Source organism: Hydra vulgaris, chromosome 15, assembly GCF_038396675.1.
Source record: "Hydra vulgaris chromosome 15, alternate assembly HydraT2T_AEP".
NCBI classification, from domain to species: Eukaryota; Metazoa; Cnidaria; class Hydrozoa; order Anthoathecata; family Hydridae; genus Hydra; species Hydra vulgaris.
Window position 1 is genome coordinate 8,365,716 of NC_088934.1, and position 71,919 is coordinate 8,437,634.

The following is a 71,919-nucleotide window of genomic DNA, read 5'->3' on the forward strand; positions in this document are numbered from 1 at the left end:
CTCCGCGCAACGTGTTGAAATGAAGTTGTAATGAAAGTAGATAGAGCGGGGCTAGTTGAGTATAGGGGCAAGTTGGGCAATTAACATATCTTAAAAATTACGCATCACATGACAAAACACCTAGTAATTGAAAGTTCGGGAATTAGAATGTTAACACAATGCACAACAAAATATTGTTGGAAAGCAGTTGAGTAAGATACACAGGCATTTTTTCTATCTTTGACCAAAAAAGATAATCTAATAGGGGTAAGTTGAACAGATTGGAAAAAAAAAAAAATAAAACTGAACTTTCGAACACAAAGAAACAACTTTGACAAAAAAATAATTTAAGATAATTTATATATATTATTTAAAATTAGTAATTTTTATAAAATTACAAATTTTATATTTAATTATATATAAATATTACATTATTTTATAAGTAGTGTAATATTTATATATATAAAAAAATATATATATATATTACATTATTTATATATATTTTTAAAATTAGTAATTTTTAAATTGGGCTTCAAAGTTCAAGATTATTGTATAAAATAATACTTTTATATTTTATGACGCTTTCTTACTATTTAATTTTTTCTCTTATCACATTTACGTCATTGAAGTGTATAAAATAAAAAGTTTATAAATTAAACACACGCTAACATTAGTGAAAGTTTTATTGAAGATTCACCCAGTTTTTTTACTATGCATATTGAAAGATGGCAGCTAAATTTACGGAGGATCTATTATTACAAGAAAGTAAAACTAAGAACAACAATAATGCAAATCAAACAGAGACTATTAGTTACCTAAATGATTTTGAAAGCTTTTTACTAGATTTCGCCGAACCACAAGTAAACTTGAGAATGGAACACTCAAAAATCTTTATGAATGCCATAAACAACATCCATAAAAGAAAAAAAAGAGCAGATACGGAAAGTATTTACGAAGAAGTATTGAAACATTTTGAAAATCGGCTTGAAAAATTACATGTAAGTGAGTTTCTTAATTTACTTGTATCAAAAAATCTTTTAAGTTGCTCAATAAAAAATGGTAAGGAGTCGTATAAACTACTTATAGTTCCTGAAACAAAATTAGAACCTGATCTTTGTATAATTAATCACAAAAAAGTTAAAACCTTAGAATCTGAAATTAAAATTTTGAATTACGAATTAAAAAACTTAAAAAGCAGTGAAATTAGTCTTTCAATTTTAAAAGATGAAACTTTATTTCTAAAAGAGGAGTTATCGGAGTTCAGGAAAATTATTGCCGTTTTAATCGATAAGCTAGAAGTCAAATCAACCGTGACTGATTTAAAATTAAATCAAAACTTAATCTTTTTAAACGATTTTGATTTTAATAGCCCATTAAACCAAAACTCAATTAATTCACCAAAAGCTGAAACCATTAATGCCTTCCGGCAACAAGAATATAGTATTAAAATTATTGATAGTAAAAGTAAAGAGATTAAAGACCGTTTAAATAATGACTTAGCAGATGTTCGCCGTCAATTAAACATTAAATATTTAAATTTTAAAAAATATAATATTCCTGAATTAGCTGTATCCTCAAACTCAAACAATAATAAAACAATGCGTAATTCAATAAATAATTTTGAAAATGTAACAAATCAACTCGTCTCAGTCAGAAAAAATTATCAGTCAGACTTTTTAAAGTATAAAAATCTTTCATCAAATGGTGTTGTTTCGACTTCAAGTTCTCTTACTACAAAAGCGGTTGGAAATGTAAAAAATACAAAAAATCAAATAAAAAAAGCAAACAATGTCACTAAAATAATCAATCCTCGTAATTACCGGCTGTCATAAATATTGCCTGGCACTTTATCTCATCAGCATTAACTATTATTATTATTAAACTTTGCAGGTTATTTTTGGAAAAAAAGATTATTAGATAAGTGATGATGAGGCAAAGACAGTTTTTCGTTCCAATGAGTTTTTTTTTGTTTTTTTTTCTTTTTAAACATCTTCGCTTCCAACAAGGCTGCAAGCAGCCACTAATTAAAGTTAGAAGTTACTGAAAGAGAAAAGATGAAGATTGTAGAGCAAGATAACGATTGACGGACAACTTAAAGGATTGCAAATTATACGAATCAGGAAAACAAGATGAAGGAAGCGAATTCCAAAGAGCCGATGTTCGAGGAAAAACACTAGACAAATAAGCGTTTTTGGAGCACTTAGGAACAGTCACAAATAAAGGATGAGACTTAATTGAATAACGAGTAACACGAGAATGAATTTTAGTAGATGGGACAAGAGACGCTAGCTCTTTAGAGCAGTGGTCATTATAGTATTTGTAGAAAAGAGAAAGAGAAGCAACATTACGACGATGTGATAATGGTTGGAGGTTGGTTGCAAGAGCAGGTCCAACTATGTTTACAATGCGCTTTTTCACCTTGTCTAAAAGTTATACTGTTACCATATCTGGGGCGGATCATTAGAAGATCCGCCCCAGATATGGCAACAGTATTCCATACGAGGCCGGATTTGAGATTTATAGAGATAGAGAATAGAATCCGAAGTAAGAAAGTGACGAGCTCGATAAAGAGATGCAACCTTAGCACATGCTAATTTTGCAACTGATTTGATATATGGTTTCCAAGAAAGATTGGAAGTAAGAGTTAATCCAAGAAGATAAAGAGTAGGTGACTCATCGAAAACATCACCATTCATAAATATAGGAAGATCTAAATTATTGCGATAACGATTGGCTGAAAAAAATTGAGTTTTATCTGAATTGAAGTTCACCAGCCATTGTGAGCCTCATGCTGTAGCAGAAGTGAGATCCTTTTCAAGCTCAAATACTCCCTCCAAGCAATCAGAGAGTGTTGGTTTCTTATCACGACAAGAATAAATGGTGGTATCATCAGCAAACAATGCCACCTTAGATGTGAGAATATCTGGAAGATCGTTGATGCAAATTAAAAAGAGTATAGGGCCAAGGATAGAACCTTGAGGAACCCCTGAAGTTACAGAATAAGAAGAAGAGTGTTGTCCATCGAGGGCAACTTTTATGCTACGATTGGAGAGGAAAGATTCAATAATCTTAAAGATGTTGCCAGATACACATAAAGAAGAAAGCTTATGGAGAAGATCAGCATGCCAAACTTTATCAAAAGGTTTTGAAATGTCAAGAGCAATGGCCTTAACCTCTCCACCTTTATCTAATGCACGATAAAACTTATCAGTTATTACTGTTAGCAAATCAGCTGTAGAACGAGAAGATCGAAATCCATATTGATGGTCAGAAAGTAAGTTATTAGATTCAAGATGAGAAATTAAGTGTTTGTTAATTAAAGATTCAAAAACCTTGCTTATGATAGGAAGAAGACTAATGGGTCGGCAGTTAGACGAATCAGATCGCTCTCCAGAATTTTTGAAGATAGGGATAACGGATGCCGCTTTCCAGCAGGCTGGAAAATAAGCACTTGTTAAATAGTTTTGAGAGTATAGACGACAGCTCCGGAGAACACTTCTGGAAGATAATAACAGGTATTTTGTCCGGGCCACACGCTGAAAAAGAGTCTAGGCAAAAAATCACTTTAGATACAGAAGCTGGAGTGATACGAATGTCAAGCAATGGATCAACCTGTTTGTTGGCAATATCAGGTAGAACGCAACTAGTGGAATCAAGAGATGATATTTATGAAAAGTTTTTAGCAAACAATTCAGCTTTGTCTTTAGGTGAGGTGACAAAGTCTGAACCATACAAGAGAGGTGGAATTAAAGATTTGCCCTTATTATTGATACTATTAAAGATTCTCCAGAAGTCACGAGAGCCTAACTTTTGAGATGAGATACAAGATTTTATGACCTGAGAATAGCGGGCTTTGGCGTTAGACAAAACCTTTTTACAATGGTTTCTAGCAGTAATAAACAGACGTCTGTTTTCCGGAGAATTGTTTTGCTGATAAATATGGAAGCAACGGTTTCGATTGGCAATCGCAGCAGCACAGTGTGAGGAAAACCATGGAGAAGAGTGAGGCTTGACTTGGAATCGTCGAGAGGGAACAAAAAATTCTATGCCAGCCTGAATCCACAAAGTTATGTAAGATGCGCACTTGTCGACATGAAGACAAAAGATTTCTACCCAAGGGCCATCATGAAAAAAATCACGGAAAGAATCCCAGTCAGCTTTACTGTTGTTGTAAGAGGTAAAATAATAGGGAGATTTAGGTGATGAAGAAGAATGAGATATTAGTTTTAGAGAGATAAAACTGTGATCAGAAGCACCTAAGAGTGAATGTGGAGAAACTGAGCACCGACTAGGATTAGAAACAAGACATAAGTCGAGTAGAGAAGGTAAATGATTCGGGTTGTCATGAAAGCGATTTGGAAAGTTGAGAGGGCTTGGTCAATATAATCAGAAATAACATCAAAAAGAGTGCAATCTTGAGATGAAGGAGAGCGATATAGAACAAATAAAAAGGCAATAGAGTGAAGTGGTGCTAAACGAAAGCACATGAAAGAATAGTCTGTGGATTCAAATCTAGTTTCACGAAAAATGGGTGAATTCTTACGAATGTAAATGCCCAGGCCAAGCATGTGACTATTGGAGTTACGAATTAAAGGAAGATAACCATCAACACTAAGATCGCAAGACGAGACAGCTGAACTCAAATTAGTCTCGCAAAGAGCGAGTAGGTCTGGTGAACTTTGCAAGAGATAAGACTCAACAGAAGAAAAGTTACTTCGAAGACCACGAATATTAGTGAATGATAGGTTTAGAGAACTTGGTGATGATGATGGTTTATTGTGTTTTATAGTTTTTGGTACTTTATTCATTTTAAAATTAGATAGAAGAACTTGACTCAAAGCATAGATAGTACTCAGAACACTGTTTAATAGCCCAAGCAATTGCCTCATTACTACTACTAATAAACCCTAAGCCGTAACAAAGGGCTCCAAATGTGGCCTCCGTAATTCACACCGAAAGTACAAACAGGGACACCATCCATGCGTAACATGCACTGTTAATACTTTGATATTTTTCAGCTGTTGATGGAATCAGCCTCTTTGAGAGCTACCACAGAGTTCGGGAAACCTAACTACCAGCCGGCCTCAAAACCATAAAACTGAGTTTTAGAGCTGTACCCTCATTAGGAGATAAAAGAATGATTGTTTAGTCATGAAAACAGAGACACAAGCAAAACCCATGCATTGAATCAAGAAGATCCAGCATTCAACATCCTAAACTGGAAACAATGTATTAAAAATACATCTGCGCCAGCCTAATAGATGAAGAAGGGGTGCGAAGCTGGTCAACAGATAGCGTCTGTTTACCCCTTAAGTCTTTGCCTAGGAGGCCTTGTACAAGACAGTAGCCGGATGCGTTTAACATCTGCCCAAGATGAGCATTTTTATCGAGACACCATCTCTAGCCTTTACTCAACCAAGAGCCCCAAGACAGGGGATGTTTTAAGTCGGAGTTGGCATCTCCTAGCCTTTGCCTAAAAAGGCGTATCTTAAAAGGCAGCAAGGTATGAAGCAGATTGTACTGGGTTACATGTTATCAGTAGCAGGATAACCTGACCTGACAAAGTTTTCGTCCTCTTATAAAAGCGCGCGATTTTACTTGTCTTATTAAATGGAAACAATAAACGGTTACAACAATTTGAATCAACATAAAGTGTGGCAGTGGTAAAACTTAGGTAATACTTTGGTCTTGTTTCCCAAACATTATTCATTTTCAAGAATCTCGGTAAACATTTTCTATAAATCTAGGTAAACTTTTTATTAATTTTTTATTAAAAAAGATTTTTTTTTTTTTTAGATTATTAAAAATTATTATTAGATTATTTTTTTTTTTTTAAGATTATTAAAAGATTATTTTTAGATTATCTTGCTTATGTCCAAATGTATTTTCGTTAACTTGTGAAGTATTGACATTTTTAACAGAAGAAGCAATGAAAAAGAAAACTAGTCTTAAAGAGTAAATTGACATGTATCATCATTTTACGACATTTCGTAAATTATTTAAAGAATTCACATCTTTTGATCAAATAAAAAAAGAAAATATGGATTATACCAACTATGTTAATACTTGAAATGATAAAAAGAATATACAAACTTTGTTAAAAAACACTTGACATTATTTTTTTATTTGTAATTTTTTTTTTTTTAAATCGCGCGCTTTTTTTATAATTGGATCAAAACTCATTGGAACGAAAAACTGCCTTTGCCTCTATCAATAGATAAGATCATGAAATACTGTATACAATCTAATTTCAAAGTCTCAACAAACCTGATTGAACCTCGTCACAATCTAATGGGGTCAGTTTATTTTTGATACCTGGTTGACAAAAAATTTACCAACTTTGCTAACGCATTTAACATAGTTTCACACAAGGCTTCTTCATAAGAATCATGTCTATGACACTTGAGGCTAACTGAATTACTGGTTGGTTAGCTGATAGAGATCAATAAGTAGTAATTGGAGAATAAACGTCCGATCGGAAAAAAAGAGTAGTGACGTTCTTTCAAAGATCACTTCTTGAATTACTACTATTTTGTTCATTGTCAATAACTTACCAGACTGCATTTATAACCAAACCAAGTAATACGCCAATGATTGCAAGGTAATAAGAGTTATTAATGTTAATCAGTTTTCTTCGTATTATAAAAAACTACAAGCGGATACCGACAGCGCTCTATATTTGTCCTACAACTGAATCGTAAATTTAACGTGGAGAAGTGCAAAGTAATGCAAGTTGGTTGTCGAAAAAACTAACTAACAATATCAACACTATGGCTAATATTTTTGGTAAATGACGCAACCTAGTTTTAACTTCCTGTCCATTAAACTCCATCCAGAGTTTTGAGTACAAGCCTGGCATCCCATTTCGAACTACCAAACAAAGTTGCTCATCATTTATAATAGATTAATTTTTATATTCTACAACTACAGTCTTTCTCATCAAACTCAGCATAGATTTTAAGAAAAATATTTGAAACTCTAACGAATCAAAGGTTATCAAGAACGTCAGCACGTTGTTCCTAACCGTGTTGCAAACCGTTGGAATAAATTAGCGCAGGATGTAGTTGATGCAGTTTCGCTGGATGGAAGGTTTATAACTTTTCGGAAACCAGACGTTCAGCTCGGGTTCCAACTAAACAAATTGCAAAAAGATCACGATATATCACGGTTTACAACTTATTTTCCAATCTATATGCAAAGTAAATCTATATGCATACTAATTTTTAACACAATGCCAGTATCTGTCACTGAAGGTGAACAACTTTTAAGTAAACTAAAATTGATTAAATAAAAGATTACAAAGCCACTATAGAACAAGAGCGTTTATCGGACACTCAAGTTGAAAATAAATTGGATACATTTCTATCCTAAGTTGACAAATAATAATAATTTTTGCTTGTAAAAAAGCAAGGAAAAAGTGTTTTCTTTTTTATAAGCAAAAATTATTATTATTATTCAATGATTAGGTTTAATAGACAGGTTCTTTAAAATTAATTTTAATTAAATTTAATTAAACGTGTGCATAAGTGTTATTTAATCCTGAATTGATTCCTAAAAATATAGATAAATAGTTGGAAATAAAAACACGATCATTAATTTGTATAACTGTACATGTTTTTAATTTCAATGGAAATATGCAAACTTATAAGGGCGCCTAATTGCTGCTATGCCTCGGGCGTCATAAAAGCTCTTGGCGCCCTTAGTTTAAAGACTGTACATTAGAGTGTTTCATATTTTATCAATTTTTGAAATTAAACTCGCGAATCGATTTATAAATTGACCATTCATATGAAAATAAGTTTGAGCAATATATATATATATATATATATATATATATATATATATATATATATATATATATATATATATATATATATATATATATATATATATATATATATATATATATATATATGTATATAACTTTTAGGGTCCCCACCGGTTCAATTTTGGGTAAAAATGTTGGGTGTTTTAAACGCCTGGTGGGGACCTTAAAATATATCCTATTAAGTTTTTTATTCTTTTAAATAATGTATGTTGAATTGAATATTAATTACATAAAAGGAGCATGTTGAAAAAATTAAGATACGCCTCCGAGTTATAAAATACGCCACCGAGTTATAAAATAGTTTTTTGTGAAGAAAAATGTTTTTTTAACCAATTTTAGAAGATTCTGTAAAATAATTTCTTAATTTTTTCAACATGCTTCTTTTATGTAATTAATATTCAATCCATCATATATTATTTAAAAGAATAAAAAATTTTATAGGATAAATCTTAAGCCCCCCAGGCGTTTAAAACATCCAACATTTTTGCCCGAAATCGAACTGGCGGAGACCCTAAAAATTATATATATAAATTTTTGCTCAAACTTATTTTCATATAAATGGTCAATTTATAAATCAATTCGCGAGTTCAATTTCAAAATTTGATAAAATATGAAATACCCTACTGTTCATAGAAAGCAACTTATATGCTACGATTCAAAAGAAACATTTAAACACTCGACTTACTCGGTGCTCTATTTTAGGGTACATAATTGACTATATATATTATTAGGTTTTATATTTATTTTTATTTACAAATCCTAACTTAATACACAAAGTTCTCAGAGAACAATTTTGTTGTTCTAAAATATAACTTTAAACTGTCAATTAAGCATTGTGAGTCATACTTACCGAACGTATTTTTAGATATTGAAAATAAAAAAATTTCTCTAAATCTATTTAAAAAACAAATCTAAATGGTTCGTCTAACTCATGGATTATACTAAGCTCTATTTTAAGTGCTTTTTTCAAATAAAGTTTATCTCAAATAAAGAATTAATCAACGAAATAAAAAAATATGTGTTATAATCGCATTAAATATAAAGAAAGGTTAGGAATTATATCACCTCTAAGAGTTTTTATTCATTCATCACTAATAATTATTCATTCATTACTGATACTTACAGTTGACTCTCCATTTCTCGAACTTTCAGAGGAAAAAAATTTCATTTCGGGAGAAAAGTTCGAGGTACCAAGAGTTCGAGATAACGAGAGGATTTTGGCTCAAACGAGTGCGCAAGGGGCCGGAAATAAAGCTCGAGATGCACAAAAGTTTGAGATTATGAGTATTCAAGATATCGAGAGTCAACTGTAATTGTTTTTTGTTATTGCAGTTGACGTTATTTTTCGCAACTGAAAATTTTACTGTTATTCTGTATACCAACATTATCTGTATACCAACTTTTATCTAAAGCAATGTTACATATTAATTTATATATTTACGTCAATATAATACAATATTTATAAATCACGGCTTTATAAAAAAAGAACTCGGTGATAAGTCCAAATTATTTCTTCCTCCAGCCACTATAGAGCCTCTATACAATGTATTAAACTATATTTATTTAGTTTGATACATCTATTGAAAACTTTTATAAATTTTCTTTAATACAAAAAACATTTATTGTATGCTATTATAATGATTTACAAACTTTAATAATGAATGGTAAGTTCGACATCATATTGATAAGACCGACACGTCTTTTCGATAAGTTCGACACATCATTTGTAATCTGAATAAATATTGATGTACAAAATTACTGCATGTATGAAATGTTTTAATGTATTTAAAAACAGTTTACACTTCACTGATCGAATGTATCTTATTTGGTTAGTGAATTTAGTTTTATATTTTTAGTCTATACTACTTTGTAAGTCATGATAAACAACAGCAATAACCGCTAGTTGGATGGCTTATTGAAGGAAGCGTTTTGCGTAGCATTGTGGGCTAACAAAAGACAAGATGTATTAAATTTTTTAATGTATTTTAAAATAGTTTTCAAATCATTGTGGGCTAACGAAAATACTGTATGTATGAAATGCTTTAATGTATTTAAAAATAGTTTGCAATTCACTGACCGAATATATCTTATTTGGTCAGTGAATTTAAATTCATATTTTTAGCCTACACCACTTTATAAGTCACGATAAACAACATCGATAACTGCTAGTTGGGTGGCATATTGAAAGAAACGTTGTGCGTTGCATTGTGGGCTAACAAAAGATAGTAAAGCATTTTTAAGTTTATTGCCATATTTAATAAAATGATGATTGTGAGGGTGTGTGTTTGTAACTAATCTATAAACACATTTAAAAGTCATAGTAAACAGTTATGTACAAAAGAAAGTTATTTTTAGAGGTTGCTCTCGACGTTTTAACATTTAAAGGGCCCTTAATCAAAAGAAATTTTTTTTTTTTACATTAAGATTTTCAATTATAAATAGAGGGCCGTCAACCTATTTAAAAGTAACGTGTTTAAACTAATTTTAGAATTTCAGAGTAATTTTATTACATAGAACACATTTAGGGGTTGGAAAACATTAATTAAAAAAAATGTTAATTAAAAACCATTTTAATGTATAATATAATAAAAATATTATTCTTTATTTATTAATTTAAACAATTCATCTTTAGATAAATTAATTCATTGCACATTGACGTCACGTTTGAGGTTGGTGAATATGGTTTCTTTGAATAATTAACAAAATTTTATGTAGGTAAGTGGGTTGAACTAGATTTGACGTAATTTAATTATATTAGAATGTAACGGGTGATGCGGAAGTTATCGGACAAATCCTAATTTCATTATTTGAGCATAATAATTAGTTTTTGTGGTTTTATGTGTAGGCATAAACGTTCTATAAAATATAAACTTTATTATTTGAAACACAATTATTTAAAATGAGGTTAAATGCAGCTGAACGAGAATCTTTTCGAAAGCGACTAAAAATGTTTTTTGTAAATAAACCTAATATAAAAAAAAAAAAATCGTAAATCATTTTGAAAAGGAAGGATTTGCTCGAAGCACAATATATGATAACCTAAAAAGACTTGAAACTGTTAAATCGTTTTCTGATAGAAAGCACCCTGGTCGTCCGACATCCTGGACTAGAGAAAAGAAGGCCGAATTAACGAGACTTGTCAACAATCGAAAAGGGGTCAGTCAGAGTAAAATAGGTATTAAATTCGGTGTAAATCAATCGACAGTTGGTCGTCAGTTAAAAAAAATGAATATTAAATATAAAAACGTGAAAAGACTCCAAAATACACTATAGAACAACAAATAAAGGCAAAGAAAAGAGGCAGGAAACTAGTTAACCAACTCTATAACACAAAATCGCTTCTAGTCATCGATGACGAAAAATACTTTTGTTTTGCAGGGGACAACATGCCTGGAAATTCTGGATACTACACAAACAACAAAAAGACATGCCCAGAAAGTGTTCGTTTTATAGGAAAAGAGAAATTTCCAAAAAAATTTTTAATGTGGATAGCCATATCTGACCGTGGTATGTCCGAGCCATTGTTTCGCACTTCCAAGGCTGTAGCTATCAATTCATCAATCTATATTAATGAATGTTTAGAAAAACGACTTCTTCCATTTATTCACAAGTATCATGGAGACTTTAACTATTTATTTTGGCCAGATTTTGCAAGTTCTCATTATTCTAAAGATTCTCTAAATTGGATGGACCAATATGTCTATTACGTTGATAAAGAATCCAATCCCCCAAATGTACCTCAAGCACGACCAATTGAAAATATTTGGGGACATTTGGCACAAAAGGTTTACGAGGGAGATTGGGAAGCTTAAACAGATCAAGTTTTGATTGATCGCATTAAACTAAAACTACCAGAAATTGATTTAAACTTTTTAAAGTCGCATATGAAAGGCGTCAGAGCAAAATTGAGATCAATTGCAGATGGTGGTGTTTTTTTTCATATAAAAAACAATATATTTTTATTAAAAGATAAATGCTTTATTTAAAAAAAATATAATAGTAGTTTGTTTTTTTATTTATAAATAAGTTATTGACGTTTTTTTTTTGTCCGATAACTTCCGCATCACCCGTTATACCAACTAAATAAATTTACTAATTTTGTGTATATTCAAAAAATAGATTATTATAAGAGAGCTTTAATTTTTGTAATTTCCTTAACAAAATTGTTTTACAAAACTTCTTGTTTTTAATTTTGCTTACTGATTGAGAACATTTTTATAAACTTGAATTTAAACGTTCAAAAGTATAAGAAAACTAATAATATGCAAGATCTGTAATATCTAGCAAATGCATGTGCCATCACACATTCTATATAACTAACATCAGCTTCCATGAAATGAATTATAACAATTCTCTTGTTAATCGAAACATTTTAAGTAATAACAGTCCGATGGAATTCTAGACTAAAAATCCTAATATTCAAAAGTTTCATTAGAAAGCTATTAATACTTTTTAAATGTGATTTTGATTTGTACTTAGTGGTCATTAATATAAGAAGGCGTAGATAAGGGAGTACGGAGAGCACCTTTTCACCTAGCACCTTTTTACTGGACATCTAAAAATTTCACTGTCTAAAAAGATAATTTAACCTGCTAAAAAATGTTTTTTTTTGAGAAAAAAAATCTTTTTAATATTTGTTTCAAAAAGTATTCCCTAAAGTTTAAGTCGACAAGCTGTGTAGGCCAAGTTGTGTGAGACAAGCAGTTCGGCGCGAGTCGAGCAATAAACAATCAAATGATATGCATAATGTGGAATATGGATAAATCTCCAACAATGGCATCGTTAACACCGAACCTGTCTGTAAAATTTTTTAATGACGCAAGTAAGGTATAAAGTTATTTAAAAAGGAAGAAAAAATGTTAAATATTTAAATAACATGATTATTGGATCTTCAAATTTTTGTTTAATTGTTTATACTACCAAGAAGTGTTATACAGCACAGTTTTTTGTGTTTTTGTTTTCCAAATTGCTTAACTTACAAAAAAAAAGTGACACATAATGCTTAACTTACCCCAACTATCAAAGTGACACATAAGTTAAGTTATAAATAGAACGGTAATATTAATTCGCCATCTTGCCCAGTAATATCCCCTATATACTTTTTTGATCAAAAGTTTAAAAAGTGCCAGTGAATCTCACTTTTTCTAGTGCATTTTTATACAGCCATTTGTTGTGCATTGTGTTACCATTTTATTCCCCTACCTTTCGACCATTAGATGTGTTGTTGTTTTTGTGCGACAAGTAGTTTTCGAGATTTACTTGCACAAGATGACCCTTATGCCCTATAATCCATACCTCTTTCCCACTCTATACCTTATTTAAAATTTATTATCTTTATTATTTATTTAAAATTTATTATCTTTATTATTTATATAAAATTTATTTAAAACTTTTACTATTTTTATATTAAGTTGTAATTGTACGTAAAAGAAAAAACTTTTATAATTTTGTCATATTTTTGTTATTTATATATTTTAATAAACCAATGCAGGAGCAGATCCAGCATTTTTTGGTCTTCGAGATATCTAACTTCCAAACATGGAGCTAACTCCTAACTTTTATATGTTTATACTTATGTCAAATAAAGATGTTTTGCCAAAAATTGCGATTATCGGATTCTGGGAACAAAAAAAACTCCAAATTTTTTCCCCCCAGCCCCAAACATGAGAGCATCAATTTGATAAAACATTTTTTGTACTATTTTTAAATAGACTTATTTTCATCAAGAAATTTTAAGTTTCATAGAATAATTTCTCAGCGTTCAACAATCATAACCATATAAAATTGCAACTCCTCAAATTGAGGGAAGTTTAAACTTTACATGGTCATAATTTTTGAACACTAAAACATTTTACTATGATATTTAAAATTTATCGATGAATATAAGTCTAGTTAAAAATAGTACAAAAAATATTTTATCAACTTGTTGCTCTCACGTTTGGGGCAGGGGGAAAAATTTTTGGGGCTTTTTTGTTCCCAAGCTCCAATCATCGCAATTTTTTGCAAAGCATCCTTATTTGTCATAAGTATAAACATATAAATGTGTTTGGAGTTTGCTCCACCTCAAGAAGTTAGTTATCTCAAATTCCAAAAAGTACTAGATCCGTACCTGCAATGTAAGAATAAAACTTATATAAATACAACCTCTATAAACTATAAACATTTAAAACAATAAAATGATTCTTAATGGGTTGAAAAAAATCAGTTAATAGTGCTAAAAAAAATTTGTTAGTTACTTGTTAATTTTTAATTTAAATATAAATCAAGATATGCATAATTTAGATAACTTGAAAAAAAACATGTTTCTAGAGATAGTAAAAATACATTAAGTTTTTGTTTTTAATAGCTCGATCAATTTTGTCAGTTTTTTAATCAGCGGTTTGTAGTGTTGATACGACTATTAAATAATTCAACTGTCGGCTAAATCGACTAATATATTTTCTAAATACTATTAAATCTACTAATACATTTTTGAAATTAACTAAAAGTTGAATTAGTCGAATAATGGGAATAAATTTTATTTTCAAAACAAATCTTAATAAAAATAATAAAGTAATTTATATTCGTTTTTTATTTTTCAAGATAACATCATTTAAAAATTATGAAGAAAAAAAAAATGAGCGCAGGGGTTCTCTGGCTAAATATTAAAAAGTTTATCCAATCATATTTACTATGTTATTGTATAGATAACATCTTGATTTTGGAGCTTTGCAATTTAATTTTGACCCAGGGTACCGAGCCAGTTTGGAACGACCCCGTATGTATATATGAAAATCGCAAGCATAGCTTAAACATAAAAAAAATTAATGAAATACGTAACCGAATGTTTAATTAGGTTGTTATTGGTAACATGCTTTGTATTTTTTTTGACTTTCGACTAGTTGACTTTTTGTCAATTTAGTCGACGTCAAAAACAACACTAGTGGTTTGTTTATAGGTGGAAGGTTTTCTTTATAACTGCCGACACTGATCCAAGTATAAAAGCAAAATATTGAGAAAAATATATAATTTAATTATATTTTAAAATTTTTATGCAATTTTTTATTCATTTAATGTAACTTTTTTAAAATTTTGTAAAATGTAAATTATATATATATTAGGTTTATTTATGTATAATTATAGAAGTTTAAATTAAGATTTAAAATTTAGCTTTAATTTACAATATTCTGCAGAAAAACCCGGGACGTTAAGGATCGTCCATGAAGTACGTTTGCGCGGATGGGGTAGAGGGGTCTGCAAAAAGCGTATATGAGATGGAGGTCAGGGGTCAATTAAAAAAATACGGAGACACTAATGTGAAAAAAATATCATAAAGTGTTGGCTAAGGATTAAAAACGTAGCTACTTTTAGGGCGGTGAAGGGTACTCAAAAAAGCGTAGAGTAAAATAAATGGTGGGGAAGGAGAGGGAAGGGTCGAAATTCAGACGTACGTATTTTATGGACGACCCTTTACGAAAAATTGATTTCAAAAAAAATGATACGGTAGAAGTGATTTAAACAATGCATGATTTAGGACATTTCGAGTTATAATTTTCTAATTTAGAGTAACTATCACCAATATATTTATCAAAATTATTTTTCCTTTAAACACGGAAAAGATACAGTCTAAAAACCAAGTTATATTTTCATATATAGAATGGTAAACAACTCTTCATAAAAAAATTTTCGCCTTAAACGGAAAAATTACTTGTTGTGTAACTGGGGAACGAAAAATGTTTTGTACTTTTTTCGTTCCCCAGTTCTTAGAAAAACTTGTATTAAAATATTTCAAGCTTTTATAAATATATTGTTTTATAATAAAATAATAGTTATAGCTTTTTTTTAACGATTTTTTTACAAAGGCGGCAAATAATGATTATTTTACAAGATAAATATGTACGTCATAAGTCTTTTTTATCTTCAACACATTCCCACGTTTTGCTGTTCAAATCTTTGCTTTTTCATATTAATTACTTCTTTTATCTTTATTTTTCTCTTTTCTTTTATCATTTTTATATTACAATTGTTATTACTTACTTGGATTGACGTTATTTACAGCATATCAAGGATTATTACTTACTTGGTTTGATATTATTTACAACATATCAAGTACTATTAGTATTTGATATCAAGTACGATTAGTTATATTAGGTTTATAAATGTTTAACTATAAAAAATAATTTAAATTTTGCTTCAGAATATTTATTTACTATATTCTGCAATAAAACCCGGGACGTTGCGTGATGCATAGAAGAGGTGAGGTAACCCCGGGAAGGTAGAAGTGATTTAGGCAGTGAATGATCTAATTATCATTCCAATACTACTATTATTATCAAATTTATACATACATGCATGTATATATCAGTGGCCATTGGTCAATTTATGGTACGTGCAATTATATGAAAAATTATATTATTTTGCAGGAGAAGAGTTTGAAAATTTGATTTGTTGCCATAAATCGGGTAATAATAAAAAATAAATTATTTTTCATAAAAAAAATTTTTTTTTTAAACTACAGCAATCATAGTTAAAATATTACAAAACTGCATACTTATCTCAAAATGACTAATTTAACACTTGTCATAAATTGACCAATGACCATATATATATATATATATATATATATATATATATATATATATATATATATATATATATATATATATATATATATATATATATATATATATATATATATATATATATAGAGAGAGAGAAAGAGTGAGAGAGAGACCAAGATATAGAGAGAGAGAGAAAGAGAGAGAGAGAGAGATACTAATATATTAATCTACCAAAATCCCAAAAAAGATTTATATTGGTAGGAGGAGTATAAGAAGGAAACATTCAGTTATAAATAGTTTGTGCGTAGCAGTTCCAGCAACTTTGTGGGTTTAGACTTTGTCTGCCTTGCATAGAAAGTAAAAATTTACCACCAAATCATTAATGCATTGAAGTTTATTGTTTACTAGTAATACCCCTATTACAATTATTTAAGAACTTCCTTAGATATTGTTAATAACTAAAGATATTTAGTATATTTTAATCAGCATTATCAAATATTGCTGATATTAGTTCCTTGAATCAAAAAGCATTTGGTAATATTTTGCAGAACTTTAAAAAACACTTGAAGTTGAAAAGCATAGGTTTTCTAATATAGTTTTTTTTAAAGAAAGCAAAGTGGTTAAAAAACCAATCTTTTTTTCAACAATTTTGAAAAAATAGTTGAGCAAAGATTGGTAGCTTGGCGATACGGGGGCCGAGTTTTCAGCACTGGGCGCAAACGAATAAAGAGGCGCAAAAAAAAAAAAAAAAAAAAAATAGCAAAAAAAAAAAGCTCGTCTATTTATTTAAAAAAAAAAAAAACATTTTACTTTAAAAGAAACCTTTTTTTCTATTTTGACCCCAGGAGTTAATGGCCCTTACTACGCCACTGGGTAAAACTATTCCCTGCAACCCCATAATAATTACTCTTAAATTTAAACAACACATCAGCAATAAAAGTTTTAGTAATTTCAGCTTTAAGGCAAAAACTGCTGTTTAGTTTTATAAAAAAAGTTTTAGACTAAAATCAGTTTCAAACTAATTTTGTTAAATGTTCCACAATAAAGACCCGCGGTGACCGCGTCTCTCCATGTTGAATCGTAATAATTTTTTACAAAAATGACCCACTGTGTTGATTTGAGTAAAAGATTAAACTAAGACTGCATTTTTAAACAACATAGTTTAATTAATGTTTGCGCGTTTTAAATAAAAAAATTTTTGGTTTAAAATAAAAAATGCATAACTAAATAGTTGTAAAAAATTGTTTTATATTGAAATTTTTTATAAGAAGGTAAAATGATTTATATATATATATATATATATATATATATACGTTTGTAAAAAAATTTTAAAAAAGATTTTGAATGTAAATTTCATGTTATTTGAATCTTTCAGTTGAACAATTAAACTTTGCTCATTGAGCAAAGTTTAAAAGTTTAATTTCAATTTTGCCTTTATGTTCGATTTTTTGTTCGATTATTTAATACTAACAATAATCCTAATGTATCATGTAAAATAACTGTAGGGCATGTTTATATATATATATATATATATATATATATATATATATATATATATATATATATATATATATATATATATATTTATATATATATATATATACATATTATATATTTAATACTAACAATAATCCTAATGTATCATGTAAAATAACTGTAGGGCATGTTTATATATATATATATATATATATATATATATATATATATATATATATATATATATATATATATATATATATATATATATATTTATATATATATATATATACATATTATATATTTAATACTAACAATAATCCTAATGTATCATGTAAAATAACTGTAGGGCATGTTTATATATATATATATATATATATATATATATATATATATATATATATATATATATATATATATATATATATATATATATATATATATTTATTATATATATATATATATATACATATATGTATACATTCATACATACTTATATACATACATACAATACATACGTACATACATACATACATACATACATACATACATACATACATACATACATACATACATACATACATACATACATACATACATACATACATACATACATACATACATACATACATACATACATACATACATACATACATAAATACATACATACATACATACATACATACATACATACATACATACATACATACATACATACATACATACATACATACATACATACATACATACATACATACATACATACATACATAAATGAATGTAAATCTATCATTTTATGTTTTTCAAATGCGAATGTAACTTTTTTTAAATTACAAATTACATTTGCATTTTTCCTGTCAAAACTTTCAAAATTGCGAAAAAATATCAAAGTTACATTAAAGTCAAAAATATGTTTAACACTTTTCTCATTATTATTTGAAACAAGAAAGCTTAAAAGAGAGAATCTGCGTTACAGATTTGCAGAATAAATAGTTTAGAAGCTATATTTAAATATTTCCGGAATACGGAAATTAAAAGTTCTTTTTTTTGCAGTTATTATTAATATATAAAAAATAAAAATAAAATGAAAAAACGACAGTTGGGTTGTGCCTTACGATGACATAAAAGAAAAAGTTCTTATTCAAAAATTGATTAATTACAATGTAAAAAAAGAAAAAAACACGATGACATGAAAGAAAACGAAGTCAAAGATTAGTAAACTACAATCCAAACAAAAGTATTAAAAATAGTAAGATATTCAAAATAATACTTTTAATGAATACTAAAATCTTAAAAGTGGTTTTTAGAACTTTTTATTTCCAGTTCTATTATCTTATATATAATTTATGTTAACAAAACTATTAGATTTATTTAATAAATAAATACTTTTCTCATTCTGCTTTTACTTGTATCACCTAACCCCCCCCCCCTCCTTTCTCCCCACCATCTCTCTACCTCCCTTTTCTCTTCTCTATCTCTCTTTTCTCTCCACACACAGAAACATACTTTAATTTTTTGATAGCAGCTTTTATTTGCCGATTGAAAGTATAATCTTAAAAATTTTGTTAAGCACAATTCCAAAAAATGTTCTTTAAATTTCAAGACTTCCGAAATTTTATTTTTCTGCGTAGTTTAGTAAGTGAATGGTTGAAATCTTTTTGTCGAATATGATAATTAATGATGCTATTTTCGGCGTTTTTTTAAAACTTCGTTCGGTAAACTATAAAAAGCTGCAAAAGAAAGTTAATTTTGTTCCTTATGGTAAAAAAAATAACCATTGTAACTGTTTGTAAGCGGTAAGACGGTTTATAAAGCAAGTTCAATGTTTTTTGAATTTATTTTAAAGTTCAGGATTAGCTTCGCCTCAATTGAATAGCCCTTTTTTAACGATAATTGCAAATCCTAACATCAAGTTTTTGTTAAATTTCAATTATTTATACTTTCATTTAAACATGTGGAAAAGTTTTCATTTTATCTTAATTTTTGTTTTATTAACGTATTCTCCTATATAACTAAATGGAAATTGATTGATTTGCAATCAGAAGGCTTACAAGATAATAAATATTTGACGTTTAAGACCACATTATTATAAAATTTTTTAAAATACTGTAAGTATAATCTTAAAATGTTTTTGTTTTTCATACCAGACATTTAAACAACCCCAATTGCATGTTTGCATATTCAAAGTATGGCGTTCATAAAATGTTTGTTTGTTTGTTTTTTTATATAAAAGCGACACCATCGTCGCAACGGGAAGATTACTTTGATCAGGTTTTTTTGAAATACATCTAATGAATAAATGAGAAATATATTTATGGATTAAAGATACATTCAATATGCATTCAATGTACTTTCAAGGTTAGGATTTAAACCTGAAATACAAATTGAAACTCTATTAAGGTTTATAACTTCCATTATCCAAAAGAAAACTTGAAATAAATCTATTTTAGTTATTCATAATGTTACAAACATATATAAGTATAACTTTATTCTATCTTTACTTTAAAATTGCATACTTTTCAAAGTTTCGTGAGCACATTTCACCATAATAGTAACTGTTTACATTGAATTTTCAATAGTGATCAAACCTTTTTTGGTTTGTTGTATTCTATAGAAATTTTTCAACACCCGCATAAATAATGACTGTCGCAGTTGACACGCAATTATAAAAATGGATGTTGTATAAGTACACGTGCTAACCACTCCTCTACGTTAAAATTTTATGTTTTGAAAGTTCAACGACAGCAAAGTTTAATTTATATTTTTAAATACAAAAATCTCTCTTGTTAAAATAGATTTTATGAAATAGGTCTCCTTAAGTGAAATTTTAAAGGCTGCAAAAGATTTTTAATCTATTGCTAATCAAAAAACGAGTGTTTATAAATTTTTATCTATTATGTTGAAGCATAAAGAAATAGTTATATTCTATATACTCGTAACAATTTTGTACTTGATAGAGAACGACGCAATATTTGTGGCGCCATTTTATTTTATCAAAACGTAATGGGAAGGATTATATTTAAAAAGGTCTTTACTCTACAGTATTAAAATTTATAAACCCAAAAAGCGCGGTTTTTAATAAAAAATTTTAAATGGTTCTTCAGTTTAAAAAATAAAATTTTAGTGAGAATTAATAAATATCAACTAAGATGAAGATTATCAATTATAGAGTTTTTAAACGTCGTTGTAAACATTGATTTTTACTAATGCTAAAAAGTTTATAATTAAGTGTTATTTTCCATTAATTTATTTTTATATCATATTTTATTGATATCTAATTGAAAGCAAAACATAATTTAAAAAATTTTAAAACAAAGTTGTGTTTAGTTAAATAAGAAAATGAGACCGTTACTGTTTGTTGTAGTTATGACGTTAAGTATTTTATCGGTTAAAGGTTTGTCTCCAAGCACGACAAACAATACAAATTCATGTACAAAAAATCCTTCAACAAGAAATTTTTTGCTTGCAATCTTTAGTACTTTAGTTGCTATTGTTGGTATACTTGGAAATACTATTTGCATAACAGTCATACTTTTTACAAGAGATCTGAGAACTAAATGTGCTTATTACTTCATAGTTTCCCTAGCTTCAGCGGATATTGGAGTTTCCATATTTGTTACATCATTAAAAGTAGACATGTTCAGGCACGATGAAAATTTTTGTTTAGGAATTGAAATGTGTTATCTTTCTGTACTAACAGATTTTTTGTTTCCCATAGCATCAATAACGCACCTTCTTGTAATTGCTATTGATAGATGCGTTGCTATAACGTGGCCATACTTCTATTCTCTTTATTTTACGGGAAAAAAAGGAACAATTATATGCATTATTTGGTTATGGTGCATATTGTGGGCGTGTTTAGGGGTTTTGTCTTGGGAAACGCCATCAAAAACATCTATAACAATTATTGAAGAAAATGGACGATTTTGTTACAATCCAAATAAATACTACATAACGGTAATGCTCTCAGTAATAATACTAATACCAACGTTAATTGCCTTTTTTTTATATATGATTATTTTGCGAATTGCAATTAAACAAGAAAAATCTATTGCTAAAATGTTGCTGCAAACTTTCAAAAAAGGATATACCGAAATGAAGGCAACTAAGGTCGTGACTCTTGTATTTGTAATATTTGTTATTTGCTGGGTACCTCATTTTGTTATAATTTTAATGCAGTATTGGAGCATTGATGTACTCTATAGGTTCAGTGTAATTCATCCAACATTATACAATGTCATTACATCTTTATTTAACTACGTGTTACCAACTGTTAGCAGCTGTGCAAATCCTTTCTTATACTTTTTAGCTGGTTCACATTTCCAAAATGCGCTTCGAGATTTGATTCGTAAATTAAGAAAAAAGCCGAGATCAAATGAAGACATTATGGTTCTGTTTCCGTTATTGCCAAAGTTGAGCACGACAATTGAAGAAATAATGAAAAATTAACTCAATTGTTTTAATTATTGAGAAACACTACTGTTCATAAAATCATAAATTTATAACACAAATTGAGTAGTTTAAAAAAATTACTTTTAAAGTTATTATATATTTTAAATGTTTTTAAATTAAATGTTTATTTAACTATAATAGTTTTAAAATAATATTCTTTAGTAAAAGGTAATTTTAAAATATATATTTTCTTTTACTAATATAATATTAATTATTATTTTAATATTCTATTATTATTTGTACTTTATCTACGAGAAATTTTTGACCTGTTTCTAATATAATGGTTTTGTGGTTTAACGTTTTTAAGATTTTTTGAGATTTTAACGTTTCAACATTTTTGGCTGCGAAATAGTTTTTATTATATTTATTGTACTCGAGCTTCGATAAAATGGATTTGAAAATATTTTATATAACGAACATTCAATAAAACAAAATTTGCATGAATTTTTATTATAAATAGCCTCATTAAAAAAATTAAAGAAGAAATCTTTTAAACAAATTGATTTTACTATTACCCAATGGGCATTCGTCGTCCGGGGAATATCCGCCGAATGTCTTACGTCTGGACGTCCGTGAGACGTTTAACGGACGTCCTCCAGACGACGCGTACCCACTGGGTAAAGACTTTATTCGTTGGTATGGGCTGATTTACTTGAATTATATAATAACCATTTTATAATTGGAGATTTGATATGTAGTTATAATCCTAGTGGGCATTGAACGTTAGTTGGACGCATGTGTTAGATGTCTGGCACAGACATCTAACACAGGCGTCCAACTAACGTCCAACTAACTGGGTGAACTTTTTGCTATAATTTTTCCGTTCTAACTTTTTTATTTTTTATTTATTATGTATTGATTAGAAATTACTGAAAAGTCAACTGTTTAATATATTTTAAATCTATTTTACATTCAGAAAAGATTTTTTTTTAACTTAACTTGATTTGATGCTTTAATAGAAAAACGTTTTAACTAGTATCAAGGGTTAAGTTTTATTTCATATTATGTTATGTTACAGAAAAGTTGTGGTTGCAGAAACTTGCAACGTTTTTATTATCACAATATGGACATAACCAAAGTTTCATTTATGATTGATGTCATACAATTTTTTAATTCTATAACATATCAAATACATTCAAGTATAAAAATGAAGTTCATGAATGCAAGACGTTATTTATCAAAGTTAAACTTAAATGTTTTAATTTTCGATATTCAGATATAAGGCTTGCAGAGAATTTGCAGAGAGTAAGGCTGTTATGGTCTTTGAAAAAGGTATTAGCAAAGTCAAGATATAGAATGTCAAGCGGTATTTGATTTGCTAAGCATTTTATGGCGAAGTCAAGATTTTTCAATACTCTACCTTATCTTCTTTCCCTAATTAAAAATGTTAGAAACATTAAAATGTTAGTAACATAGAAATTGCAGCGGTATGATGTATGCAATTAGCATTACTGAATTTTTTAAACATTGCATCTGCTGTTTTAAAAACAGCAACTTTATAAAGTGTAAATATAAAGTGGGTTTTTAGGTAAACTCACTGGTCCCAACAGACTTCATTTAAAATTGTGTTAAAATATACCTTTATACTCAATTAAATGTTATTTTTCTTTTTTTGTTCATATTTTTTAAAAAACATTGAATTATAAAAAAACTTAACAAATTAAAAGTATTTGTAAATTTATTTAAATTTATTCAGACTAAGAAAAAGATTAGCATGTACTTCCCTCGTAACTGTAGAACAGCATGTGCTTCCCTCATAACTGAAATTACTTTAGACATCTTAACACTACCAAGTAATTCTTACAATATTTGTCAATAATCAAACTTTTTAAATGAATCTTTTCAGCCATAAGACCAATACTTCAATATTGCAAGTTAGTTTTGAATGATAGAACTTGAATTGCTATAAATGTCAAACTTAGAACTATAATTAGTTAAAAGATGATCAAACTGGTTTATTTGTTCCAGATTTATAAGTTCTATAACTATGTATTATAAATTCTATAACTATGTATTATAAATTCTATAGCTATGTATTATAAATTCTATAACTATGTATTATAAATTCTGTAACTATGTATTATAAATTCTGTAACTATGTATTATAAATTCTAATAGTTAAATTTTATATGATATTGTTATACAATTAAAAAAATTATTCAAAGTTTATAAATTAAAAAATATCAAAAAATTTTAATTTCTCAAAAAATTTCAATAAAAATAATTAGCATTAAATGTTATTATTATATTATTAAACTTACAACCCCCCCCCCCCACCCTACAAAGAGATTTGTTAACTTTGCGTTATATAACTTAAGTATAAATTTTGAGTGCCAACATTTTTTTGATGAATGTTTAACTTGAATTTGAGTTTTTAATATTTTATAATTACAAAATTAATCTCTAAATCTATTCCTAAAAAGAAACTAAAAAATAAATAAATTTATTATATATGTAAGTTTTTATTTTAAGTTTATAATTTGTTAAATATATTGAAAAAAATTGAAACATTTCTTTACTATTTTGCTATTACAAGTCAAGTTGTTCATGAACGTACTTTTTACCATTTTAAAAATCAACACCTGAATGCGTTACAGATGTTGGGTTTTTATTTATTTTTCTTCATATGTTTTGTTTAAATTTGTAATTTGTAAATAATATAAATTCGTTTCCATTACGTAATAAAATAATTCGTAGTTGTATTAATAAAAAGTTGTATAGTTATAATCATAATAACGCTGGAAACCTTGAGATCTTATCAACAAAATATTTATACAACATATAAAATTTTATACATCCAGGGCCATTCAAAAGAGATCTTAAAGATTTGAAGGGAAGGGAAGTGATGTATTTGCTGACTTTGGCTTAAAAAAAACTTTGCCGACTAAGGCTTACAAAAATGTCGGTTGACATTTTGCAAGGTTAGAATTATCTTGTTCCATCTCCACTTTTTGAAAAACCAGAGTTATTGATTGTGTTATGTACCTTAAAGTAATGTTTTTCTACTGTATTGAAAGTTATTATAAAAAAAAAGTTGCGAAGAAAAAATAATGAAAATCTTTTTATATGTCGTCTTTAAAAAGTTTTTGTTTTATAAAAAGTTGTTTAAAAAGATCTCAAATCTTAAAAATGTGGAGATAGAACGAGATAATTCTAAACTCGCGATTTGCCGACAACCTGAATTTGCCTAGTAATTATTAGATAAAATATTTTTAGGTGGTTATACATCCCCTTCACCCCCTTTCTCTAGAGACGGCCCCGTATGCAAATAATATTTAAATTTTATGTTGAATAATGTATATATCGAAATAAGAAATTACAAGAGAGTGCGAGCACATATATCTAAGCATGCCTCGCTTCATCGGTAAGAAAGGAGACGTAAACTTCTTAGTTAAATATTTTTCTGCGGTACTCTGTAACAAGATGAGTATTATATTTATAATAAGTTTTGATTTTTTATTAATCTTCAAATGGTACACCATCTCCACCAACAACATCAAATTTTATTTATGAACCGTGGATGCACTATATATAAATAATCTTTTGTCAAAAATATGAACTAAAGCTCAAAGTCTTTTCTATAGTATTTCTGAATTGTGGCTGAAAAAGAATTTATGTTTATAAAATTATAAAAACTGGGTATAAATTCATATCCAGCGTGCCGATTAATAATAATACTTAGGATGTACACATTTTAGATTTAGATTTATAATTTAGATTTATTCCTAGACTCCATTGACCGCAATTACTCGTAAAAAGTTTTTATTGCAAACTTTCTTTGCAATATTGCGCAAATATTTAAGATTATTTTTGAATTATGCTTGCAATATATTTTCTTTCAAATTATAGGCATCGATGGGAATAGAGATGAACTGATTTTGACTACTTTTGATTTAAATACTCAAAATTTGTAAGCAAGGGTACATAAAAGTTTTTAAAATAAAACATTTTTATGCAACAGTAAATGTTATATACGCTAATATTATTGAGTATGAAGGAAATATAGTTTTGAAAAAAAATATATAACTTTACAAATAACATTTTTTTTCTGAACTGCAGAAATGGGTTAATAGAATTTAAACACACTGACAGACATTCTTTAATGAGTTGATCTCTAAAAAAAAATTTTTTTTATAGAACAATCTGATTTGTTTATTTTTGATTTGAAGTCAAATATCTGATAACAAGTTGAAAATATTAATAAAACATAAGTAAGAAAAATAGTTTGTTTTTTTTTGAGTTAAACTTGACAAAAAAATTGTCACACGGTCAAAGAAAAAATTAAAAGTCGATAAAGTGCGTATTTTAAAACAAAAATTTGAACTTTTGGGAAATGGTAATTAATTTAACTTTTTACTTCAAAACAGGCGTACAAAAGCTTAAAACATATTTAAAGGATAAGATAGTCATTTGGGTACATATTGTTTGTAGTATTAATTACTTTAAAAAAAATTTTTAAGTAAATTTTATTCTTTAGCTAAATTTATATGAAACTTTAAAACGTTCAAAAACTCGTTAAAAATCACCATTCTGTCATTATTAATAAAAGTATTTTTAAGTTTAGTGGACTTGTTTACTAAAAAAAACATCAAGAAAATAGACACGGATGCAAATACAAAGCTTTCAGCCTAGAACAGTGTCTTTTTTTAACATAAAAAGATCTGCAGTAAAACCAGTCGCAATCTGATCGGCAGTTGCTACACAAAATATTTAAGATTTATTTATTTTGAATATTATTATGTAAAATTTATTTTCTAACTTCATTTGCATCTCAAAGATTTTCATCTTTCAAGTATTTTCTGACTTCATTTTTATCTTAAATATTTTCTGGCTTCTTTTGTATCTCAAATAATTTCTGACTTAATTTACCTCTCAATATTTTCTGGCTTCATTTTTATTATAAAAACCACAAATTTTTTATGAAATTTTATAAAAGTTTTGGTTAAACTTAATAAATAACTTTTTGGTTTATAAAGTTGTAAATTAAATTTTAGTTAATAAACTTTATTTAACAAAAATAGGTTAATTAAATTAAAATAGGTAAGCAAACTTATTTTTACTTAATTTTAGCTATAGTTTAAATATAATTTTTGCACAATTTTAATTTTAAAATGACAAATAAATATATATTTTTATTAAAAACATCATCTTGTTGAGGGTACTTTTGCTATTAGAGTGCACCTGTAATAGAAAAAAAAATTATAAGAATTAAATATTTTTTTCCAAAATATTTAATTTTCAACGATAAAAAAATTACGGTTGTTGGAGCTAATTAGATTCCAAACCTAATTCTCTATGGCATTTCTTTTTGAATATTGATTTAAAGTAGTTTTTTTTTAATATTGATTTAATCAAAATTTATTAAATTATATTAAAAAATATCTCGTTGTTAAAAACGTAATGGCTAAACGTTGTTAAAACGTTGTCATTTTTTTAATGTAGTTTCAAGTTATGGCCAGATAAGGCTATACAATATTTTCTTGATTTGCCTTTTTAATATTATTAAAAACATTTTCATTTTTTATTTCTTGATTTATTCGTTTTACTTGTAATTTTTTTTTTTTTCAGATTCAATAAAAAAATGAGAGTGATTCTAATCCTAACAATTCACTTATTGGTTGCTGTAGCGTTAGAAGACCATGAATCGACAGAAAGAACAACAATAAACATAACCGATGATCAAACAAATTTTTCTCTTTTAAATAATAGTTTTCCATGCAATAAACATCCTTCTCCTAGAAATATTCTGCTTGCAACGTTATGCACTTTTGTTTGTATATTTGGCATCTTTGGAAATGCCCTTAGTATTGGCGTCATACTTTTGACAAGAGATTTAAGAAATAAATGTGCTTATTACTTCATAGTTTCACTTGCGTCCGCTGACATTGGAGTTTCAATTTTTGTCACATCTTTAAAGATAGACATGTACAGACATAATCAAAACTTTTGTTTAGGAATTGAAATGTGTTACCTTTTTGTGCTAACAGATTTTTTGTTTCCCATAGCGTCAATCACGCACCTTCTTGTAATTGCTATTGATAGATGCGTTGCTATAACACGCCCTTACTTTTATTCTCTTTATTTTACGGAAAGAAAAGGAAAGTTAATTATATGCATTATTTGGTTATGGTGCATATTGTGGGCGTGTTTAGGTGTGTTATCTTGGGAAGCACCATCAAAACAATATATCAAAATTGTTGAGAGAAATGGACGGTTTTGTTACAACCCAAATAAATACTACATAACGGTGATGCTCTCGGTGATAATTATAATACCAACACTAATGGCTTTTTTTCTATATATGATTATTTTGCGAATTGCAATAAAACAAGAAAAATTTATTGCTAAAATGAGTGCAAGTTCGCTTAAAAAACGACACATTGAGATGAAAGCAACTAAAATGGTTGCACTCGTATTTGCATTTTTTGTTATTTGCTGGGTGCCTCATTTTGTTATCATCTTATTGCAATATTGGAAGCTTGATTTACTTCAACAATTTGATTCTAACCACCCCGCACTATATAATGTAGTAACATCTATATTTAACTATGTTTTGCCTACTATAAACAGCTGTGCAAACCCTTTTTTATATTTTTTGGCAGGTTCTCATTTTCGAAACGCGCTTCAAGACATAATACGCAAAGTCGGAAAAAAATCTCGTTGTAAATATGATACGTATGGGGATGTCTCAAAATTTACTTCAATATATGGAGTTCGCTCAACGCAAAAACTTTATCGTCCAGCTTACACTAGCAATTTACAGCACGAAAATGGGATCTGCAACTCTAATGATTTATTGAGTATTTAGATAAGTGTAATATTGTTGATTTGAACTTTAAAGTGGCATGAATTATTTTGTTATAAATGGCACAAAAAAGATATTTTAGATTATAAAAAATTAATACTTTTAAAAATCTATAAAAGCACTCCAGATCTTTAAAATTTTACATAATGTAATGACGAAGTTATAAAATTTGACGTATTTGAAAAGTAATTATTTTTTATTTTTTGAGTGGCGCAAAACTTAAATAGACTATATTAAAAAGTAATCATAAATTTATATATTTTTCATATGTTTAAGCTGGTTTTTGTTTGGTTTTGCTTGAGTAAAAACCCAATTCAACTTGACTTAAGTTCAGTCTTTTGAAATAAATCAGTGGCCGTGCAGTGGCATGAAACAATAGAGCTCCAAATGCTCTAAAATTTCACAATTTTTTATTTCCTGCTACATTTTTGTACTTTTATAAATATAAGAAAATAATAAGATATATGGGATATGAATATTCCACTTTTATGTAAATTTGTTAATTATTGGTATCGTGGTTTATCCTCCTCCAGCTAATTGCCATATAGAGGCCACGTACCAAGGTCTGCGAAAACAAGTTCAGCTCACTAAAGAGCATCATAACCCGCTTCGGCGGACCAAGAGTAAGTGAGTTTAATAAGAACGAAGTATATTAGAGTGAAAATCAGAAAAAGTCGAGTTAGAAGGATAGCATAAAGAAAGAAGATAGATATGCACTGGATGTTAGAATGTTAGATATAACTGTTGCACTGGATGTTGGAATGTGCAACCATTGATTGGTTATAGTTAGTTAAGGTAGATCAGTTTAGTATACTATTATTTAGTTATTACTAATATAAGTATTCGATCAATATAATTCGTTAATTATTAATTGATCAATTAAAGTTGCGCTGTTCCTTGTAGTTCGAGTTTATCTATTTTTGAAATAAATCTATTTTTGTATACGATGTTTAGAAAGTTTTTAACAATTTTATTTGCATCATAATAAAGCACATTGCAATTAAGATACCCCACAAAAAAACACGTTTACCACAGAAAGCTTGATAAAAAATTAATTTTTTAATGTGTTTTTCAAAACATTTGAAAAAGCCATACGGTGGTTTGTACAAAACATGCACAATGATGTTTTTTATGTTTTATTTATAACTTCAATAGTTAGTTATTTCCAATCCTTACTCATTATACTAAATTCTGTTTGCGTTTAAAAGGATAGAGAGTTATGGGTAAAAATTCCATTTATTATTTCAGAGTTTCTAAATTGATGAATAACTTTAAAGTTTATTAGTTCAAAATTTGAATTGCTTTTAGCTTGTTTGTCTCGACACAAGGTTTCTGTGAGACAAACTATTTTGAAAGTTATTATGGTGCTATGCTACAAATCTTTCAGTTTTTCGAAATTTTTTCAAATGTTCCTAATAGGGACTGCATTAGTATCTATATCAGCAGCGAGATTTGAAATAGCAGAATTATAATAAGAAGGGCTTATGTTTTTCATCATTTCCTCATTTTTAATAAAATTAACACTTGAATCTAGATGATGCTCGTTTAAGCGTTTGTCGGGAATTTCCAAAATTCTTTAACTATAAATTTTTCGTAAATTACTACGAAAACATTTTTCCGATATATCTTCATTAACTCGAATAGTTTTTTTCTGATAAGCGTAGTTTCCAACGAGTAATCCTTGTTGATTTATATTCCCAAACTATTTAGTTAACACATTTAGGTTACAACTTTTTAAAACTTTTACTTTATTTTTGTTGTCTATTGTTTTTGGTTGACCTGCTTCAACACTTTTTGACCTGTGTGCCCGTTTAGTTACAATTCCTTTTAAATGAAGCTTCCCAGTAAACATTCGGTCTAAAAAAGACGTCTTTTAAGCGTATGAAAAACGTCTAGTACGTTTAAAAGACGTATTTAAAACTTTATTAGACCAAATATTTGCTGGGTTATTTTCAAAAACTATTTGACATCTCTTGTTTGGTTTCATTTTAATTTTCAATTTAGTTTTTTAGCAACTCCTCTAATCGAAGATTATTCGTTCTTTGTATATTTTTGATTTCTATCTTCGCTTGATCATGTTCATTGTCAATTTCTAGAAAGTAATTGAAAAACTGATCTAACTTGGGCAGGTTCATCACCTGATGTTTTCCCTTTCTAATTAATTATTGATTCAATTTTACAAAGTACTACCTGCAAAACATATAAAACTGGTATTAAACGGTAAATGTAACCCTCCACCATGTAAATTTTAAAGGCATTCCAATGGTGAAAAAGGATAATCATGTTCACAAAATGTCAACATGATGGAAAACAATTGCCTATATACTTTAGGTATCAGAGTTGCAATAGTGGCAAAAAGAAATAAAATAAAATAAAAGTCTCTTCATTCAATGTCATTTTACGGTAAATCTTGTTGAGAGCATGCATCTAAACGTATTAGAAACAGCATCATCAACAGTTTCATCAACATCAATCATCCGCGGTGCTCTGGGATAAGACTGTAAGGACTTCTTGGGGCACCTAAAAAAAAAAACAACAATTAAAAAATAAAACATTTTCAAATGATTGGTAAATTACCAGGCTTTTGTTATTTGTTTTCAATTGATTGGTGGATTACCAGACTTTTACTATTTGCTTTTAATTGATTGATGGATTACCAGGCTTTCGCATGCAAAAGTAGTAATCTGAGAAAAAATATTTTGCAAGTTAGATTGGTTTTATACATCAATCATCTTAGTGTCTGCTTCTTTGTTTTAATTTGCATTTGTTATTTTTAGCATTAAAAACAAAGTGAAATAGAATGGCAATGTACTATATTATTTTCATCATTTAGTTTATACCAAGCAGACGAGTATCATGCTGTGAAACACAGTCTGTAGATGTATTTTCTTCTCCTTCATAAAAATATATTCTCTGGTTCTAAAAAGCGTTGCTTTAAAAGCGGATAGCACGTGAAATACCACATATCAATATCACTTATTGAATACTCAGAGCTCTTGGCGCTGAAACAAAGCAACAATTTAAATACGTGTTGATTTTTTGTAACCATCAGCACAATCATGTTCCTCATAAACATATTTATATAAGTACTTAACTGTATTAATAGACATGCAAGCTACAAAATCTATGTGCGCTTGGTTTGTTTTCACAACCAGGGATTACTGGAAACAGTCTATTAATTATCAACTTGGTTATCTTTTACAATGACTACTCTACTGTTATACAAATGCCTGTAGAGCGGAAAGCCATTAAAAGCTACAACAGTTTGAAGATTAAAGGCAGTTCCTTGATGCACATATTTGAGAAATTTGTTATCAAAAAGATGAAATCTTTGGTGCTATACTTTTTAAATTTGAGAAAAAGTAATTACCATCATAGTAATTAAATATTTATTGTTTATTACAACAATTTAAATGTAAAACTTGTATAAATTACGACGACAATTTATTAAATAAAAGATTAACTTATTTTGTACAACTTAAATTTATTTTATACATCTTACACTCTGTAAGCTTAGGTTACTGGACCAAATAAGCTCTTGAATTCATTCATCAGAATTTCAATTAGTTTTTGCGAATGAGAAAAAATTGGAGTACACAACATGAACTATATTGAAGCTCTAAAAAACGCAGTTGTCGCTTATAACAACAAACACTTTTAGAATAATATTCTATTTGCAAGTAGGTAGTAAAAAGTACAATATTAAACTCCCTAGAAACAAACGTTTAATATAATTTTTAAATGCAAAATATCAACTCAATGTTACAATTTTTTTAGAAAATATAGTACTTTAGCTGTATAAAACTCTAACCTGGTTTCAATCGATCATACATACATTGTAATCAGCTTTGAGTTTTGTGCTAGTTAGCATCTGTTTTGTGTTAGTTAACATCTGTATAAATTGTCATATAAGCATATCAATAAATATTAAATTTCATCTAAAAAAATTTGTAAACAAAAACATTGCTAACAATAACGTTAACAATGCAACGACTTGATAAACCCGTAAGGGATGCGACCAAGTCGTTTTTTAATGTCCTTATGTATTCTAAAAACAATATAATTTCTCTATTTAAAAAGAGATTTCGTTTAGTAAACAACAACAAAAAAAATCTATTTATCCGTCTTTTAAATTATAAAGTACCCTTTAAAATCACAACTTCAGTTAAAAATTCTTTTGTGGGATGGCAAAAAAATTATTTAAGATTCCTAAAGTGAATACAAAAAACTTAATACAGTTAAAACAGGAAGTAAAAATCAGAGTCTCTTAACATAGAACTCACGAAGATACTTCTTAAACATTTTTACAGGTTTACAGTTTAATGTTGGAATGTGAACAGTTTTTAAAAATACACTCGAAGAAAACAAAATGATCTTACTTACTCTTTCTTGATTTTGACTATTTTTGTATTATTACCACGTAAACATATTTACAATTGGTGATTAAAATGATAATAATAATAGTAACTACTATAATAATAATAATAATAATAATACAGTAATAATAACAATAATAAAAATCAAAATAATAACTACGGCGGACTGGTTAAATATATTTTACCGGCGAGGCAAATAATTAAGAAGTCCTCTTAAAAAATATATATCTTGCTAAGACGACCCGCAACTTTCTTCACAAATTGATCAATTTATAATAAATTTAAAAAGTACATAGTGATGTGCAAAGTATAGCAATTAATTTAAGCAGTTTGCTCACTTTTGTCTTTGGATGTATCACACTCAGCGCTAATGTATCACACTCAGCGCCAATGTATCACACTTAGCGCTATCAAACAAACTTTTCTTGACAAACATCAACGTATACGACTCCTAGTGGTCATTCGACAGAATTTCGCAATCTCGTCATGATTAACTTTAACTTTGAAAAAAATCTTTCACATTTAACTTGTGTTACAGAAATACCACAGATAATCTTATAAATGTGATACAAATAGTTAAAAGCTTTGTCGTTAAATCTTTATGCAGTGGTCCCACTTTTCCAAAAACTTGCAGAAACGTAAAGGCAGTCAAATAGCAATGTCCTAGTTTCATGACGCGTCTTTGCATCAAAATTCTCAAGTTCACTTATACATAACAGTCATCAGTGCTAGATAAAATACTTTATAAAAGAATTAAAATACAAATACTGAAACATAAAAAATATTTTAAGAACAAATACTTTTAAGTATTTAAAATAAAAATACTTTATAAAAAAGTATTTAAAATACTAAATACAAAATACTTCCTCAAAATTTACGACGATGACAATTTTCAAAATTTATTTTTATACAGTGTCATTGCTCGAAAGTAATTATTAATCATTTTACTACATTTATAATTAAATATAGTTTATTTAGTAATCCACATTTATTTTTAGGAGCAGCAATCTTATGAACATGATATCACTTAGACAGTTAGCTAACAGTTACACCTTGACGTTTGTATTTGTCCAGCTGTGTTAAACAATCGTTCGACTAGAGCCGACGATCGTACAGTGGTATTGAATTTAACGAACAGTGACCGAATAGTCTTATACTTATTCAGAGCATTCAAAATCGTATCTTTATCATTCAGATACAATATACATTCTTCCCGAGAGCCATTTGCTGTATCAGCATTTGGAGTGTCATCATTATATCAACAAACACCTTTAAGCTATGCAAATTTGGAAACACATGACCATATTACACATTATCCCTTTGCAAAGTATCTATTTTGTAGCAACATGTTTCATGACCATGGCATATTTTTGCAGGCATTCTAATTCTTACTTTTTAAATTTTAACGCATTCAAAGCATCACATATTTTATCTAGTTTGTCACATAGTTCAAGTAGTCGTTTAATAGCATCGTACTGAGAATTCGAACGTGTTGACATGAGGAAGAGTACGGCGCGGAGTAATGTATTGCTTTGTCTGTAATATTTGACCGAGCATCTGATACTTTACTACCTTGTTGAGTTGCATTACATATTGGTGTTTTGATATTTTTTAATATGATTTTTGCCAGACCTGGACGGTTGGTACGCTTAAATGTACTGTCGTTGTCACTTGCTTAGCATCATTACTTCCCAATAGATTCAGTGAACGGCGTCATATGTGTGACTACAATAAAATTGATAGCAAGTAAGGGATACAAATCCTTGTGAAACCGAATCATCAAGAGGCATTTCAATAGAGTGTGTAGTCATGCCAAGATAACTTTTTCTATTGACTGACTAAATAGTCATGCAAACAAAGATGGCATTGGTTTTCAGTTTATTTCTAGTATGCAGTGGAGATTGTGGGAGTATGCAGTGGAGATTTTTAAAATTCAATTAATATTATTTTTATTGTATCTTTAATGCAACATTAAGTATTTGTTTGTAGATAATAAGTTGCATATTTTTAATAATAGATTAGATAAATTAATTTTAACTAATACCGAATTAAAATTACCTTCAAATGTCTAACAAAATTTGATGCTGCCACAAGCGTGTCCGATGACGGCTTCGAGTTACGTACACATAATAAGTATATTGCTGATATTTTATTACTTTTTTTGATCAGGCTACAATTTTATAAAAGGTGCTATCTACGGTGGTTGGTAAAATTTCGTTATTTTCTTGATTTTCATTTACTGATTCAGAAGTCGTTTCGTTTTCACTTTTATACGACAGCCATCTTTAATTTAAAATGATTGATTCCTGTTAAATATTTTAAAAATTACCTTTATGAAACCCTAATTCAGAATAAATAGTGGCATAGTGACACTATGATAGGACAATTAGTTTCGTTGTTCGTGTGTGGTGTATGTGCATTAAGAATGTTTTAAGCGGTATGTGAGTTACAAGTATTTTCAATGAGTACAAATTACATAATACTAATCAAAGGTATCTTAAGTACAAATACTGTATACTTCCAGCAAATATATTTAGAATACAAATACAAAGAAAGTATTTAAAATAGTATTTTAAATACTTATTATTAAAAATACTCCCCAGCACTGACGGACATGAAATCAAATTGACAAGCAATGTCGCAGATGGTTCAACTAATGTTGCAAATATAGCCGTTGAAGCATTTAATTTAACCGATCACCTAGTCTCGCCAAAGAATTTCTAACTTTTCATCTTTTCTATTCCAATTTGTGTTTCAATAAGTTTAATTCGTGTTACCATTTGCTTAAACAAATGTTGCAACATTTTGCCGAAAGTTAAAAAATGAAACCACCTTAATGCAGCAACTGGTTGCTTCTTTCACTACTAAGTTGAGAACATCATACTAACAATAAATAGGGGTCTGCAGCTTCAGTATTTATTGTTACAGTCAATTGAACTGACCATAATTGTTTGAAGTTTCAGTGCTGTCCGATAGGCAGTTTTGTAAATCAGAACCAAGTCGTTTTAGCATCTCATTAAAGGTATGAAACATTCTTTGGCCATTACCGTCACAAGAGTACAACAGTATTGCTGATACACCTTCGAGTTCGAATCAATATCTCAATCACATCGTTTTTGTATTATTGCTGACGTACTCTCTAAATTTGTTTTACTCTGTAAACTCAATATCTCCTTAATATTGTGATTTTAATGACAAAAATTATGTGATTAATTTGCACTTCTTTGTAGAAACCGTTTTCTCTGTCTTTAGTTTTTTTTCGTTTTGGTATTTTTGATTTTTTTTTTTGTTTTGGTTTCGTTTGATTTTCCAGATTTTAGCATGATAAGTATTCTGAATGCATAAATACATTTAAAACAGTGAACAATAAAAAATTAAAGCTAAAATCAAAACTAAATCACGCTTTTGTTTGAAAGTTAAAAAAAAGCAGTTTTCAAACTGTTTCAAACAATTCCTAATTAACGCAGTATTAAAGTTGAACAAAAGAAACTTTATTGTTCTCTTCTTCTATTATAAAATGCGTTTAACTATCGCGGCTTGAAAGTTATCTGAAAGTTAAAGAAAGTTAAATAAAATTTCGTGGCCTTTTTCGTGTTAAGAAAGTTTCTTTGATTTTCTTTTTCAACGTTGAAATATTAGGAATGCAAAAATCGCTTTCTTTAATACCCAGTTCACACTAAATTCTGTTTTAAATAAACATGTTTTAATGTAAACATAGTTTTATAATAAACATGTTTTCAGTTTTCTTGCGTTCAGATTGAACGTTCTTTAGTATTTATATTAACGTTCGAAAATGGCGCTCTCAAAGAAAAACTTGATCTCGAAGTTACGAGTATTATTGTACATATCAAGGAAAAAAAGAAGACTGCAATTGCAGCACATACTGATAAACTGTATTACTGCTTATAATTTTGCGGTTTACAGAAAAATTTGGACTAAACCTCGCAGTCAAAGCTTTTGGTACGAAACAATGGTAAACTGTTGGAACGAAGATGATTGGATAAAAAACATAAGAATGTCTAAAGCAGCCTTTAATTATCTGTGCAAGGAACCCAGTCGGCAAATTTAGTTGTAAATGCGCATTAGAAACTCGTTTAAATACGCATCGATGTGGTATGTATGTTAGCCATTTTATCGTGTCGAATACGCATTAGAAATACGCATTAGATGCGTATAAAGAACAGGTATACAATACGACGCCTACTGAGTATCAAACTCGCATTTGAAACTCTTGTAAACACGTATAAAACACGATAACCAGAGAATATTTAATACGATATTTTCCTGGTATTACATGCGCATTTAAAACTTTCCAGAATACGCATTATTTACGAATATTTGTTAGCCATTTTATCGTGTCAAACGCGCATTAAAAATAGACATCAGATGCGTATAAAGACAGGTATACAATACGACGCCTACTGAGTATCAAACTCGCATTTAAACACGTATAAAACACGACAACCAGAGAATATTCAATACAAATTTATTAACTAATATGAATTCATAACATAATGATAATGACTAGCAGTAAGCAACCCGTAATACGGGTTATGAGTTATTAAATCATTAATAACAATAAAAACACATTAATAACTTGATATATTATCTAAAAAATTAAATACAAATTTATCTATAAATATTTTAACTTTGACTCCCTATCAGCAACGTCATTGCTTATAGTTAACGACGAAGACCGCATTAACATCAGTTGAGTTCTTTTTAAAATCTGTCACAACACAGGTACCAGAAACGCAAAGTCAAGTAAAGCCTGCAAATACCTAAAAAATGAAATTAAAAAATTACAATTTTTAATTATAAAAGTACAATTTGCATTTTATTGTTAGTAGAATTAGGATAATAATAACAGAAAATATATATTCCGTGACTACAGAATAATTAAAAAAGATTATAAATAGGCTAGACAACACAATGTAGAAACACTGGCAAATAACACCACAACTTAATAAAATATTTTATTAACTTAAATACTTGGACTGAAAAGATTTTATTTATTACAATATTTGAACAATCGTGGGAGAATTATAGTTAAACAATTTAAACAATTATACCATAAAATAGCAAGCAAATCGTAAAATATTTCTTAAAAATGATCTATTTTTTTCATTTGACTACTATTTTCAAGTTGCCTATAAGCATTTACATTAATAACTTCGTTGAGCCTAATACTATCTATTTCAATTTAACTATTATCATTAAACATATTACCAGTAATCTTACTATTGCTGCAACTGAATAAATGAACGTAAAAGAATCTTACAAATTGTGATCTTTTCTAATCAAAGACTTTATTTAAACTAAAGATTTATTGAAATCCATATCTTTTTATATGTTTACATACATTAGTCATTTATTAAAAATATTAAACAACATTAATTTACATCAATGATTTTTAATTAAAAAAGAATCTAGACTAAAATGCACAAAATTATTTTTACCTTAATGCACAAAAATAATAAATGCACAATCTTGTATAAAAAAATGAAGCAATGTCAATCAATATATTTTACTCTAAATTAATTATTTAAATATATATATATATATATATATATATATATATATATATATATATATATATATATATATATATATATATATATATATATATAGGGGAAAATGGGGTAAAATGACAAATGGGGCAAGATGACGAATGGAACAAGATGACGACCTACAGTTATCTCTTAAGCAAAACTAAATATAACAGTTGACTTTAGCTGAAAGGGAAGTAGATTAATTTTACTAGATTTATCAATGGTTTCTTTTTAAATATTATTTTTGTGACGAAAGCTAAGTATTAAAAAAGTTTTTCCGACATTGAGAAAAAAACTTTTTATCCTTGTTTGACTTGATTTATTACATCGCTACATCACCAGCTAAAGGTAAGTTTTAATTTTTGGGAGAGACTAAGATACAGGCGTTTTTCGAAACAGTTGTCATCTTGCTCCATGTTCCCCTATATGTCTAGGGTTACCAGATGTCCCGATTTTACGAAGGAGAATTCTGCGCCAAATATTTAAAAATATTTTTTTTACTTAGTTCTCCTTCGTAAAATCGGGACATCTGGCAACCCTATATATATCTATTTACATACCTTTAAAAAGTGGTATTACACTTTACACAATGAAATATGGAAATACATCATCATTTTTTTCAACTACTTTCAACGAATTTATTTATTTTTTCCAGTCTGTTATTTTTTCTAAGAAAGAATATTTATAAAGATACAGAGAAATATAAAATATACTGAAATATAGGCAGATTTATGTTTATAAACTTTTGTGTCAACAAATTACAGTCAGTTTTCCATGTTAAATACATAAAATATATATCAAATATAACATATATCAAATATCAAATAAATCCAATATAAAATAAAAAAAAATAGTAAACTTACTCAAATCAGGATCAGTTATACCGTGTGAAGTAACTAAAAAACACTTCAGTTCTTTTCAATTGCTCTAAAAAATAACTTTCAGCTCTTTCCAATTGCACTAAAAAGAAAAAAAAAACTTACTTAGATAAGTTGCCAAGTTCTTAAGAATCTGAAAACAAATAAGTAAAAAAACAAAGAACAAACAAACATTTATTTGTAAAAAACTACTATATTTAAACAAATTAAATTTAAAAAAGTGTAACACCAATTCTCCTTAAAGGCTAAAAAAAAAATTTTCAGCTCAAATTTGCTTGCATACCTTGCTTGCAAAACCATGTGAATAAGAAACACATTTAGAAAAGCCTAGAAACTACTTAAAGATGACATATGCAAAATTGAACTTTTAACGTTGACTGGACTAATTATTAGAAGATGTTTTTAAAAAATTCATAAAGATTTACATATATTCGTTCTTTTATATCGCATAAATCCATCATATGATAAATCTGAAATGAAAAAATGTAATGGATAAGTAAATATAAAGAAAAACATCATATATGAATCGCAAATCAAAATATCAGATAGAGATAAGATGTCATGATAAGAGAGTAGTAGTTGTTAAATATTGTTATTTCATGTTAGCTTTTAGAAAACAATTCATGTTGGTACATCGTCGTACGACAAAGGGAAGACAAACTAAAAATGAAAAAAAGAACATAACTATGTTAAAAATTATAAAAAAATTATTTAAATTTAAAAGTGTTAATTGATACTATAAATAGTTAAACTCATACTTTGCTTTGTTCTAAAGTAAAACCAAATTAACAGACATTAACACTGCTTGACACTGAATTCTGTCAAGTTTTCTGCTAGCCGAGCAACATTTCTAGCATTTCAACAATTATTAATTTCATCCTGCCTAGATCTATTTTTTTTCATTTGACTACTATTTTCAAGTTGCCTGCAAGTAGGCTCAACGAAGTTATTAATGTAAATGCAAAAGCATTTACATTAATAACTTCGTTGAGCCTAATACTATCTATTTCAATTTAACTATTACCATTAAACATATTACCAGTAATCTTACTATTACTATAACTGAATAAATTAATGTAAAAGAATCTTACAAATTGTGATCTTTTCTAATCAAAGACTTTACTTAAACTTTGAAAACATGGAAACAACATAATATAAACATATATACTAACTATTAAACACAATATATTTATTTAAATTTATGAAACATATATAAACACCTCTTATAATATTTATATACACAATAGATACATTTTATACTACTTTAAAAATACATTTAGAAAACAATTATATAACACATATTACCACATACATATATTTATCAAAAACGTTTTAATTTTGAACATAATATAAACAAATATGCAAACTATAAACATATATAAATTGAATTGCGTGAACAAAAAATTTAAAAATAACATTAAAAAATCTAAAAAGATTCATATTAATTTATATATAAAGACATATATCTCGTAATAAAATATCAAATTATAATCATATTTAATTTAAGTCAAATACTTATTGAATAAAGAACAAAAAAACAGATAAAAGAACTGCAATCCTAATAACAAAATTTAACGTTTAGCAACAATTAAAATGTCAGTGTTGGCTCAAAATTTTAAATTATTTTTCTAAATTTTCTAAAACAGAACAAAAAAAGATAATAGCATAACAGAAATGTCAATAAAATAATAATCAACATAAGCAAGGTATGAAATGATAGGATTTAAAATATATTTGAACTATATTAATTTAGGACTTCATTAAACTAAATTAATAAATTTAAAAGTAGTAGTAAATATTTTTATGATAAAGTTTTAGTAACTCTTTTAGTGCAATAAAGCACTGTAACTGTACTGGAGATAATTTACTAAATTTCTCGAGAGAGACCTTTTTAATTTAGATTTTGTTTTCGCAATTTCAGATTAAGCATGCGCTTTAAAAGCCAAGATTTTCGTTTTTCCATTTTTTGTTAATATTTGATCAAAATTGGGTTCGATATCATATCCAATTTTGATCAAATATTATAAATACGTATTTTTGATAAATAAGTGGTATAGAACTCGAGTTCGAAACTTAAAACTAAATGCGCATTTTTCTGGTATCAATGGCGGTATGTTATACGTGATCAATACTCCGAGTATTTACAATACTAGTTATGCCGACTGGGAAGTTTCACCTTTTATGCCTATACAAGGCACTAACTTTCGTAAATCTTTGCCTTTAGAAATGAAGTTAGCTGTGACACTTTACTTTTTAAGTGGATCTGCAGATTACCGAACAATAGCCAATTTATTTGGCTTAGGAAAATCAACTGTTTGTACAATAGTTCACAGAATTTGTAAACATTTTGTTGATAACTTAATGAAGAAATACATTTCCTTACCCTCAAGGGAAGAAACAATGGAGATTATAGTAAGTTTTGAAAAATTATATGGTTTTCCACAAGTAGTTGGAGCAGTTGATGGATGTCACATAAGAATAAAGGCTCCTCATAAAAATTCAGAGGACTATATAAACAGAAAAGAATATCACTCCATTATTTTACAGGGATTGGTAGACAGCAAGTATTTATTTAGAGATATTTTTGTAGGGTGGACTGGCAAATCACACGATTCAAGGGTTTTTAAAAATTCTCCCTTATATAAAGAGTGTCTGGCTAGAACCTTTTTACCTACAAACTTATCTAAAATAATTGATAATATTGAAATTGGTCCTCTTATCCTTGGTGATTCAGCATATCCCCTTAAAAATTGGCTTATGAAACCTTACTCAGATCGTGGAAATCTTAGTATAGAAGAAGCAAAGTTTAACGTTTCTCTTAGTAAATGTCGTGTGGTGGTGGAGAATGGATTTGGAAGATTAAAAGGTCGATTTCAATGTCTTTTAAAGAGATTAGATACAACAGTTGAACACACAGTCAATATTGTTACAACATGTTGTATACTACATAACTTCTGTACTTTGACAAAGCAAAAGTATTTAAATGAATGGATTGAACAAACAGAAATTGACTTAGTAAACCCTATATTAAACCACAGTTGCATTGAACTTGACAATAAAGCTGAGTTTATTAGAAATTCCATAAAAAAACATTATTTTACAACTGTTTAGTTGTAAATGATTTTTTTCAAACAATGTTGTAAAAGGCATGGTTTATTTTATTTTGAGAAAAAAATAACAAAACAAAGAAATTGCTTCACATTTTTTTAATCATAATTAAAAACTCTATCTCAGTCCCACTTTTAAGACGTTTAACATCCTTATCATTTCGGATAAGTACATTTGGTAACTTGGTAATCAATAAAGATGCATTATCTTGAACTGAAAATTCCTCTTTTATTGTGCAAGTAAGTTTTTCTAGTGTCAAATCTGCCAATGAAAGTTCTATTTCAATAAAATATAAATCTTCAACTTGACGAACTTTTAATATAACACATGATTCTTCTTGTTTGTGGTTTTCTAAAATACTTTCTAAAATTTTATGACCAATATCAGCCTGAGAGGTCATAAATTTATTAACAGTGGCATTTAATTGTTCAAACATTACCTCACTTCTTGATTTTTTCTTTTTGGATTTTTTAAAGTAAAAACTATTATCTTTTTTTACCAACTCTTCAGATTTAGAACTTGACGGAGTAGTTTCAATGTCTATATGTTCACAGTTTACTAACTCATTAACACAATTATTAAAATTATTCACTTCTGCAGTTTTTTCAATAATAACATTCATGCCTGAGGAACTTTTCAAAAAAGTTGGTAATGTGGTTGGTTTGTCACTAAGAACCTTATCAATTTCATCAAAGCAGGATGGTTTTTTGGAAGGACCAGTCCCACTTGTATTTCGTTTATTATCAATATAATTGCGATATGCACTTGTCAATGTGTGAATTCTTGTTTTACACATCTCTTTATCTCTGTCTTCATATCCAGAAGCTTGCAAGAATAGCAAAATTTCCTCCCAAATTTTTCCTTTTCTAAAATCCAAAAAATATGAAGTTATATATATATATATATATATATATATATATATATATATATATATATATATATATATATATATATATATATATATATATATTGTGCTAACTATCAAAGAGAAATAAATATCTTGTTGTAAAAAGTACAATTTATAAACATTCATTTCCTTGTTTATTCAATATTAATGTAATTCGTAATCACTTCTTGTCTATTTGTGATTTATTTAAACTATTTAGTAACGAGTGGTTTGATTTTATTTAACAAGTTATTTCAATTTGATCCAACTTAACTGAAAAAAACAAAACAAAACCTTGTGCATGACTTCAACTTTTCTTGGATATTATCTTCTGACCATTTACTAATTAGTATTTTTGTTTCCTCATCATCCCAATGTCTAGCTCTCTTTCTAGATTTAACTTTTTCTTCAGCAACAGCTTTTTCCTCCGCCATTTAAAAACAGTTCAGGGTAATAAAACGCAATTAAAACAACCTCGCGACGTTGTTTTATTAAAACAACTTTTAACGTTGCGTGTTTTAATTAAAACCAATTTTAAATTTGATGAGAATAGTAAAATGTAAAACGCGTTTAAAATACGACAATTAAAACGTGTTTTATCGTCAGTATGAACGGGGTATTATAATAATAAATATAGATTTATTAAAATGTCTTTTTTGAAAAAGTATAAACTTTATTCCGTCTATTAACGTGCCTGGTTGGCGCAGTTGGTTAGCGCGTCAGTCTCATAATCTGAAGGTCGTGAGTTCGACCCTCACACTAGGCATGTTTTACAACAAATAACTTTATTGCAGCTCCAGCAATTTTGTTTTTTTGGGTTTGAGATAACAAACTTCCAGACAGAATATTTTAAGAAAATTTGGTGGGTAATTTACTAGTTATGTCTAACAACATTCATTTCAAGTGAGAGAGAATATTCTCACTCAGATGTTTGTCCTGCTGAAAGAAAATCGTACCATTGATAGCTGCCATTGTCCCGGTTTTTCCGTAAGAAAGCGCAATGAAAATTTTATCTTTAATTAGTTTAGCGCTATAATTACCGTCTTTTGGTCATTCTGACCCCCCAGCGAAATAACGGTTTTGGCATCTCCAGCTCTTGAAATGTAGATATGAATTTGGAAGATAAACGTCTGCGTTGTTTGAGTTGGTTTTTAAAAGCTCTAGAGCGTCCAATGTAATTGGAACAGAATCCTATCTGGAAAGAGGATAAGAGATTCAAAAAAAAAGATAAATAGAGAATTAGCTTTTTTTCGCCTTTCAAGCTCAGATAAAAGTTGATCCATGATGATAATAACCTCAGCAATCGTTTTTCCTCTTCCAGTAGAATCTTATGCCTCAATAAACATCAATTCGTCAGCGTTTGCGTCATGTTAGAGTTTGCGCATCCTTTTTTGTTTCTTGTCAGCAGTATACTTGTCGGTGTTTACCAATTTCATAGCTTCTATTGTCAAATGTCAAAACTTGAAATGACCTCTTGAACAGAAATAGACAGAGAGTTATATGGTTTATTCAACACTTAGATTAATTTCAATAAGTATTTTTTTCACTTTATTGAACTTTTCCATAATTGTGCTCCAGATGATTATAATGACGGTTGTCTCCAGCTGATCCATTTTCCTGAGGAAATTAATTACGTTTCGTCATTGTTCAGTTTATTTAAGGCGAGTTTAAAGTTTAAACGAATATTTCAGTTTGTTTGTTTCTTTCTTTCTTTGTTAATTCACCTCCCCAAGGCCCAGAAGGCCACTACAGACGAGGAGGCTACTTAATTGTGGTTATAACCTTCTCTCAACTCTATAACTCCGAAACACGAACCTTGACAAACAAGGCCGATGCGCTGAGAAACAAGTTATACAAATATATAAATACTGTTGACAAATACGAACTTAAAAAAACTTATTTTCATAACTATAGCTTGCAACTAATAAAAACCCATTTGAAGAGTAGAACACGCATCTGCACATGCAGACCATCTATTCTGTAAGAGACTTTTTGGAACGTTTACACCTTTTTCCAGTTTTGGTATCAAGACTTTCGATTGACGCATTGAAACAGAAAAATAGTAATTGCTGAAGATAGTTATCTAACTGTTGAAGATAGCTAAAGAAAGAAGCAGCTGCCACACAAGACTCATCTGCTACAACACCAACTAGGTTCAAAGAATGGCCGGCGTATGGAACATATTCAGCAAGCGGATTTAACTCCTTAAAATCGGTTTGAAACATAGTTTAGAACCCACACCTATTCAAAAGGCATTACTCTATGAATAACCACGGCAATCACTGATATTGATACCGTGCATGTCTAGTGTCTTTTCGATAAAATTAAGTACGTGACCTTTCATTGGAATAAATAATAAAAAACCTTCAACTGGTTTTCTGTCAGGGATAACGTATCAAGTAACAAAAGTGAGTTGATCTACGTGCAAAACGTCTTGTTGAACCAATGATAAATAGATAGTAATTGGCATCTTTAAGTTTGAAAACTATAGGAAAAAAATTTATAATGATAATTGTAGGAAAGAAATTTGACAATATAAAAAATTTTATTTCCAACTTTTTAAAGCAATTTCAAAGTCAAATAAAAAAATTAAAGCAATTTATAACTTTCAATTATTTGTAAAAGCGAATCGCCAAATTTCTAGATAAACTCTTCGCATATGTTAGCTGATAGATAGGAACATTTACTTTGGTTTACTTAAGTGTTTATATGTTTAGCTAAAAACGGGTTCTATTCAACTAGTAACTCTAATGAGTCAAAAAAATTTCCATTATTTATTTTTACTCTGAAACTGTTTAACAAAGTTCAATCAACCTAGAATTTCATTCGCTTCAATTAACAAAGATAGAGATTGCATTATTATGTTCAGCAAATTACTCATGCTCATTATGCTCACAAATGAGCATGATAAGCATGAGTATGAGCAAACATTCCAGCATTGTCATGAGTTTCAGACCTTGAAATACTAGTGGTGCTAAAGTCTCTTTTTGCTGTTTTTTTGTGATGAACTTAATTAGACCATTATTTTGACGTATATAGCAGGGTCGGTAGAAAATACTTTGACATTCTGAGTTGATTTTTCCCTATTTACACTAATGGAGTCCAAAGTTGCTTCCACCGCCTCTTGTAATAATGTATCAGATTAATTTTTTGCGAAAAGTATTTTCAACATTGGCAAGGACCCAATTCGTTTTAAATTTTCTTTTTTCTTTCTTTTGTCTCCAAGACTTTCTCTTGCTATAGATGAATAAAATTAACATGGATGAGCCTATAGGCTCATCCATGTGAATTTTATTCATTGATCACTTCTAACTTATTTTTTTATTCTAAAAGTTCAAATGATATTTCACTAATATTTTTGATTATAACAAATGATTTAAATTAATTTACTTTTAAAAAATAATTTTGGAATAAAATAATTCTTAACGAAAATTTTTTTTTCTGTATTGAAATTTCTGTATTACGCTGCCTAATTTTTACTTTTGTTTTTCAAAAGTTTTCAAATTCTTTTTATGTACATATAATTCTTTTTATGTTCATAATTGTAGTTAAAAATTATAGATATGTTGTGACTTGATTACCAATTTATGCTATATTTCCGTGTAACATAATATTTGTGATATGATATCTAGCTGTATGTTTAAATTGTTGTTTGAACCTAAGAGAATAAGCACACATACCTTTATTACTTGACTTTGTTTTATTCGCAATTATATTCACATACTATGTTTATGTATCAAAATATTTATTTATATGTATATATTTTGCTTTTTTCACTGAGTTACTTATTACTGTGTTCCTAACTGTGGTTAGACATTTTAAATATGAATCAATGTGACTATCAACTCATGTTGTATGTCTGTGGTACATATAATATGGGTAATGATATCTATGTAAATGTCACTATTGGCATTTCTATATAAATACTAAAACCCTATATAATAAAACCCTAATCAGGGTTAAGCATCAAGAGAACAAACTAAGATCAAAGCACATCATCCCATCATAAAATACTGGTGTTCTACAAATTTGAGCACGTGCTCTATTTTAGCAAGGTAGTGTCCGCAGGGTGTCGACCATTGGTCAGGCGCCAGACCTTCGAAACTCCCTGATGACAACTTATGGTCCTGATGAGAATGTCATCTTGACGCTACATGGGTAATTGGATAATAAAACACTTATATTTTAATCGTATACCACTCAATAGACTGATGCTTGTCATTCTAAGATTTATACTAGTATTTTTAGTATTTATCTTTGCTGATTTATGCCTATAGAGTTATACTTAACTCAAATTGGGTCATTAAAACATTACTCTAACACCTATTTAACACAACAAATGTGTGAAATAACAAGTGTAATGTACATAAGACATATAAATAATTTATGGATGTCTTAGAATATATATGTATGTCCATGGGGTATTTGTGTGTGCTTACACATGCGTAAGCACATATATACTCATATGTGTTTGTATGAATATATACGTAACTATGTTTTATCAGTGGGTGTATGTGCATATGTATGTATCTATGTATATATTTGTAGACAGATACATACCTATTTTTATGTATATGTATGTATGTTTATGGGTGTATATATATGTATAAGGGTATGTGTATATATATATATATATATATATATATATATATATATATATATATATATATACATTTAGTTGGTGTGTGTGTATAGCCAGAATGCATAACCACTGCCCAGTACTACCTAGTTTTACATATTATGTACATCAGGCTGTACATAATATGTCTAATGTTACTATAGGTATACATGATATTTAATACATAATTACTGTTAAATACACTATAGGTACTACATCTAATATTCTTTTTATAGTCACTGCATCTTTTTACTATATATATTTATCATACCTATAACTCAAGCCACACCACACTAACTATATATAAAACAAATCATTCTACTCCAAATATTCTACTCCAAATATTCTACTCCAGCTCTGTTACATACACCATCTGATAACTACTTAAAAAACGAATAATTCTACTCCAACTCTGTGACATACACCCATACACATCCCTCTATAAAAGATAAGTAATAACACTTAAATTATAACTTAAATATTCACACATGTTTTTGTTAATGTATCATTCTCACACTGTTAAAATACTATAATAATGCTAATAAAGAGTTATTAAGCTAAGGAGGCTAATAAAAAAACACAAATTCACATTATTACTAGATACCACATGACTCAATTTTGATAACCAGCTTCTAACCACTAATATTGTTTTGATACTAAAAACTCATACTAAAGACACAAGTCACCATGAATATAAGTAAACACTATCTCAACCATACTATACATACAGTTTGTTTAATTGACAAGAGGCTACCTGCTGTTTTATAAAACGAATAATTCTTCTCCACTTCAGATACTCCTGTTAAAATTACATGACATTTTCACAGTTATAACTTATACAAAATTCCATATAACCTTAGATTATTAGTTGTAAAATATATATATATATATATATATATATATATATATATATATATATATATATATATATATATATATATATATGTATATATATATATATATATATATATATATATATATATATATATATATATATATATATATATATATATATATATATATATATATATATATATATAGATTATTAGTTGTAAAATGTATATACAAGTTCATGTTACTATATTGGTGTAATTCTGTTTAAATTATCCAGATTATCTAGTTGCAATAGTCTGTTATTTTAAAATACATGTTATTGGACTTCTAGTATTCACGCCAAGCTTACGTTACACCAGTTTTAATGACTTTCAACCAATTTTATACTAACAACTCATACCATCAAGACATTTTATTACAGTAGACACACACAAGCACACAGCATTGACTGTCTACATTACATACACATCTACAAGACTCAAAACAGTTCACAGCTCTTACTGACCCTCGTTATACTGCAAAAAAGCACTGCACTTATCGACATTTCAAAAAAGTGACTTACAGTTGTATGCAAGTTGTACTGAGCCCCACTAAATGTCCTCTGGTCTCAGTGTCAATTCAGAAGTCTGTGGCAATCGTCCTGACAGGATACTCTGAGAATAGTCATTTTGGGATAGCACAATGAGATACCTTGACAAGATACCCTGGTGTATACCCAGAGTGGAACTTCTTTTGGGATGCCGGTCTCGTGTAAAAGTTGGAGGTCTTCTTGTGTTCATACTGTACCATAAGGCGCGAATCCATACTGTACTCGAGACGTCCATGACACACTTAAATCGACAATGTATGTTTACCACCCTAAAAATACAGGCCACATGATAACTACTTATAAAACGAATAATTCTGCTCCATCACTGGTACTGTCTACACATCACACTTGATACTAACGACAATTTAGTAAAACAACAGTATATGACTCTTATCTCGACTATTGTTTATTTTTATTGCTTATTTTTACAACATTATACTTATCATTTTTTTAGTAATTTTCTACTTTGAGGCTCTTTGTTTTCCACTGGACATCTGTCCTTTTGTACTTTTATCTCACTCTGCTCAACTCTTTTTAACTTATTATTCATCCCTAAGGCGTTCACTGCTCGGTGCAGCTTCACTAAAATGCTTTGCATTTACAACAAAAAAAAATTTTCTGTATTGAAATTTCTGTATTACGCTGCCTGATTTTTACTTCTGTTTTTCAAACGTTATAATTAAAAAGTTTGTGTAAAAGGTTTCAAATGAAACCTTTACACAAACTTTTCAAGACGCAATGTAACAAAGTTCACACGCTTAGGGCTTGTCCATATTGGACTTTTATTTCAACCCCCCCCCCTCCCTCAGTATTTTGTTGTACGCTTTTTTGAGTACCCGCCACCTCCCTATAAGTGCCTACGCTTTAACCTACCTATCTACCATTTTATGATATTTTTTTATGATATTTTAGTTTCTCCTTATTTCTATAATTGACCACCTGTCTTTCATTTTAGAGGGCGACAAGGTTTGTGGGTGACACATTAACTCCTAGAAACATTTTTTTCGAGAATCGCACTTGTGATAAATACATTTTATCGATGCCTTTATTTGCCTTTTATCATAACTATTAAGTACGTATAAAACACCAAATAATCTAAAGTTTGAGTTTGCTAAGTTTACTTGGGTTAACAATTATCGTTAAAAAAAAAAGAAACATTCAAAATTATTCCAATGGTTTGGTTATTTAAAAATATGTTTATTACTGAGAGCACGCATAAAGAAAGAAATTTACTTTTCTGCTAGTTTATACAAATTTTTTTCTGCAAGATTTCATTTCCTGCGGGTGCAGAATGTTTGTTGGACATCTTGAGAGCATCATACTGACTTGTGACGTCTATAAGGCGTTGCAAAGACGTGTTAAGGACGTCTGTGCCCGCTGGGTTAAAGCAAAATTATTTATTGATAATTCAAAGTCAATGCTGTCAGCAAACTCACAATTATTATAATTATTGTCAATTCGTAAAGATATTTTTTGCCATTGCTGATCACAAATAATTTTTGATAATCTTTAGTGTGCTGAAACTTCTCTCATCATAAGCAAATGCAAAAAGGAAGAGCCAAGTCCATTTTGCAGAGTATAGACAAGTTAGAAAAACATTGTTGTCATGTATTTCTCTGTTAAAAAGGGATATAAATCTTTCATTCTTTCAGTCATCATTGCTGGAGATATGATGCATACATCTTTGAAAGTAGGGCCGGCGCAAGTAAATTTTAAGTGGAGACGGGTGCCAGAAACATTTTTACACATAAAAACAAATCTAAATTGTTCCACAATGTTAAAATCAGTTTACTTATAATTGTTTTTTTTGTTTTTTCATTTACAAAAACAAGTCGTTTACCGTTTGCAATGTGACCATCTGTCATTGTGCAATAAAATGGCCTAGCACTATAAAGTATGATGATGGAAATAAATGATAATACTTTAAATATATTCACAAAGTCTAATTTTGAATACCTTATATTTTTGATGCCACAGATATTTAATGGGCAAATACTTTGTGGTCGGGCAATATAATAAAGTCTTCCTCACACACACAACCATTAAAATCTCTTCGTCCCGAAGAGATTTTAATGGGTGAGTGTGTGTGATGTATGGGTGTGTGTGTATCTGTTTTTTGCCAACTAAAGCCAAAAAATAATTTTGCCAACTAACTTATTTGGCAAAAAAAAAAAAAAGTTCATCTTTGGCCGACATTTACCGACTGCCAACTATATATCCAATTTTGCCGATTCCAGTGTCCATATTCCGATTAATAAAATTCGTAGATTTTAATAAAATAAATAAAACTGGTTTTATTTATTTTATTAAAAAATTGTTATTTATTTAAAAGCATTTAGTTATTAAAAAGAACAGTATGGTCATACCGTCACATCGACGTCCATAGTTCACCAGCTAACCAATAAAAAGGTTAATTTTCTGATTAAAGATCCTAGTTTGCCAACATAAAATGATGTATAGTAGGGGGGGGGGGGGTACAGTGGCCTATGCACACATGCAATCCCATATACACTGGCCCTGGGGGCCATCTATAAAGGACGTCATCCAAACAGGGGGGGAGAGGGTCCAGATTAAAAGGACAAAAAAGGACAAAGGGGAGGGGGTCATCAGAAAAGGACGTCACTTTATATAATTTTTTATATGTAAACATATGAAGTTAACGTGAGGGAATGGTATGCTTTTATTTATCGTAATATAGGAAAGAAATTCGTGTTGATATTTATTTAAATTTTATTTTTGTAAATATAAATGTATTGAATATATTACAATTAATTATATATTGCTCAACCCTTAGTAGTTTCTCGTATCATTTATATCATTAGTTGATCGCTACGTGTTTTTGCGCTAATTCTTTTTGCAAAATTTGTCCCCAAGGACTTAGTGTTGATATCATTTATGATTTTTAAATAGAGTTTTGCAAATATTTGTCTGAAGGGAATTGCTCTAGGTATTCAAATACATTTTTAATATCAACTGTTTATCAAAATACAATATCTATACAAAGCTTAAGGAGGTAATTATCTGAATTGCGACTTATATTTAAGGCAGGGCAGTGGATCTTCTTTTGGAGAAACAGAACTTTGAATTTGCTGGAAAGAGCTGTGCCTCGATCTTTTCAGGTCTGATGATTGACCAGTTTCCAACGGTGGCCGAGTATATCGATCTAGACAAAAAGACGGAGCTCGATGTCCATCATCTCTTATCATAGGATCAGGACTGGTTCGCCTCTCATGTGCGCACCAGTCAATATTTCACTCAAATTGTGAAATGTGAAGATCCCGGATGTTGCTCTTTGAAAAGGAGCTCTTACTTATATGTTATTCCTGGTCGATTTCTGCCTCCACCTATTCCAATCAGCCAGTCAGAAGATGGCTTGAAAGCTGTATCCATTTCAGACGTCGCCAGCAAGAATCGTTTTCCTTCTGTAACTTTTCTTATCGTTTCAAATATTCAGAGCACCATTCCTCAATCATTGAAATCATTCAAACCTCCTCCTTACGATCTGTTTTGTCCCTCTGTGCAATCAAGTTTGTCTCAGAAAATCTGCAGGCACTGTAACTTGTACTTCGCCTCTCAAGTCATGCTCAAAAAGCATGTCAACTTTGCTCATTCCAATGTTATTAACCGAATGGCTATTACACTTTTGCAAGTCAGGCCTGTTCGCATTGCCGCCAAGCGCAAAAGAGAGTTAATGGCCTTAGTTGCAGTAGAAGAGAACGCGGCCTTTGATGAATGGTTCGATGAGGACGAAATCGAAACGGAGGACCTTTATAATTTTTTTTTTTTTTTACAACAATCATTATTATATATTTCAAAAGCAAATAATATTTACATGTCTCCAATTTGTATAAATGCCCACCACAATTATTTACAATATCTAAAGAGCGTTAATAATGCTGTTTTACGCATGCGCGTTTGACATTTTAACTCATGCGAGTTAAAATAATAATTTTAAAAATTCGTGGTTATATAAAGTGCTGGTTATATAAAGTGCTGGTAACCCATGCATTTAAAAAATATACGCAAGTCGCACCACAGGGCTACTAGGGACTTGCTTGTCGTTGTCGTTGAAAATATATATTATTTGTTGAAAATATATATTAACATATATTAGTAGTACTATGTAAATGTAAGGAAACTCGCAGAAGACTAAGAAAAGTCTTTTTATCGAGAACCTTTAAAATACAAAATAAACTAAAAATTTAAAGAGTAAAGACACACATTAATTTTTTGAGGTCTACTGTTCAGTAATATTTTACTTTTTTTTAATTTATGTTTTATTTTTTTTTTAATTTATTTTTATAGCTTAAATTGTTCTTTTTACATTTTATTATATTAGGGGAAAGGCGCCTATGATGGCATACCGGTCATATTCCCATTAAAATTGGTTTTGGTAAAAAAATGATTAGACCTACATGACTATACTGACTTTACATTAGTTTTAGTGAAAAAACGTCCCTTGTGCACAAGTATTGTTTTTATAATCAACAAAAATCGATTTTGGGATGTGCTGTTGTAGTTTTATTTCATTCATATATTTAAGATTGTGATTTTACTATTAATTGTGCAGAAATGAAATTTTCATGCATTTTATATTCAAGTTTTGTGCATTTAGTGGAATAGTTACTTTAATTTTATCTTTTGAACAAAGCATACACAGCTTGTTTTAATGAAAATGATGACTTTTACCCATGATGGCATACTGACGAGTTGGGGGTGTTGAAATATTGACGAGATAGGAAAACCTTTTTTTTTTTATGAGGAAAACTTATTTTTAAGTAAAGTTAAAAGAAAGCGATGCTCCAAAATTTTTTTTTTGGTCCAAAAAATACGTAAAACGCAATATATCCTATGCGCATGCGCAAAATTGTACAATGCTGGTGTGTAGCATGAAATGGTAAATTAGGATGGTTTCGAGTAATTTCTGGCTTTTCTGAGGGAAGACTCTAAGGTTAAATGAAATCATTAAGTTACCCTCGATCCTAACTAGCCCCATCCTTCCCTATGCCATCATAGGAGCAGTGATTGCCTATGATGGCATACTTGTGCTTTTTTTTGCAATAAGAATAACTTATAAAAAAAATAAAACTGATGAAAACTCCCAGAGTAATTATTGTTCTAGATGTAACAAGGAATATATCCATATCAAAACTTTTATTATTGGTCTTCAGGATACTGAATAATGAAGCTTCAAAGTTAAGTATGCCATCATAGGCGCCTTTCCCCTATTTGTTCTTTTATATTTAATACATATCGATAAAATTGGATTTGTTAATTATGAGATCTTTTAATTTTTTCTTCAGGGCAATAAGGTTATCCAATTTAGTAAGTTCTATATTTTGAGGTATTGTTTTGTTGTATAAATAGGGGCCACGGTATACAATTGAAAATCTCGAAAGTGTTTTTTTTTTTTACGGGCGATGTAAAGTTTCCGGTTACTCGTGTGATATATCTGTTGGCGTTGGTTTGAAAAAAATTATTAGTAAAATGAGTTGGGACAAGTCCGAGCTTATATTTGAGCATAAATAAAACATTTTGGTAGATGTTGATTTGATAGATATTTAAAGCATTCAAGTTTTTAAGTAAAGGATCGGCATGAGTGAATTTATTTTTATTATAAATCAATTTTGATGCTTTTCAAGAAATTGTTTCGTCAATAATTATCCCAATATTTATTATATATATTATTATAGATGTTTATGTTATCAATTTTTACTAATGTTAGCATGCTTAGTATTTTGTTTTTTTGCTGGTTGGTTATTATATTCCAGTAATTATATTATATTCCGAATGATTCAACTATTTCAGACAAACCGGACAGCTCTTTTCCAATCATATCAATTGACGATCACTTAAAAAATCCTTGGATAGATGATGGGTGAGGCAAGTTCCCATGATACACTTTGATTAAATTTAATATGTCGGATAAGACTAAAGTAATATTATATAATTTTTTTTCAGAAAAGCAAAAGAACGAAAACAAACGTGGAAATACCTAATCAGATTTTGAATGATATTTATAGGGAGGATAGGGTGGTGGGAGGGGGGGGGGGGGAAGGCTCAATTTTATGACGTCCTTTTTAAGGGGGGGGGGTATAGGGAAAAGGGACAATCGGTGACAAAGAGGGGAGGGGGAGGGGTCAAAAAATGCCTAATAAAGGGTGACGTACTTTATGGACAACCCCTGAGTAAGGTAGACGTGTACTTCAGGCAACCCTGTTTTTTGGTCTTCAAAAAAAAAGGTTTTAGACTTTATTTCCAGTATTATTCATTTCGCGTAGACATTTTAGGAGGGAGGGGGGATTAAAAGTGCGCAAGGCAACAGGGGGCTCAAATTTCTAAGTTTTTGGCGTACGTACTTTATGGATGACCCCATGACTATCTATAGTATGATGAGCCATGATGTGCTAATTAAATTAAAAATATTAAAACAAGCAATTAATATATAAAAAAAAGAAAACTTCTCAAAAAGCTCGACCCTCACACTAGGCATTCATTTTTATTTTTTAGTATAATAATTCGGCTTTTTGTAAACTTGTGCAACAAGTTTACAAAAAGCCGAATTATTATACTTGTCTAAAATAAAAAATAAAAATGAATGCCTAGTGTGAGGGTCGAACTCACGACCTTCAGATTATGAGACTGACGCGCTAACCAACTGCGCCAACCAGGCTTGGATAATATTGAACATATGTTAACTTTTAGATTAAAGTAAAAGTGTGGAAAAGTGTTGGAGTTATAAATTGAGAGAATCCTTGGAGGGCCGCCGAGAGGGAGGGGCAAAAAGGTCAAACGTGCCCCGGGTGCCAAGATATTAGGGGCGCCAGAAATTAATTTACTTAAAACATATGGGATCGATTGGCCGAAAGGTTAAAGCGATGGGCTCCGGCGGCGGAGATTTTTTGTTTTAATGACGAATCAAATAAAAATAAACTATACTTAGTATAGTTTTAAGTCTTAGGGTGGACGTTTTTTTCAGGTACCCTCTTTAGCAAGTCTGTAAAAAATAAGTCTTACGAGAGATCAACAATATCGAAAACAAAGCCTTAAACTTAATACGAGGGTAGGCTACCCATGCCCCCCAATTGGGGTGGGGGGAACCCAGCAAATTTAGGGGCTCTTTTGCAAATTTAAGGAGCTTTTTATTTTAGCAATACCCAGCGGTAAAATTTGGAAGATTTTGAGACCCTAATAACACGTTTTTTGGGGCCATTAGCCACGGCACTGCTTTAACTTGATTTTTGCAAACTCAAAAAAGAGGTTGCCTGAAATACGCCTTACTCAAGGCCAGTATATACGGAGTGGCATGTGTGTGCATAGAGGGAAACTATACCTTTCGACTCCCCTATATGATACATCTTTTTATGTGGGCAAACTAGGATCTTTTGTCAGAATTTTAACTTTTCTATTGGTTAGGTGGTTAATTGTGATAAATTGAAAAACGAAGTACGTACTTTTAAATTGATACCACCCCCCTCCCCTCCATACGCTTTCGTACGCTATTTATACCCCCTCCCCCTATGAGCGTACATACTTTATGGACGGCCCCTTATAAAAAAGTAAAAAAATTGTCTTTACTGATGAGGTATAAAATAAATTTATGTGGTGATGTGCATATTAACTTACTTTGTTTATATTACCAAAGAATTATAGTTTTAAATAATTTATTTCTTTAATAATTTATTAAAGAAAGAAATTATATAAAACTATGATATAAGGTTCATCAGGTTTTGTCACAGAGAAAGAAATTAGATGGTTGTTTAAAACCAAATTAAAAAACTTTGGTGCGTTTACACTTTCTCAACAAACTCAGCAAATAATTAAAAAGATGACCTGTTTAAAACTACAACTGATCAAAGGTTACCCAGCACTTTTTAAAAAACCGCGAAGCAAACCGTTTACTGTAGGTACATCAATTACATCCTGCGTTTGGAGCGCAGGATGTAATTGATGTACCTACAGCAAACTCTTTTAAAAATACTTTTGTGACGCTACTACGGCTGCAGCAATGTCAATTGTCAGCATATGAAAACCTGGTGTTATATAATTATATAATTCAAAGAGGATTGTTATCACGAATATGGCGCAGAAACATATTGAAATTTTGGTTTTACCGTTCTGTAAAATACTCTATATATTTGTCAAGAATTTTCATTACGAAAATCTTTGTTGTTTACCGAGTTTCAGGTCCACCGAATTTTTTACTTCAAAATTATTAGCATCTATATACAAAAAAAAAATCAAACGTCACGGAATTTCATTCCGTGACGTTTTCATAGTGATTTTCATTACGGTAATTTACTAAAAAGATATTTCTTAATCAAACTAATAACCAACTAACAACCAAGATATTTCCGTTGAATATCTAGTCTGTAAATTAAACGATTAGATTAATAAAGCGAAAACTCAAAAAATTTCACTGTGGACTACAAGGAATCTTTTAAAATTTATTTAAAACATAATATGCTTATCAAGATTTTATGTTATACAAATTAAAATAATATAATTGCGTTATATCAAGGAATCCTAACTTTAGCTTTAATTTCTAGACTTGTAAAATCTCAAGTTCTTGAATGCTATTTTTTAACTGCGGACTTTGCTTGGTGCTGGAAATATTTTTACTATTACAATGACATTTAGACAAAAAAATATTACTCAAGGAAATAGAAGCAACTAATAATAACTACCAGCATACAATTTTTTTGTTTACTTTTTACTTATTAAGTGGAGAGCACTTATGACTTTGAGTAAAACAAAACATGCTTTTTAGGAAATTTATGTATTTAAACACTTTGAAAAAGTTATAAACTAGCTAATTTAATCTATAATCATATACAAATTAAGAAGGTTTTTTTTTTGCTTCCAGTTCAGGTATCAAGATATGGTACCTTAATTTTCAAGACCAGTACCGCAATTGTGTGTGATTTCTAATCATATCATGAATTTATTGTTTACACAATGGGGCCATACTGTATGTAGTATGTGCCAAAATTGTCACCATGTTTAAACAAAAAAATATTTTATATATATTTAATAGAAAAGCTGCGATAAAAAATGAAACTTTAGTTTTATTAATTAGATTTAAGACTTAGCTAAGTAAATATATTGCTTTTTGTTAAGTTTAGAAGATATTTAATTTTATTTTTAATTTTTATGTGAAAAGCTAATGGTGACAATTTTGTTGCGAATGAAAGCAATTAACATATTTGTCCACAGTTAATTAGGCATACGACATAAATTAATAGCCTTATGACTAAAATGATTGAGTTATCAACTTTTCACAGATTTTTAACGATTAAATATCATTTAAAGTTTGATTTTGTTTACAAAACATAAAAAAAGTATTGTTATTATCATCATGAGGAAAATAAATCTTGAACTAGAAAAAAATATTGTGGCTTATAGGTGGCTCATATAGAAAAAATACTCAATTTAAAAAAAAAATTCTAATTTTTTTTAATATACCGCATTTGATTCGAAATTTATAATCCTTTCAGAAAATATATACATTTTGCATAAAATACTTACTAATATTACCTTACTTAAACTTTTTCAAACTTGGTCAGTTTTATTTTTAGCTAATAATTTCTGTTTATCGGAAAACTTTTGTCATGGCTTTTATAGCTTTTTAATTTTATTCTTTTTTTGAACTTCAAAACATGATATCTCGAGATAAAGAAAAGCTTTTTGGCTGAAATTTTTAGTGTATGTTCCTTAAGCATTAAGATTTCAGATGTACTAAAATAATCAACTAAGAATAGTTTTATCAATTTTTATAACACAACACCCGTTTTTTATCACGTAAAAGTTTGTGATTTTTTAAAGTCTTGTGTCCCGTTTTTGATATTTCTATTATTTTTTTATTCTTTTAGTAGAAATGAATGAAAATAATATAATAAAGCTATAACCAAAAGGTTTTTGAGTTTAAACCAAAATTAATCAAGAAACATTGTTTTGAATTTTTTCAAATTTGCGTTTTTTACCTCTTATTTTGTTGAAAGTTGCCTAAAATATAACTCATTTACAGTTTTTTTAATGAAATTTGAGTTTCTTATATCACCAAAAATACAATAAAATATTTATGAACCGTTGCAATTTATTCTATTAAGAAATTTTTTTTTTCTATATGAGCCACCTTAAATCCGGACAATCTTATCGTGAAATCGCTGCTGAGTTCGGAAAGTCTCATAATCTCATATATAAAATCAAATTGCGCAATAATTAAGCCTAAAAGTGGTCGAAAGAAAATGTTTTGGAGGTGACAAGAAGCCATTGCTAGTTTCTTGTCACCGCCAGTCTCGTTTAAATTATGCAAAATTTTATGCACACATGACTTTTGATGACTTTTTTGACTGGATTTGGACAGATGAAAGTAAAACTAATATGTTTGGATCAGATGGTATAAGATATACTTGAAGAAAGCCTAATTCACCATTAAGTGCTCGAGATTTTACACCAACTGTTAAATATGGCGGAGGAAAACTCTTGTTTTGGGGATGTTTCTGTGCTCGTGGAGTCAGTGAATTAGTGAAAATTAATGGAATATTAAATGCTGATGACTATATCAACATCCTTAAGGTCGGATATTTCAAGTCCCTTCGAAAATGGGGCAGAACTGTACGCAACACGATGTTAATGCAAGACAACGACCCCAAGCATAAAGACCATTAAATTTCTTCACGAAAAGAAATTGAAAGTCGTTGACTGGCCAGCACAAAGCCCTGATCTTAACCCACTCGAAAATTTATAGGCAATAGTTTAACAACGGGTCTACAACTTTCCTACTCCACCTAAGAATAAGGATGAACTTTGGGCTCGTGTACAAGAGGTTTGGCTCTCAATTACACCCGAAGAATGCCGCAAATTGGTTGCTAGTGTTCCTGAAAGAATTCAGGCTGTAATTAAATCTACTGGAGGATACACTCGATATTAAATTACTACAATATGTTATTTGCTTTCATTTGCGACAAAATTGTCACCATTAGCTCTTCACATAAAAATTAAAAATAAAATTAAATATCCTCTAAATTTAGTAAAAAGAAATATTTTCAGTTAGCTAAGTCTTAAATCTAACTAATAAAACTAAAGTTTCATTTTTCTTCACAGCTTTTCTATTAAAAAAAATATAAAATATTTCTTTGTTCAAACATGGTGACAATTTTGGCACATACTGTATATACATACATATACATAGATGCATATATGTAAATCTTTATTATGTATAAATATATTCTAAAGTTAGTAATTCAGATTTAAAATAAAAACAGTTAGCTGATATAAAGGTATAAAATTATCCACCAAATAAAACACACACTCAAACGTTCTGACAAAGTTTGTGCAAAAAAGATGTTACATTTTTAAAATGTTTTGCGTTTTTCAACGCAACGCTAAAGCTTTACTTTTCACGTCAGAACTAGAACTTTAAAACGCAAGTAGGGATTTACCCTGAGCTCAAACATGCGCATTACCAATTTTTTGTGGTCAGACATTGTGGTTGCAGTTGGCCTAGGTAGTCCTAAGATGTCCCGATACTTTTTTTAATTAGATGGGACTTGTTGTATGTCTAAATATAGGTAACTAAGATCAGGAAAATCATATCTGGGCATACTTGGTCTCTGGAAGTGGTCATAACCGTACAGGTGGTCATTTTAAGGGTGGTCAAGGATGGTCCTGGGTTGTCCCAATGGCTTTTTAATTAAATGGACAGTTGTTTATTTAATTATAGGTAACTGAATTCGGGGAATTGATATCTGGCCATATTTGGTCTCCAAGAGTGGTTATGATTGCCCAAGTCTGGTCATGAGTTGTCAAGTGTAGTCATGTCATGGGTTGTCATGGTGTGGTCATGGGTTGTATTTTTGACAGTATTTTGTGATTTATATTTATTTATGTGCTTAATTTCTTTGATATTGTGAATATAAACAAAAAACGTTCAACAAAATTTTATTAACATAATTTTTTTTGTAAGAATCTCGGTGATGACGAAAATCATACACTAGTACATCAAGAGCCTTTTAACCTCCTCAAGTTGATCGGAGCCTTTGACTTTTATCTTACTCCTCCTTATTCTTGTCACCTCAGTATTGTAGCAACAGAGCACTTTTATCATAAGATCATAGTTTGTTTGAGGTCTGGAGAATTTCATTGTGCAGTGCTCTCTGTTGTTTTAGTGTAAAACATTAATATCAGGGCGTATGAAATGACTATTTTTCACAAATAATTTTCTGTTTTTCCCTTTTTTGGGTGTTATTTAAATGAACAAAATATATTTGACTCATTTAAAGTACAATTTTCTAGACGAAAACGGCATTTTAGAAAAAGTTTTTTAAACGGCATTAAAACTAAAAGTACTAGACAATATAGCTTTCTCGCTTTTAACACAATGAGAAATTAAACATTCTTTTTTCTCGTAAACAAAAAAATTTCTCTTAACTAAACTAAACTCTTTTTTTACATAAATGAAAACTTTTCGCATACATAAATACAAAGAATAAATATTCTCTTCTTGATCATAACTTTACAAATTTTTACATAATATTTACACAATACAAAAATCCACAAAAATGTAATTTAAAAAATAACTTAAACATAACCAAAGTAATTATTAGTGAAAAAACTATTAAACTAAAATTACATAGTCTTCATAGAATGTTCCATAACTTTTCACAATAACATTAAAAGTGCTATTTAAAAAAGATTTTAACAAAATTTAAATGGTTAAAACTGTTCTTTATATGTCTTTTTCAGACGTCAGATTTACCTTCAATTACACTAACTACAACTGGCCAATTTGTAACATTAACACTCAGGTGGCATTTGGAAAAACTGAAATAAGAATCTGTCAATACGACTTAGGCCCGTACCCAAATTTAGTGCGGTGGGGGCGGACTTGTTTTTGAAAAAAACGGCAGCCTAAAATAGCAAATAAAAGTCTTGTTTAATTTTTATAATAAAGCTTTCAAGAAACAAAGAGAGTTAAGTAAAAAAGGAGGTTGATCGCACCTAACAACCCCCCTCCCCCTCCGCACTTCACACACACTTGCACGGCTCGGGGATAAGACTACAATTAAATGAAAAAGAAATGATTCCATGAATATCTTGTAGATTATCCTAAAAATCTAGTTTGTTTGGTATAAGCTCTAAATACTATCACCATTTCATCAAGGTAATGCCAACAAGGATTTTCATAGATGAACCTGATCACACCAAAAAGGGCTTCATTAGTTACCAAAACAGTTTCAACGCTGTTAGGGTTACTTAGGGAAAGACATTTAGCTGTAAATACTAAGAGCAAAGAAAGAAGACAAGATAATTTGTCCAAAAAAAGTGGATTTGATGATTTGTTATAAAAGTTTATGGTTTTGTATAGCTTGTATCTTATATACTGAAAAGGTGAATCAATATATCTCTCCCTTAAATAATTCAGAATATTTTTTTTTTAACTTACGTGTTTAATACAGCATGTTGTTTGGACGGAAGCGATTTAGAAAAGCTGTTTAAAAAGGATATAAAATTTTAGTAAAATTGAATATCAATGTTTTATAAAATTGTAATTGACGTAATTTTATAGTTACTTAGTTAAAGACAGTGGACAGTGGGCCAGAGGTGAGCAAAACTCCTCAAAACCAACTTTGTAAGTTTTCGAATTATATGAAACATATAATTACAAAAAATAGGGAACAGAAAAAGCTATTTATTATTAGAGGTATAAACATAAATATTTTAAAGTACAACGAACATGCAAATACCGAAAAATTTTTTGACGACATGTTTCAACTTAACATCTTCCCCATTATAAACAAACCTAGCAGAGTAATTTCCGCATCTATTACTGCTATTTATAATATATTAACAACTCAATACTAAATACTTCTCTAAAACCAAGAATAATAAAAACAGATACTTCAGATCACTTCCCAATATACTTCTCTTTGTTACAAAATTCCTCAAAAGTTAATAATTCAAAAACCTTATGTTTTAAAAGATTCTTCAATGAAACGTCTACCCAAAAAATTAAGGACTTGCTATCGACAACAAATTGGCAAAAGATCTACCAAGATTGTAACCAAGAAAACACAAACTCTGTGTACATTAAACTTATAAATTTATTTACCCTACAATATAATAAGAGTTTTCCAAATCAAGAAAAAAAAAATAAAAGCAAAATATTTAAATTGTCCATGGATTACAAAAGAAATAAAAAAATCCTTAAAGCAAAACAAAAACTTTACGTAAAACAGTTAAAAAATTGAAGCGAAGCAAACCTATCCCTCTACAAGCAATACAAAAACTATTTGAAAAAATAAAATTAAAAAAAGAACAAAATTTTATATTATTCTAATTAAATAATATAAAATTTAAGACTGGCTTTAAACTTGAATAAAAACTTAAATAAACACGATAAAAAATTTTTTTTTGGTATGTTCTTAGAATTAAATATGCAAAATAGGAAAATAAAAATAAATTTATCACAAGACTCCATATCTTCGAATTTGATCAAGTCTGGTATTGGTACCTTGTACCAGCTTTTGTACAACATTTAGGTCAAGTCTACTGGCACAATAAGGAATCCGACGCTCAAGGTTTGATATCCCGCTTAAGCATTGCCCAAAAATCCTCTATAGCACGAGCTTCTGGTAAGTTTGCTGGATTTTCTTTTTTTTTGAACAAATGGTATCTTCTGGGTTTTTAACCATTTTGTTATCGAATTAGCATAGTGAGATGCTGCTAAATCGGGCCAAAAGATATACTTGGTGTCTCGATAATATTTATTAATAAAAGGTTGCAAGCGCTTTTGTAAACACTCTTTTAAATAGATCTCTTGGTTTACCGCTTTGTCAGAAGGAACAATGTAAATAGATGTGACCACTCGAGGGGAGATTGCCATCCATACAAGTAATTTTTTTTCAAATTTTGCAACATCATAATACTTAACAATGTCTGGTGTCAATTTTTGATCATTTGAATAGTATGTATTATTACCAGCCAGTGTGCTATTCGACAAAGTAAAGTATGACTCATCGTCAATAATAAATTCATGGTTGCGATATTTTGAATAAAGTCGACCACATTTTCGGCGAAGCCTCTGTTCCGGAGTTCTGCTTGGTCTTTTTTTTCATTTATAACAAAGAATAGGCTTTTTAAAGCATTTTAAGATTCGTCCGATGGTGCTTTTGCTACAACCAAGTCTTCTAGAAGCCTTTGAAAGTGACACACCTCTTCGATTGTTAAACATTTTCCTTAATTTGATGCGGTTGTTTTGTGTATTAAGAGTAGGCCTTCTTCCACTTCCAGTTTTGCGACCCAATGGTTTATTTTGATCGTAACTCCATCTTGAAATGGTTCCGAACAACGTGTTTTCCATCTTCATGTTTTTTTTTATAAAAATTATACACATGACTTTTTAGGGCTTGTTGATTTGGCATTTTAAATTGTTATCTAAACAAAAAATAATCAGAGAATTTATATGCTAATTGAAAGAGGATAGATTGACCTTTCATTTTATACCAAATACTAACTATTTTATTAAGCTTACTAATTAAATATCGCTAATTCAAGTTAGTCTCAAATTTTATGGAACAGGTGTTATAAAAATTTAATGGAGACCTAAAAAAGACATGGGACATTATAATCTAATTTTAACAAAATTCCTTCTAGATTAATAATTAATGAAAGTGAATCAAACAATAAGCGAGATATTTCCAACGAATTTAATAACTATTTTGCCAACATTAGCAAAACGAATTTAATAACTACTTGCAAAGTAGTGTTAGATGTTTTTGAGGAGATACGTAATCCAATTTACCAAATATTTAATTCATCAGTTACAACAGGTATTGCACCTGATAAACTAAAAATCTCAAAAATTGTACCAATCTATAAATCAGGAGAAACTAATTCTTTAAACAATTATTGGCCAATTTCAATCTTTTCGGTATTCTCAAAACTTCTCAAACGAGTAATCTACAATGAACTAAATGAATATTTAAAAACAAACAAAATTATTAATAAAGGTCAACATAGTTTCCAAAAGCTAAACTCAACGGAGCGTGCAATTCTTGACCTCTAAGATAGGATAAGTAAATTATTCAAACAAAAAGTTCACATTAGGGAGCTTTATAGATTTGTCAATAGCATTTGACACCATCAACCATGAGATTTTACTGACACAAAAATTAAAAACTATGGTATAAAAAATCAAGCTTTAAAATGATTTAAAAACTACCTTAACAGTGTATTATTATAGATACAAAAAAAAACTCAAACTTACTAAAAATAAAATGTGGTGTACCCCAAGGTTTCATTCTTGCTCCTCTTTTGTTTCTTATTTATATAAACAATCTTCTAAATACCTCAAATATCTTAAAAACTATAATATTTGCTGACGAAACAAACTTATTTTACTCATCAAAGACAATTAAAGACCTCTTTAAAAAAAATAAATGTTGAACTAAAAAAAATTAATATATGGATTAAATCAAATAAACTGTCACTCAATATAGAAAAAACTAAGTATATACTATTCCACTCTAATCAACAAATTAAAAAAAACCCCGAACCTACCAACAATTAATATAGAAAATAAAACCATCAAAAGAGCTAAAACCATCAAAATATACTTTTCATGTTTTCATAAAACCATCAAAATATACTTTTCAGGTTTATATTTATGTTTATATATATGTTTAAGTATAAACTAAGTCTGGTTCCAGAACATTTTATTGCGCACTTTTTTAAAAACAATATAAATAATAAACACAACACAAGAACATCAGGAAACTTTAAGATACCGTTTGAAACAACAAGACTCTCAAAAGCAGATTCATTTTTATTTGTTGTATTTTTTGTTTTAATTGGTAGAGTATAGAGATATATTGTTAGGATTATTTTTCAAGTTCATTATTATATTGTTGTATTTGATATTTATTTTAATCATGTGTTGAAGTTGCTATGCAACTATATTTATTTACAACATATATTTTGAAATTTATGTTTATGATATTTAATTAAGTTGAAACATCTGGTATAGTATGTAAACTTATCCTCTTTTTTATAATAAATTACAATATGTCTAGGGGTTATATATACCCTCGTTATTCAAGTAATATAAAAAACCGTTAAAAAAACAAACAAACAACCGGTTAAAAAAACAAACAACACAACACAAAAGTGCGTTGTCTAGTTTTAAATGTCAGTTAAGTTATGTTTCATTAATTTAATGGCATTTAATTACATTCAATTATTAAGTTTTAACGTTCTTTTAATTATTTTAAAAGTTTAAAAATGTAAAAACGGTTTTATAAAAAGAAACATATTGTTTGTTTGTTTTTTTTAACGGTTTTTTATATTACTTGAATAACGAGGGTATTTATAACCCCTAGAAATATTGTAATTTATTATAAGAAAGAGGATAAGTTTACATACTATACCAGATGTTTCAACTTAATTAAATTTTACAACAGCTTATCTAAGATGTTAACTTTTAAAAATTATGTTTATGATATTTATATTTGTATATCTTTACCGCCAATCTGCGATTAGTAATTTGTAAATACTTTGTAGTTGTAAAATAAACATGTATAAAAAAAAAAAAAAAAAACTTTTATATTGGAGTAATTTTATTTTGTAAATGTAATCTAGAGACCCTAGCGCTCTAAAACTGATATAATTTCTTCCCTTTCTGTGATTTTTGAGCTCAGTATAACAATAATGGCAATATTTTACCTTTCAAATATTGGTGAAAATGTAAAAAATCTTTTAAAAATGAAATATGAGGCCAGCAAGACAATTTTTAACATTTTAATTTTTAAACGGTTTAAACTGGTTCATTGATATCGTATATTGAAATAAGAAGAATTATAAAAATTTATTTTTTATGCTCGCTTTTTTATATAGTGTTTTTCAATAAAGCCCCCTTAAATGCGCAACAAATTTTTAAACATTTACCGTTACGCAAGCAGAAAAATACTAGGCCGCACTTTAAATTAGACTTATATACATGTATAGATAAATATTTACTACCAAATTTTCTGAGCTCAGCTGAGCGCAGTAGGTGCTAGGCTTTTAATTATAAATAACATCTAATTGTTGATTTTGCTTTAAAAACTGAAGAAGACGCATCAAGAACGGGTTTAGATCTTTTTAATTTTGCGAGAATTTAAAATAGCACTTTTAATGTTGTTGTTGAAAGTTATGGAACATTTTATGAAAACTATTTAATTTTAGTTTAAATATTTTTTTATTAGTAGCTATTTTTGTTATGTTTAAGCGGGTTTTTAATGTACATTTTTGTGGATTGTTGTATTGTGTAAATTTTATGTGAACATATGTAAAAATATAATTTATGGAAGAGAATATTTATTATTTGTATTTATGTCGGCAAAAAGTTTTCATTTATGTAAAAAGAAGAGTTTAGTTAAGAGAAATTAGTTTGTTTACGAGATAAAAGTATGTTTAATCTCTCTTTTTTTGAAAACGAGAAAGCCACATTATCTAGTTCTTTTAGTTTTAATGCCATCTAAAAACTTTTCTAAAATGCCGTTTTCATCCACAAAATTGTACTTTAAATGGGTCAAATGTGCTTTGTTGATTTTAAATAGCACCTAAAAAATAGAAAAACAAAAAGTTATTTGTGAAAAATATTCATTTTATACACCCTGATATTATTGTTTTACACTAACACAACAGAAAGCTCAACACAATGAAATTCTTCAGACCTCAAACAAACTATGATCTTATGATAAAAATGTTTTGTTGCTACAATACTGAGGTGACAAGAATAAGGAGGAGTCAGGGAAAAGTCAAAGATTTCAAGCAACCTGAGGAGGCCAAATTAAATAACCATTGGGATTTTCCAGGATCACCCTTGACCAATTCTAAAATGATCACTTGAGCAGTCATGACCACTCCTAAAGACCGAATATACCCAGCTTCATTACCGGGGGGTTATAGGAGCACTAGCCCTCCTTTTTTTTTCTAAAGGATCTTTTTTTTAAGAACTCACTAGATATTAGAGAAATTTTCTTAGAAATTGACGATTGTACCCCTCTACTTTGATAATTTGGACCTGCCCCCGGTATACATTGCCGTAAAAAAAGCTCCTTACATTGGAAATGGCTCCTTTTATTTGTTCCCTTCTTATTTGGGATGATGCGTGGGGGAAACTAACTACGGTTATACAAATTTAGTTGCTTAATCTTTTTTTCTACAAAAAAAAGCATTGCTTAATAATATAACGTAAAACTGCATCAGAGCTGCCACAATAAACTCTTGTATACAATAAGCCATCGTACAAAATAAACTCTATTACAAAAATAAATTTTATTTGATATTTAATCTTTATTCGTAAAATTAAATAATCTAATGATTTTAATTGGTTTTACCTCCGTTTGATTTATTTAAAAGTCTCAGCAATCGGAGCGAATGAAGATTATCAAATCACTCCGAGCAATTATAGTTAGACACGTTAGCAGCCGCAATTGAAGTGCTTTGGAATCAAAGGGTCTGTGGTCCGATGTCCACTCTCAAAGTAGCCTGTGTTGTTAAACCGATAATATGCAATATCATTTTACGCAACTGCATGTAATTTGCTGCTAAGGCAAAATTGTTTTCATTTACTTGCTTTGTTGTTTTAACACAAACAAACATGCTGTGGATCCAATCTCATTTTGTGTTAGTTAGCGCAATTGCATTAGATTTGCCAGATCTTTATATCCCTTTTTCCAAAGAAAGTGACAATATTCACTTAATGCAACTTTATGTGCTTGAGAGGTAAAGTGCGTGTGGAGCTTCCCAAGTTTGATTTCCCATTGCTTTTCATCTTGAATGAAGATCTTACCCTATTTTATCCAAGATAACATTTATCTAAGCAAGCAAGTTTTAGTTGATGTGGCCCTAACTGGAGTAAATATGATTTTTGAATGTCTGCATTATGCATTGCGTTCAAAAGTTTCGGAAAATGTTATTTAAAAAAATCCTACCGTTGAATATTTTGAATACCGTTGAATTATCTTGGCTTCCCCATATTAAATATTTACAATCAAAAGTTAGTATAGCCATCGGCATGATGTACCGAGTTCGTCCTTATGTTAATATTATATGTCTTAAATTAATTTACATCTCTTTAATTCATTGTTTTATCAGTTATGCCAATATTACATAGGGCAGCGCGCAAACTACTAAACTTAAAAAAATACTTAGTGTTTAAAAACATGCGTGTAGAGTTATATACGGAAAAAAAAGAAGGGAGCACACGAAACCCTTAATGCTTGACATGAACTCCAGTAAATTTTAATTGCAAGTTTAAAAAAAAATATAAATGAAAAGTATTTCCTTAGAACAAACCAATCAAAGTTCTTTAAATTGCCTAAGAAACTAAACAAGTTTACAGAGTGTTCAATAGCATTTCGCGGACCAAAAATATGGAACTATTTAAAAAAAAAAGAAGCTAAAAAAGATAATATGGTAAAATCATTAAACTCATTTAAGTTGCTAGCAAAAAAACACATTTTTAATTCGGAGGAATTACAAGAACTCCGTTAAGTTTTATCAAAATAGTTTTACTTTTTTATTCTTTGAAAAATTAATTGTACATATCTTTTGTAGTTATTTATGCAATGGTGTATATATTTTAAATCCTTGAGTATTTAAATTTGAAGTTTTTACATCTTACTTTTATCTGCAGTTTATTTGAACATTTTGACGACATTTTATTTTTTCAAGGGGCTCTATGAAAAGATTGTGGTGGTATTGTATCACCCATATCTTCTTTGAGTCCCGGTCTGTTTTTTAAATTGTCTTATTTGTTTATATATTTTATTACGTGATAATCTTATGTAACTTATTTTATTAAACAGCAAAATATATTCTAAACTAAAAAAAAAAAAAAAAAAAAAGAATATTGTAGAATAAATTAAAATATTGTAAAATAAATTTTATTTTGTTGAATTTTCTCGAAAAATATTATTGCTTCTCATGACTCAGAACAAATCAACATTCACCAAATATAAAGTATGTTTTTCCCTTTTTTTTCAAATGTTGGGATATTTTATGGGTTGTATTTTTTGAGAGGCTTTCATTTTCAATAAACGGTTCAGTTATAAGTAATCAACTGAAGTTTTACCTAATGCTTTAAGATTTGCCATGCAGTAGAATCATCCAAATTTATCCTATACCTATTATATAGATATACACTAATTGTTATAAAAACACGCAAAAAAAAATTTAAGTAGATGATTATTATAAGTATTCATAAAAGAATTCAAAAATCATAAACGAAAAATGTAGTAGATCAAAAGTCTTCAAAATTATAGTAGATCAAATAGTTTTCAAATTATAGTAGAGGATTTATGAATATATTTTATCGTTTAAATAGAGAGTTTGATAATCTTGGGATTAATAAATCCATAGAAAAAAAAATTGTATTTAAAATGATCGCCTTAACTGATGATTAAAAACAATGTGTTTCATAACATAGATCGCTCTCATAGATACTGAAATAAGAAAAAAAGAGACATTTGTCTTATTATATTTTGCTTACGCGATCCGTTTAGAAGTACAACGTCTTCAGCTTTGTTTTAATTAAATTTAAAAAATTTGTTGAGTTATAAATCTTAATTTTTCAATAACGATAGCTAGAATATATATAATAATTCTAAACGGGAATTAGAATATATATAAAATTATTTTTTAGTTAAAATTTTTCATTCATTTCTGAAATAATTAGAAGAAAGACTGGATAATCAAACTGCTTATGCATTACTAATGTCAAAATTAAGTTAAAGATTTATTCAAATTCTCTTTCTTTAAAGTAGCATGTTTCACACCAAACATTATACCCTGCGAAACTTGTCGTGTAATAATAACAATATCAGACTAGACAAAAAGTTTTTTAATTTTTTTTAAAGCACCGAAAATACGCAATAAGTAAACTTATTTTATATCATTCTTTTTTTTTTTAATTTAGTAAGAGTTTCATTACTAAAAGTTACTTAGAGCGA

At 28.9% G+C, this 71,919-nt stretch overlaps 5 protein-coding genes, 1 long non-coding RNA gene and 2 other non-coding genes across 11 annotated transcripts; 5 read left to right on the forward strand and 3 right to left on the reverse strand.

The window, feature by feature from the left end:
* The first annotated feature begins 704 nt into the window (after positions 1 to 704).
* On the forward strand, positions 705 to 1,811 carry LOC136091731 (homeobox protein 9-like). Its single transcript, XM_065819438.1, has one exon. It carries the CDS (start codon positions 705 to 707, stop codon positions 1,809 to 1,811), a length of 1,107 nt encoding a protein of 368 aa, XP_065675510.1.
* A 17,044-nt stretch (positions 1,812 to 18,855) lies between these two features.
* Positions 18,856 to 29,321, forward strand: LOC136071983 (cysteinyl leukotriene receptor 2-like). Of its 2 annotated transcripts, none has more exons than XM_065818945.1 (2): positions 18,856 to 19,072; positions 27,844 to 29,321. In XM_065818945.1, the coding sequence occupies exon 2, from the start codon at positions 27,857 to 27,859 to the stop codon at positions 29,081 to 29,083; it is 1,227 nt and encodes a 408-aa protein (XP_065675017.1). In that variant the 5' UTR covers positions 18,856 to 19,072; positions 27,844 to 27,856; the 3' UTR covers positions 29,084 to 29,321. The 2 variants fall into 2 exon arrangements, with proteins under 2 accessions (XP_065675017.1, XP_065675018.1); XM_065818946.1 differs by lacking the exon at positions 18,856 to 19,072 and adding an exon at positions 19,795 to 19,931.
* Positions 21,117 to 22,608, forward strand: LOC136071984 (5-hydroxytryptamine receptor 1D-like). Its single transcript, XM_065818947.1, has one exon. It carries the CDS (start codon positions 21,163 to 21,165, stop codon positions 22,270 to 22,272), a length of 1,110 nt encoding a protein of 369 aa, XP_065675019.1. The 5' UTR covers positions 21,117 to 21,162; the 3' UTR covers positions 22,273 to 22,608.
* Positions 29,322 to 33,667: 4,346 nt separating the features above from the next.
* Positions 33,668 to 36,801, reverse strand: LOC136092153 (uncharacterized). The gene is made up of 2 exons (XR_010644238.1): positions 35,515 to 36,801; positions 33,668 to 35,181 (listed from the first exon to the last, which is right to left on the reverse strand). It is a non-coding gene; the product is annotated as an uncharacterized LOC136092153 (long non-coding RNA).
* A 3,070-nt stretch (positions 36,802 to 39,871) lies between these two features.
* Positions 39,872 to 46,694, reverse strand: LOC136091408 (uncharacterized). Of its 3 annotated transcripts, XM_065818943.1 has the most exons (4): positions 44,175 to 46,694; positions 40,645 to 43,860; positions 40,312 to 40,546; positions 39,872 to 39,968 (listed from the first exon to the last, which is right to left on the reverse strand). In XM_065818943.1, the coding sequence occupies exons 1-2, from the start codon at positions 44,312 to 44,314 to the stop codon at positions 43,083 to 43,085; spliced, it is 918 nt and encodes a 305-aa protein (XP_065675015.1). In that variant the 5' UTR covers positions 44,315 to 46,694; the 3' UTR covers positions 39,872 to 39,968; positions 40,312 to 40,546; positions 40,645 to 43,082. The 3 variants fall into 3 exon arrangements, with proteins under 3 accessions (XP_065675015.1, XP_065675014.1, XP_065675013.1); XM_065818942.1 differs by having other exon boundaries at positions 40,312 to 43,860; XM_065818941.1 differs by having other exon boundaries at positions 40,170 to 43,860.
* LOC136091732 (putative nuclease HARBI1) lies at positions 41,999 to 42,997 on the forward strand. Its single transcript, XM_065819439.1, has one exon. It carries the CDS (start codon positions 41,999 to 42,001, stop codon positions 42,995 to 42,997), a length of 999 nt encoding a protein of 332 aa, XP_065675511.1.
* Positions 44,573 to 44,646, forward strand: trnam-cau (transfer RNA methionine (anticodon CAU)). Its single transcript has one exon. It is a non-coding gene; the product is annotated as a tRNA-Met (tRNA).
* Positions 46,695 to 56,520: 9,826 nt separating the features above from the next.
* trnam-cau (transfer RNA methionine (anticodon CAU)) lies at positions 56,521 to 56,594 on the reverse strand. The gene has a single exon. It is a non-coding gene; the product is annotated as a tRNA-Met (tRNA).
* Between the last annotated feature and the right edge of the window lie 15,325 nt (positions 56,595 to 71,919).

What these genes read in the sequence shown, in the direction of transcription:
- LOC136071984 (XM_065818947.1), top strand. Translation starts at nt 21,163, where the DNA reads ATGAGACCGTTACTGTTTGTTGTAGTTATGACGTTAAGTATTTTATCG.
- LOC136091732 (XM_065819439.1), top strand. Translation starts at nt 41,999, where the DNA reads ATGTTATACGTGATCAATACTCCGAGTATTTACAATACTAGTTATGCC.
- LOC136091731 (XM_065819438.1), top strand. Translation starts at nt 705, where the DNA reads ATGGCAGCTAAATTTACGGAGGATCTATTATTACAAGAAAGTAAAACT.
- LOC136071983 (XM_065818945.1), top strand. Translation starts at nt 27,857, where the DNA reads ATGAGAGTGATTCTAATCCTAACAATTCACTTATTGGTTGCTGTAGCG.
- LOC136091408 (XM_065818943.1), bottom strand. Translation starts at nt 44,314, where the DNA reads ATGGCGGAGGAAAAAGCTGTTGCTGAAGAAAAAGTTAAATCTAGAAAG. An exon ending in AAGTTGAAGTCATGCACAAG is followed by an intron (nt 43,861 to 44,174) that starts GTTTTGTTTTGT and finishes TTTGGATTTTAG; the next exon opens with AAAAGGAAAAATTTGGGAGG.